We start from the raw sequence: 72,089 nt of genomic DNA on the forward strand, positions 1-72,089 counted from the left end.
ATGTGATCAGAAAACTCCTCCAACTGCATTCCAGTGTAAATCTCATGCAATTTGGTTCGCAAAACAATGAAACGGGTTACCGAAATATTTTTCTACAGTAGCTTTAACTCTTGCATGACCTGACCTGTACATTTTCATGATTTATTTTTGTTCTATATTGATAAAGAAGCATAGAAATGACAATGATGTTGTACAATAAAATGCTTTCGATGCGAATGTGTGTTTTTGGGGGTTTGAGCGCTGAACAATCGCGAGCAAAAAAACAGCCACGCGCGCGCGAGAACGCGCCGATTCCTCTGTCGCAGTAATGCAGAGATCAGATGCAGTCCATCCAGAGAGGAGAAGAGAAGAGGGGATACAGAGTAGCCTAGTTTAAGCATTCGCACACCATAAATGATTTTAACCAACTTCACGATCTACTGAACTAGTCCTGTAACCGGGGCATGTTGTCACAAGTGACACTGATTTAAGAGAAATGCATTGAAAACAATATTGGCAGTGTATTTTAGGCTACACTCTCATAAATAAAGGATCTTAATTAGTTTAACATCCATGGAATCTTTCCATTGCACAAAATGTTCTTTAGATTATTAAAATAAATTGATAAAAAAAAGAAAGAATCGGAGAATGTGAAATCACAAATCTATGGCATCAATCACCCCTTTTTGGAACCTTTTTAATGCAAAGAGATAAATTCATAAAAAGGACATAGAACCTGATGTGTTTGTCCTAAGAACAGCTTTCAGATCAAATCTACCTTCAGTCTTGTCTAAAAACATGTCAGTGTGTTTTTATTGTGTTCACTTCTTTACCCAACAGATATCACAAGATTAGTCTGTTCGGAGGACTGAATTCACAAGAAATATTCTAATGTCCTGTTTGATCTGGGTGTCTGAAAGTGTCATCCTCTGTAGCTAGCCTATATGAATGAGCCACAGACATCAGGACTTCATAAGCTCTGACTTCAAGGCAGCAGCGGCCCATGGGGTCTCCATTAATCAGCCTTTAGTTGAGGAAACTCAGAAGCGTCTCTGGCGTGGGAGGATCGGTCATTCCTTTGCTCCAGCTTTCAGTGACAGATCAACCCGCCATCAAACGGCACAATAAACATGTCAAGCATATCACACAATTATCATCAGATTTTTATTTGTAACTTATTGTGTCCCCTAAGTTTAACTTTTAGGTAAGAAGTATAAATGAGCAAACCGGGTGTTTGAAGCAACTCAATATGAGTTAAACTAGCAGGATCACATGACATGGTCATTGCCTACAAACACTATTGATGATTGTTCCAGAAATAATTAGTGACCATGGTTGAGAGTTGTTCATGCTATACTACACACACACACACACACACACACACACACACACACACACACACACACACACACACACACACACACACACACACACACACACACACACACACACACACACACACACACACACACACTCTCTCTCTCTCTCTCTCTCTCTCACACACACACACACACACACACACACACACTCACTCACACACACACTCACTCACTCACTCACACACACGTTTGTTTTTGTGAAATGTGAGGACATTCCATAGGCGTAATGGTTTTTATACCGTACAAACCGTATTTTCTATCCCCTTACACTGCCCCTGCCCCTAAACCTAGCCCTCACAGGAGACTGTGCAGTTCACTTTCTGTGGAAAAAAACTTGTTCTGTATGATTTATAAGCATTTTGAAAAGTGAGGACATGGGGAACGTCCTCATATTTCACCCTCTTTTTGTAATACCTATGTCATACCCATGTCATTATACACATTTGTGTCCTGATATTTCACAAAAACATGCCACACACACACACACACACACACACACACACACACACACACACACACACACACACACACACACACACACACACACACACACACACACACACACACACACACACACACACACACACACACACACACACACACACACACACACACACACACACATTATACTCAATAAATCACAAATATTAAATTATAAAAATTTCAAATTATTGTCTTAGCCTACACATTTTCACAGCAATGCCATAGAAGAACCATTTTGGTGTGAAGAACATAATTAATTATTTAAAGATCATTTTGTGCAATAGAAAGATTCCATAGAACCAAATATGCAGATAAAGACCCTTTATTTTTAAGTGTGTGTAAGAGAACTACTGTGACATGAACAAACTGAAGTTCTGTTTATGTCAGGATGAACTTAATGAGGGAAAGAAGGATCTCAGTGCAGATACTCTAATAAATACAAATGAAAACAAGAGAACTGAACACAGGAAACAGAACCCATAGAAAAAAAACCCCAAAGAAAACATCCATGTCGAGCAGACCTGACAATCGAACACAGCAAACGTTATAAACTCACGGATAAAGAGATGAGAAAAACAATCAAAGACTAACGAGAGGGAAGCAGGAACAGAGCAGGACAAGAACACAAAACAACAGCGCGGAGAAGGCCTATCTCAGGACACTTCAAAACAAGACACTAGATAAACAAGCAGAAAATATAGCCAACCCTACGCAGTGGTTTTATAATGAAACAAGAAGACAAGGCGGGACATATCACACTGCCCCTCCCCCTTTTTAAAACAGCCAATAGCGTTCAGTTTATATCACAGCTCGTCCAGAGCCATTCACTGTTTGATCGTTCCTCATCCCCTATATAGTGTACTTTCTGATTGTTCCCTATCCCCTATATAGAGCACTGTCTGATCATTACCTATTCCCTATAAAGTGCACTGTCTGATCGTTCCCTATCCCCTATAGAGTGTACTGTCTGATCGTTCCCTATCCCCTATATAGTGCACTATCTGATAATTCCCTGTTCCCTATATAGTGCACTGTCTGATCGTTCCCTATCCCCTATATAGTGCACTGTCTGATCGTTCCCTATCTCCTATATTGTGCACTGTCTGATCGTTCCCTATCCCCTATATTGTGCACTGTCTGATTGTTCCCTATCCCCTATATAGTGCACTGTCTGATCGTTCCCTTTCCCCTATATAGTGCACTGTCTGATCGTTCCCTATCTCCTATATTGTGCACTGTCTGATCGTTCCCTATCCCCTATATTGTGCACTGTCTGATTGTTCCCTATCCCCTATATAGTGCACTGTCTGATCGTTCCCTATCCCCTATATAGTGCACTGTCTGATCGTTCCCTATCTCCTATATTGTGCACTGTCTGATCGTTCCCTATCCCCTATATTGTGCACTGTCTGATTGTTCCCTATCCCCTATATAGTGCACTATCTGATCATTCCCTGTTCCCTATATAGTGCACTGTCTGATCGTTCCCTATCCCCTATATAGTGCACTGTCTGATCGTTCCCTATCCCCTATATAGTGCACTATCTGATCATTCCCTGTTCCCTATATAGTGCACTGTCTGATCGTTCCCTATCCCCTATATTGTGCACTGTCTGATCGTTCCCTATCCCCTATATTGTGCACTGTCTGATCGTTCCCTATCCTCTATATAGTGCACTGTCTGATCGTTCCCTATCCTCTATATAGTGCACTGTCTGATCGTTCCCTATCCCCTATATAGTGCACTATCTGATCATTCCCTATCCTCTATATAGTGCACTGTCTGATCGTTCCCTATCCCCTATATAGTGCACTGTCTGATCGTTCCCTATCCCCTATATAGTGCACTGTCTGATTGTTCCCTATCCCCTATATTGTGCACTATCTGATAATTCCCTATCCCCTATATAGTGCACTGTCTGATCGTTCCCTATCCCCTATATTGTGCACTGTCTGATCGTTCCCTATCCCCTATATTGTGCACTGTCTGATCGTTCCCTATCCCCTATATAGTGCACTATCTGATCATTCCATGTTCCCTATATAGTGCACTGTCTGATCGTTCCCTATCCCCTATATAGTGCACTGTCTGATCGTTCCCTATCCCCTATATAGTGCACTATCTGATCATTCCCTGTTCCCTATATAGTGCACTGTCTGATCGTTCCCTATCCCCTATATTGTGCACTGTCTGATCGTTCCCTATCCCCTATATTGTGCACTGTCTGATCGTTCCCTATCCTCTATATAGTGCACTGTCTGATCGTTCCCTATCCTCTATATAGTGCACTGTCTGATCGTTCCCTATCCACTATATAGTGCACTATCTGATCATTCCCTATCCTCTATATAGTGCACTGTCTGATCGTTCCCTATCCCCTATATAGTGCACTGTCTGATCGTTCCCTATCCCCTATATAGTGCACTGTCTGATTGTTCCCTATCCCCTATATTGTGCACTATCTGATAATTCCCTATCCCCTATATAGTGCACTGTCTGATCGTTCCCTATCCCCTATATTGTACTCTGTCTGATTGTTCCCTATCCCCTATATAGTGCACTGTCTGATCGTTCCCTATCCCCTATATAGTGCACTGTCTGATCGTTCCCTATCCCCTATATAGTGCACTGTCTGATCGTTCCCTATCCCCTATATTGTGCACTGTCTGATTGTTCCCTATCCCCTATATAGTGCACTGTCTGATCGTTCCCTATCCCCTATATAGTGCACTATCTGATCATTCCCTGTTCCCTATATAGTGCACTGTCTGATCGTTCCATATCCCCTATATTGTGCACTGTCTGATTGTTCCCTATCCCCTATATAGTGCACTGTCTGATCGTTCCCTATCCCCAATATTGTGCACTGTCTGATTGTTCCCTATCCCCTATATAGTGCACTGTCTGATCGTTCCCTATCCCGTATATTGTGCACTATCTGATCGTTCCCTATCCCGTATATTGTGCACTGTCTGATCGTTCCCTATCCCCTATATAGTGCACTGTCTGATTGTTCCCTATCCCCTATATAGTGCACTGTCTGATCGTTCCCTATCCCCTATGTAGTGCACATTCTGATGGTTCCCTATCCCCTATATAGTGCACTGTCTGATCGTTCCCTATCCCCTATATAGTGCACTGTCTGATCGTTCCCTATCCCCTATATAGTGCACTATCTGATCATTCCCTATCCCCTATATAGTGCACTGTCTGATCTTTCCCTATCCCCTATACAGTGCACTGTCTGATCGTTCTCTATCCCCTATATAGTGCACTGTCTGATCGTTCCCTATCCTCTATATAGTGCACTGTCTGATCGTTCCCTATCCCCTATACAGTGCACTGTCTGATCGTTCCCTATCCCCTATATAGTGCACTGTCTGATCATTCCCTATCCCCTATATAGTGCACTGTCTGATCGTTCCCTATCCCCTATATAGTGCACTATCTGATCATTCCCTATTCCCTATATAGTGCACTGTCTGATCATTCCCTATCCCCTATATAGTGCACTGTCTGATCGTTCCCTATCCCCTATATAGTGCACTGTCTGATCGTTCCCTATCCCCTATACAGTGCACTATCTGATCATTCCCTATCCCCTATATAGTGCACTGTCTGATCATTCCCTATCCCCTATATAGTGCACTGTCTGATCGTTCCCTATCCCCTATATAGTGCACTATCTGATCATTCCCTATTCCCTATATAGTGCACTGTCTGATCGTTCCCTATCCCCTATATAGTGCACTATCTGATCATTCCCTATCCCCTATATAGTGCACTGTCTGATCATTCAGATTCTAGAGATCATTTGATTGGACAGAAAATCTGAAGTGCAGAGTGATGTCATCAAAATCTTTGATCCGTATTGGCAGAAATGAGAGACAAGTTTTGAATGATTATATCTTCTAAATGTGAATTGTGTTGTTTTGGAGCACACTGGCTTATATAACATACATATTCATACTAAAAGACAAAAAAAAAGTCATTATTTCGTGGGGAATTTAAAGTGTTCACGCAACAACTAATATTTTTATATTGATATACTGTCATCATTTACTCACCCTCCATTTCAAAGCCATAGATGAACCTTTGTTCATCTTTGAAACACAAATGAAGAAATTTGAATGAAAGCTGATCATTTTCTGTCTCTCCATTGAAAGTCCAGGTCACCAAAACGTATAAAAAATCCAAAAAGGTTAAAAAAGGAAATCAAGTTTTCTGAAGAGACACGATGGCTTCTTATAAGACAAACTCATAGCCTAAAGATGTTAATAGTGAGACCATTATGCCCTCTTTTTTAAATACTGCCATGCACTATACACCCTATAACACAATTAATGTAGTAGTGGATTTTACTGTTGTGTTGTTGTTTACTTTGAAATTAATTTTAAGATATAGTGTTTTGTGTTCCTTCGGGCACAGTTAACTCAATTTCAGAAGTGCAGCTTTTTATAATAATGATTCAATGACTGACCCTCAGTTCTGTTATAACTTCCCATTCATATCACGTGCAATAATATATACATTACTTTTACTATTAATTATGCACTTTGCAGTTACTAGTGACAATACAAACATAACTGCTTATTGTTCAATATGCACATAATTTATAAAAAAAAAAAAATTCTGTAAATCTAAGGCCCTTACCTTAACATGTTCAATGCACTATATATATATATATATATATATATATATATATATATATATATATATATATATATATATATATATATATATATATATATATATATATATATATATATATATATATATATATATATATATATATATATATATAATTTGAATTACACCTTCATTCATTCGTTTTATCACAGTTAATATACAAAAAAAGCTTTAAGAACATTGGTTTGGGATATATTTTTTATTTTCTTAATGTAGGATACTGTGTGAATCTTCTCTTGTTTTTTGTTTTATTATTAAATTTGTATTTGTGTGTATTTTTTAATTATTATTATTATTGAATTAATCGTAAAGAAAATAATAAAACTACTGGCGTTATTATCCTCCGAAGCACTAGGTGTCGTAAGAACAAAAATGTATATCCCAAACTCTCTGTCTCTGAGCTTCCGTAATATTTACACTCACAACATAACGTGAATCCTTCAGGTTGGTCTGAAGTTGTTTGTTAAACGCGGTTTAACGCGCGGTCGTGTGAGTCTAAAATGGGTTACTGTGTGTCAGAGCCGAGTCAGTTCTCCGCTCTCGAGAGAATCATCATGTGTTTTGAACAGGGACGCTCAAAATAGCCGAAGTGTTGCTCGAGAATGTCGCGATCTGAGACTGTGACAGCCGCGGGATGGAGGAGAGAGATGAGAGCGAGGCGGAGCGGAAAGACCGCTGGTAGAGTCGACGTCTGCATCATCAGGTGCGTGTCTGTATGATGGATGCGAGAACCGAAGCTTTTCAAAGATTCGAATCAATTGATTCACTGTTTCGAAGCGTTCGAACACTGATGACTCCTGCTGGTCGGATAGATGCAACAAAACTCAGACCAAACATGCATAAAAACAGCTTTTACAAACACATTGTAAAAGTATAATCTATTAAATGTAATAAACGAATCATCTAATACCATTAAGTGTTTGTGTAATATGTTATTTTATCCATTTCCAGTGCTTGTTTTGTTTGTTCTATGGATGGCTCAGTTTAAAGGCCCGGGTATACTTCGGCCGTCCGCGTTCGTGCACCGCCCGCATGACGTAATTTTCGTCACTCGGAGGGCTCGCGGCCGGCCGCACACCCCGTCCGCGCGCAGCCCAAATTTTGTGACCGCGCGGACGGTCCGCGTGCAACAGCGCATGCGCCAGCAGTACAGAAGAGTCCACTAGGTGGCAATACACACAGTATTGAGCACAGTGTTCAGCCGTCGAAGAAGAGTGTGCAAAGACCGGTTTAAAAACAACACGCTTGGAAAAAAAAGAGAGAATTTTTGATTCTTCAGTGTTTCTTCCAAACTATGTTGCAATGGTGGATCCACTACAGTTCTTCTCCGATCATGCCCAGCAAATGTCCCTTTGATGACAGGACTCAGTGCTGCCCTCCGATGTCTGGTAGAGCATAGACACTTTTTTACTGCGCATGTGTCGAACGCGATCCTCCGCGCGCATCCGTTGTGTAGTATACTTTAAAAGACGCGCGGACAGGGCTGCGCGCGTGACGCGTCCGGGCGCGGTAAGTGAAGTATACCCGGGCGTTAAAAGAGTACATAACACACAGAGTTTCTGCCAGTCTCATGTTAATCTTGAGTACCTATAAAGTAGCATTGCATCCTTCATATCTCCCAAGACTCTTTAGTTTTATCAGATTTATAAAAGACAGATACTGTACTGATTCTTTCAGAAAACAGCTGAGCTCGTGGAGGCGTGCAGTGGGCGGAGCTAAAGAGTCACGAACACACCCACACAAAATGAATCATGGCATTATGCCTGGATAACTCTCAATTCACTATACGTTGGTGTTGTTCACATTACATGCACTTACGCGCCGATTGCCAACAAAACACATTTGATGCAGTTTCACTCACCGCCTGTGGTTTCCACTCATGACCGGGAACAAACACACACACCTATAGAACTCCAGAAACACAAACTGCATCCACTGTTCCCTTAACTCTGGGTTATTTGGGAAGCTGAACAAGGTTATCTTTCCCTCACAACCAGAAGCACACTTCTTTAGTGACAGTTGATTTTGTAGTCTAAAAACAAAATGACAGCGCCGCAGATGGCTCCGGTAACCCGAACGAAGCTCATTGATGGGCACACTCTTGCTCTTGCTCTCAGTGATGTGTGTGTGTGTGTGTGTGTGTGTGCGCGCTCATTCAGGAGAAGTGCCCATATAAGGAATTCCGCCCCTTTATGATGTCATACAGGGCCATACTCGAAAAAAAACGTTCCGAAACTTGTTTGAATCCTGAAGGAGTGTGTTTGACACATAAATACTCCGTCATACGTCCAACTCCAAGCAAACGATTTGTAAAGGTTTTGAAGCTTCATGACTGTCGAGAGATTCTCAAGGGGTTTCAAACTGGGTTAAACAGTGTAAAAATAAATAAATGTTATTAAAATAAAAAGTAATTAATACATTTTTTTACTTTAAATACATAATAAATAAATACATCTTACATTACTGTAGTGAGTAGAAAAAACAGAATGCCATAATAACAAAATATTTTCCAAATAATATATATTTTCACTGAATAAATTGGGTCTTTATACATTGATCAGGCATAACATTATGACATTATGGTGAAGTGAATAACACTGATTATCTCTTCATCATGGCCCCTGTTAGTGGGTGGGATATATTAGGCAGCAAGTGAACATTTTGTTCTCAAAGTTGATGTGTTAGAAGCAGGAAAAATGGGCAAGCGTAAGGATTTGAGCGAGTTTGACAAGGGCCAAATTGTGATGGCTAGACGACTGGGTCAGAGCATCTCCAAAACTGCAGCTCTTGTGGGATGTTCCCGGTCTGCAGTGGTCAGTGTCTATCAAAAGTGCTCTAAGGAAGGAACAGTGGTGAACCGGTGACAGGGTCATGGCTCATTGACGCACATGGGGAGCGAAAGCTGTTTTGGCAGCAAAAGGGGGACCAACACATAATATTAGGAAGGTGGTCTTAACGTTATGCCTGATCGGTGTATAGCTGCCTTTTAAATTTTAGGAAGGCGGTCCCTTGCATGAAAATGATCACATTTGACCTCTAAAAGATTGAAAAGTCCAGCTCATGGTTTCATAAGGCTGCGTCACAATCAGATCATTTAAAGGTGCAGTAAGCATTTGAAATCGACACCCGAACAAACACACCCCTCCCTTCACTGCTCTGCCCCCTGTTGCTGATTGGCTACAAGAGTGTTGTGGTGCTCGGTCTGATTGGTCCGAGCCACTTTAGGTGTTGATTCTGCTGCGCCTTTAAAAACCTACTTGAGACAAACTCAGCAAACTTCCAATTTTTGGCCATTAAAAATTTTAATTAATTAAAATATTAAACGCATAAATAAATCAAGATATTTTCATTGAAGCGCACCGAACAGTCTCAAACTCCAAAATCTTTGATTCACCACTCTTACGTCATTGAAGCCCAGTTTGAGCTGTTTACTCAGCTTGTGTGTGTTATTTACTTGCGTAGATGAAGGTATTGGGTGTCAATGTACAGATTGAATCAGATGTGACTTGCTGTCTCAGTCCTCAGGGCAAGATCTTCAGGTCCAGGACCCAGCTGCGCAGATATCTGCTCTCACAAACAGACATGGAGCTGCAGATCAGCGACTTTGACTTCTCCGTGTCTGGACAAACGAGAAGGACATTGAAAGAGAAATCCAGCTCTCTTCTGAGTGCTGGGGTGACGGCCAATGAAGACGAGGATGAGGGTCGAGAAGAGAAGACCGAGACCGGAGAGCAGAACAACCTGGAAGCTGAACGAGAGGAACGATTAAATCCAACTCTAGATGAACATTCAGAGAGCCAAGAACACGATCTGTCAGAGACGACAGGAGGAGTAGAGGAGGAAAACAAGAGCCTGAACCACACAGACTGTACGTCACCCTCCAGAAACACCCAGAGCGGTGAGTTTTCCCCTCAAAAACCCATGAACCCTTACAAGTCAAAGTATTAGATGGTCATTTTTAAAAGCTCTGTAATCATGTTCTTTTTAGGGTTGAAGTCCTTTGCAGAGAAGCGGAAAACTAGTCCGTACTTCAGCAGAAGGAATAACGGTAGGTTTTTATTGAGTGATACTGTGAACGACCCAGGTGTTAGTGGCCAAAAGTGATGCCCGGCCTAGGAAAATGTACATCTTTGCCCTTTATTGTAATATTATTCGATTTTGTAAGCATATTGCATAGTTGTGCTTAAAGTCGATTGTTTTATTTGTGATGATAACGCAATGAAACATGACAAATTGTACCGATATCATTTTTGGCCAGGCTATCATTAGAGGTTTGACGTATGGGATTCAATTCCTGCCAAATGTATTGCAGTCACAGATCAAAAAATAATAAGCGTGATTTCGAAATTTTAAAAATTAAATTAAAATAATGCAAATATTTATAAGGGTGACTAAAAAATAACGAGCATAAATCAACTTTAAACACATGAAAAAATCATATTGCACCAAAATTGAACTTATGTGATGTTTGAAGTTTTGATTCATTTTCAATTTTTTTATTCACTCTTATAATAATAATATATGCATTATTTTTTATTTTGTGCAATATATTTTTACATTTTGTGTTTTTAAATTTTGAAATCAGGCTTATTATTTTTTAAATCCGTGACTGCATTACATTTGGTGGGAATCTAATCCAATAGTGACGATACTCTTAGCTCACGAGACGAGACAATATTTTAACACTATTTTTAAGAAATGACAAAATATATGATTGGGAAAACAGTCTTTCATTCGACTTAACGTCACAAGATGCAAAATGTGGGTGCATTTTGAAATATTTGAACTAACGATTATTCCGGTAATCGAATAATCGGCCGGTTGTTTTTGGCGATTAATCAGATAATTATTTTTTGTGGTGATAAAAATAGACCTAAGTGAACAATAGCCTTTTCGTTCATATCTTTTTTTTTTTTTTACTTCTAAACTATACATTTATGCTGTGTTTTGGGGTATATGTGGAATGTTTTTGCCTATTTACCACAGAATTACTCAACTACACCTTTATCTTGCTTATGAAACAAAGTTTTTCTGAAAAAAAAATAATTTAATGATGATATAAATGAAATGGGCAAAATTCTGCTGGTTTGAGGAAAAAATGTAGGAATTACAGTTTTAAGAAATAAAATTTAAGAAATAATTTATATATATATATATATGTAAAAAATGAAAAAATGTAGGAATTACAGTTTTAAGAAAAAAAAATGTAAGAAATAATTTATATATATATATATATATATATATATATATATATATATATATATATATATATATATATATATATATATATATATATATATATATATATATATATATATATATATATATATATATATATAAACATCATAAAATTCATTATAACTTGTATTTTTGTAAAAGGTTAATTTTTTTTGCTGTTTGAAGTGTCTGCTGTTGCAATAATCCCACATACATTTGCAAAAATATGACTAAAATGCCACTAAAAAAATTAAGAGTCCGATTGTATTCACAAATGATTTATTTCAATAAGTCAAATGTAAAAAAAATCACTTAGTTAAAATAAATTTAAAAACATGTAAATAAAACCAATAGCAATAGGTAGAAATTACCAGGAGTTCATTCATTCAGGTGTGTGTGTGTGTGTGTGTGTGCAGGGCCGTTTTTAGGCATAGGCAAACTAGGTGGTCGCCAATAAGCATATATCTGGCACTAGATTTTTGTGTGTAAAGGGTGTCACGGACACCCTCAAATGTTATTGCCGCCCCCACTAGTTCCCCCACACTATTGGATCAGAGAACTGTCAATCTGACGATTCTTATATGTCATTGGATCGAAGTACTGACAATTATTGTCAAAAAAGTTTTAGTTATAAAGCTTTCTCTCTCAGCTCTGAGCCGGCCGAAACGCAAAGCCTTCAGAAAATGGACTCCACCACGCTCGCCCTACAATCTGGTGCAGGAGACCCTGTTTCACGACCCCTGGAAGCTCCTGGTGGCCACCATCTTCCTCAACAAGACCAGCGGTATGCAAACACTTTCATAACATCTGGACCGGGCTGTTTTTATCCCTGATGTTATTGGTCATGTTCCCAAACGTGTGTGGGCCGCATGCGTGGCATCATGGGTGTGGACGCAAATTACATTTTACATGCAGATTTGAACTGCTTTCAAGGTACACATTTACATTTGATCAATTCATGCTTTGAAACTTGTATGATCTTAGTGTTGCAAGCATCACATCATTGACTCCAAACTGTATTGAAATCAGATGTGATGTTCTTTATTCCTCCAGGTAAGATGGCGATCCCGGCGCTGTGGGAGTTTTTCGAGCGCTACCCGAGCGCAGACGTGACCCGAGTGAGCGACTGGAGGTCTCTGTCTCTCCTGCTACAGCCGCTGGGTCTCAGCACGCTCCGCGCCAAAACACTCATACGCTTCTCTGGTGCGTCACCACATCTGCTACAGGTCTTTACAAGCGACAGGACGAGTTTAGTGGTTCCAGCCAGTGTGAATGAATGAATGAGGCATTTATATAGCGCTTTCTTATGTACTACTGTACACCCAAAGTGCTACAGTGAAGACCGTAGTGCTTTCATGTAGTGGTAGGCCATTTATATCGCAGTCACAATATATATTCAAAGTAAATATAGTAGAAAAACTTTTGATCTCACAATGCTGACTTTTTTCATGCAATTGCGAGAAAAAAAAGCCAGAATCGTGAGATATAAACTTGCAGTTGCAAGAAAAAGTGAGAAGTGTGAGAGAAAACATTGCAATTAGCTTTTTTTATGTTGTTTTTCTTATTAAACAAAACAGATTATTATTAAACAGAATTGTGAGACAAACTCGGAATTCTAAGAAATTAAGTCAAAATTTTGATGTGAAGAGAATTCAGAGAAAAAAGTCTGAATTATGAGAAAAAATGCCACAATTAACTTTTGTTATTAACACTTTCCCCACCAGCTTTTTAAAAAAAAGTTACTAGCCATTTTTGATCATTTTCACAACATTCATGGCCCCCAGAATATTTTGTTGTATGAACATTTTATTCTCGCTTCATGCATTCTTTTTTTATCAACACTTGAATGTGGGTAAGTTTCATAAAAAAGCAATATTTTGAACAAAATCGAGTTTTGGGGATTTAGAACGATGATCAAAACACAGATCGAGTCCATCAACACCCTCAAAGCTTCACAGTCCTAGAGCTCGTCCTGGGTCGACATTTCATTCAGTAACATTTGGCAGTTTCGATTCATATGATGTTTAATGTTCGATGATCGCGTTATTTTACATGTGCATCAGCAATGCTTTTATCACTTGTTTTTGCTTCTTCACCTGTGTTTTGATCTGGAGATTCAGTACGCTTTCAGAAGATCTGTAACAGCGCCCCCTACCGTATAAATGTGAAAACATGGATTGCTGGAAAATCCCGTCAATGGCAGGGGAAGAGTTAAAAACAACAATTGCAAGATATAAACTCAGAATTGCAAGTCATAAAGTTGTAATTGTGAGAGAAAAAAAGTTTAAATTGTGAGATGTAAACTCGGTATTGCAAGAAATAGTAAAAATTGTGAGATAAAACAGAATTGCCAGTTATAAACTTGTAATTTGTGAGAAATAAATACAAAATTGTGAGATATAAACTCAGAATTGCAAGTAATAAAGTTGGAATTGTGAGAAATAAATACAAAATTGTGAGATATAAACTCAGAATTGCAAGTCATAAAGTTCAAATTGTGAGAAAAAAGTAAAAATTGTGAGATAAAACAGAATTACAAGTTATACAATTGTAATCGCAAGAAATACATATAAAATTGTGAAATATAAACTCGGAATTGCAAGAAATAGTAACATTTTTAATATAATACAGAACTGCGAGTTATAAACTTGTAACTATAAACTTTTACTATTTCTTGACGTCTAATAAGAGTTCTAATAATTTGTGAGAAATAAATACAAAATTGTGAGATATAAACTCAGAATTGCCAGTAATAAAGTTGGAATTGTGAGAAAAAAAGTTTAAATTGTGAGATGTAAACTCGGAATTGCAAGAAATAGTAAAAATTGTGAGATAAAACAGAATTGCCAGTTATAAACTTGTGAGAAAGAAATACAGAATTGCGAGATATAAACTCAGAATTGCAAGTCATAAAGTTGGAATTGTGAAGAAAAAAACGTAAAAATTGAAATAAAACAGAATTACAAGTTATAACTTGTAACCGCAAGAAATAAATACAAAATTGTGAGATATAAACTTTTAATTACTAGAAAAGTCAGAATTGAGATAATGTTGCTGTTACAAAAATATAAGAACAGAATTGTGAGGAAAAAAGACAGAATTGCGAGTTATAAAGTCAGAATTGCAAGATTTAAAATCAATTACTTTCTTTATTCGTTTATTCCGTTGTGGAAACGTGCTTGCATAGATAAAAGTGTATCATGATGATCTTATTGCGTTGTGTTGTTTGGCGTAGTGGTCGTCTCATGATTCACGAGTTCACACTTACATCAAATTAAATAGAGTAAAGATTATGCGTGCTGTCCAGGGGAGGAATATTTGGCCCGAACCCAGAGTACCCCCCCCCCCCCCCCATGGATTGTGTTGACGTCTATTAAGAGTTTATTAAAATCAAAGTGAGGAGATGGGGTGTTGGAGGGATGATAAAAAAAACCTGTGCTCTTATAGTTGATTAAATTGATTAACTGAATGTGCTCAACTCGTGTTTAATTAGGTTTAATTACCTGAACGTGCTCCTCCCGAAATGTGTTAATAAAATATCAATTGTTGTGTGACGTTTGTCAATTGTTTCTCTCGTTTGTCAGACGAGTATCTGAGTAAATCCTGGCGATATCCCATCGAGCTCCACGGCATTGGAAAATATGGCAATGACTCGTACCGAATCTTCTGCGTGGAGGAGTGGAGAGAGGTAAAAACACTGTACATCATCACACGAGCAGCAATAGCTCGCCATGGCTGACGTGTGTGTGTGTGTGTGTGTCCTGCAGGTGACGCCAGACGACCATAAGCTCAACGACTATCACGCCTGGCTGTGGAGAAACCAGGAGCAGCTAGGACTCTGATTTTAATCAAGCATAATGTCTGCAGGAGCATGTGAGAATCAGTGAACACAGAGATCAGCTGTTTTTTACCTCCAGAAAACATGAGCCGTTTTAATTGTTTCATCATGTTTTTGTTCATCAGTTCAAGAGACATGAACTTTGAGGCAATTATGTGTAAAAAATAAATGAGCTTTTTATCTTTTGTACATGTTTTGGATTTAATGAAGCCAGGTCAAGGGTCTTAAATCCGTCACCAGTTAAAAATGAGTCAAGCCAGTCAATTAAATTAGTTTTTAATGAAATCAGTGTCCTCCACCCTAACAACACATGATAAAAACAGTTTAAAACATAATTCACATTAAGGCTGGCAGAATTCACGCCCGCAGTCGCAACTGTCAATCATTATAGGGCATATTCACACTGGAAGAACATAAATATGACAGACAAGATAAATAGAAGCTGTGATGAAGTATTTAAAGCATGCAGAAACACAGATCAACGCTGTCCTGAAACTAAAGACATGACTGGAAGGCCACGTGTGCTGAACACACCGAGGGTGAAGAGATAAATCACTTTCATTACTGCATTCTTCCCGTTGCATATTTAAAACGGGGTTCCCTGTTTTAAACGGCCGAAGAAAACCTGGACACAGTGGCTCGTTTTAAAACGGGGATTTCCAGCATACTCATGAATGGAAATTTCTAAGACGGGACATTTTGGTACATTTTCTAGCTGTTCTCAGTTGCAGCATTTTTAAGCACTCGGTATTGTGCTTGTGAGTGTAAAACTTGCGAGCCACAGTGACGTCTTATTTGCAATTGTTCAGTTGAACCAGTTCAAATTGGTCTTGAATCAAAAAGATTGGGGGGAAAAAATTTATCCAGTGATCATGAAAATGTAAAGTAAAGAAATGTAAAGTTCTGGGAACCCTGCTGAAACGAATCAAATGACTTGCCATAAAACACACGCGCGCACATACACACACACAGGCAAACACACTGCACAGTGTTGCATTCATGCATCTGGGAATGTTGCATCGACTCATAATCTCCTCTGAAATCTTAGTGTTTCACGCATTGGGACAATTATTATAAATAAATACAGTATCCATGTATAAATGGGATGTAAATAACATATAAATAATGAATAGTTCACCCAAAAATAAACATTTCCTGATTATTTACTGACCCCTGGGTCATCCAAGATGTAAATTACGTTCTTTCCTCAGCCGAAGAGAAATGAAGGTTCCGGGATTTTTCTCCATTTAATGCAAGTGAATGGTGCTCAATGTAGAGCATTTTTGACAGTCTAAAATCCATATTTAGGCATCTTCAAAGGGCACCACGTGACCCCAGCTGACCAATAAGGGTCTTCAGGAAAAATACTCGTCTTAGTCCATCTCTGCAAAGCACCACAACGAGACAGTTGTGTTGGCGAGGCCACGCGTGTAGGGCTGCAACTAACGGTTATTTTTTTTATTAATCAGATAAAAGGCCCTTTTTTTTTTATTGACAAAAAACACTATTCCACATCCTGTCCAATGCTGTCCTTCAAACAAACCTGTCAGATGAGTGCTATGAAAACACACAAAGTGAATATATCTACCCTTACATAAATTAACCATGGTTTTACATCCAATAAAACAAACAAAAATAATAATAAACAACAGGGTTATTGTAGTTATTCAATGTAACCACAAATGAACCATGGTTTTACTTCAAATTCATAGTTTAACTATATGGTATTTGTGTGGTTATACAAATGGTAATCAATATGCCAAAAAACATTGTTTTACTATAATAAAACCATGGTTAATTTCCGTAAGGGTATGTCTGTGCTGTAAATTATGTGCAAAAAAGTTACTAAGTAAAAGGAGTTTAAATCCCTACATTAAAATGATATAAAAAATAAAATAAAAATAAATAAAAAAACTGTTACCAGATTAGAGGAATGTTCTGCAGAAACAAACACACACAGTAACCTTTTCCTGTCATTTCTTTATCCTGTAAATAGACTATAAGTGTGACGTTTGCTTATTGGCGAGGCAATGCATGTGACATTTGCGTTTTGGCGAGGCCATGTGTGACGTTTGCATGTTGGAGAGTCCATGCGTGGGACATTTGCGTGTTGGCAAGGCCATGTGTGACGTTGGATTGTTGGCGAGGCCATGCGTGTGACGTATGCGTGTTGGAGAGTCCATGTGTGACGTTTGCATGTTGGCGAGGCCATGCGTGTGATGTATGCATGTTGGAGAGTCCATACGTGTGACATTTGCGTGTTGGCGAGGCCATGTGTGACGTTTGCAAGTTGGCGAGGCCATGCGTGTGACGTATGCGTGTTGGAGAGTCCATGCGTGTGACATTTGCGTGTTGGCGAGGCCATGTGTGACGTTTGCATGTTGGCGAGGCCATGCGTGTGATGTATGCGTGTTGGTGATGCCACATATGTGAAGTTTGCGTAATGGCGAGGCCACGCGTGTGACTTTTGTGTGATGACAAGGCCACACGTGTGATGTTTATGTATTGGCGATGCCTCACGTGTGCTGTTCGCGATACCATGCGTGTGATGCTTGCGTGTTGATGAGGCCACGTGTGTGATGCTTGTGTTTTGGCGAGGCCACGCGTGTGATGTTTGCTTGATGGCGATCCCATGCATGAAGTTTGCGTGTTGGCGATGCCATGCGTGTAACGTTTGCTTGATGGCAATGCCATGCGTGTGACGTTTGCGTGATGTCGATGCCACGCGTGTGATGCTTGCGTGTTGGCGAGGCCACACGTGTGACGCGTGTGTTGGCGAGGCCATGCGTGACGCAACCACCGCCCCATTTTTTATAATTAAAAAGCATTTTTAGCAATAAACTGAAATGAATACTAATAAACAGCAACAACCATTTGTTTTGGACAGCACTGCTTCTTCACGTGTGACTTTCCCAACATGCATGTGTCATGTGAAATGTCATAAACTCAACCGTCTCATGGAGAAGCATCGCAGAGATGGACCAAGGCCAACATTTGTAGTTAAAAAGTATATCATTTATAATGTTTTTCACTATAATTTGTTTTCCTCCAAAACCTTCATTTCTCTTCGGCTGAGGAAAGAAAGTCGTATACATCTTGGATGGCCTTGGGGTAAGTAAACAATCAGGAAATGTTCATTTTTGGCTGAACTATTCCTTTAATGTTGCAAGAGTGCCAGTATGTCCATGCCATCATATGTACACTTCTTCTACCTGAATGGGTTGCCTACGTCTCCATATCCATTCACTAACCGCGTGGAGTCTCATAAACACAGCAGCAGCTGAACTGTTGAAACACAGTGTTCTAAATGAGCTTTTCAGCAGCAGCGTCGTCATCATTACCCAGCAGCACTGCCACAGCGGCCCCGTCCCAAACGTCCCTGATTGACATGCATCCCTAGAGCCACGGTGGCGACTGAACCCGGAGCTTCACGTTCCAGTGGCGTCACCCTGTCGGAGTCCCTCGATCCATCAGCGTCCTTTAAGGATGCCGTCCAGCACGCGGTCGCCCTTCTCCGAGAGCCAGTATCCCGCCATCGCAGCCACGCCGCCGATGAAGATGGCGGTGAAGACCATGTCTCCTTTGGCGGCGAGAGTGGCAAGCGCACAGATCACCACGCCGAAGAACATCTGCTGGAGGACGAGCACCTCGTCATCCGTCATGTCGTCAAACAAACCCTTCTCAGGACCCACTGCGAAGACACAAACGGAGCAGTTACAGAGCGTGTCTTTCTTCACAGGTTACACTCGTGCTTTGACATCTAAATTGGCATCGTACACTCACCTAAAGGATTATTAGGGAGACGATACTAATACTGTGTTTGACCCCCTTTCGCCTTCAGAACTGCCTTAATCCTACGTGGCATTGATTCAACAAGGTGCTGAAAGCATTCTTTAGAAATGTTGGCCCATATTGATAGGATAGCATCTTGCAGTTGATGGAGATTTGTGGGATGCACATCCAGTGCACGAAGCTCCCGTTCCACCACATCCCAAAGATGCTCTATTGGGTTGAGATCTGGTGACTGTGGGGGCCATTTTAGTACAGTGAACTCATTGTCATGTTCAAGAAACCAATTTGAAATTATTCAAGCTTTGTGACATGGTGCATTATCCTGCTGGAAGTAAGGGGCCTAAAGTGTACCAAGAAAACATCCCCCACACCATTACACCACCACCACCAGCCTGCACAGTGGTAACAAGGCATGATGGATCCATGTTCTCATTCTGTTTTCGCCAAATTCTGACTCTACCATCTGAATGTCTCAACAGAAATCGAGACTCATCAGACCACGCAACATTTTTCCAGTCTTCAACTGTCCAATTTTGGTGAGCTTGTGCAAATTGTAGCCTCTTTTTCCTATTTGTAGTGGAGATGAGTGGTACCCGGTGGGGTCTTCTGCTGTTGTAGCCCATACGCCTCAAGGTTGTGCGTGTTGTGGCTTCACAAATGCTTTGCTGCATACCTCGGTTGTAACGAGTGGTTATTTCAGTCAAAGTTGCTCTTCTATCAGCTTGAATCAGTCGGCCCATTCTCCTCTGACCTCTAGCATCAACAAGGCATTTTCGCCCACAGGACTGCCGCATACTGGATGTTTTTCTCTTTTCACACCATTCTTTGTAAACCCTAGAAATGGTTGTGCATGAAAATCCCAGTAACTGAGCAGATTGTGAAATACTCAGACCGGCCCGTCTGGCACCAACAACCATGCCACGCTCAAAATTGCTTAAATCACCTTTCTTTCCCATTCTGACATTCAATTTGGAGTTCAGGTCTTGACCAGGACCACACCCCTAAATGCATTGAAGCAACTGCCATGTGATTGGTTGATTAGATAATTGCATATAATGAGAAATTGAACAGGTGTTCCTAATAATCATTTAGGTGAGTGTATATAGCAGGCAAAATAGGGTGTAAAACAAACTTTTTGTCACACCTACCAATGGCCGGTAACTTCAGAAAATGTACCAGCCATAAATATTTTTTACCGGCCATGAAACTGTTTTCGCAAAAATAGGCAGTTAAGACACCAACATTTTAGATACAATATTTTGTTTGCAGTTTGCAGTTTTTCCTAGCAAGATCTGGCAACACGAATGACTGGACGAACGTTTGCAAATGTGATTCTCACTCCTGTAAATGACTGAACTGTGTGTGAACAGAACAGGATTAAGCACTAAAGGGTGAACTGGCTGCAGTGTGTATGTGGCCTTTTAGTGTGACGTTGCACTCACTAGGTGGCAGATTCTCCACACAGATGCTGTCCCGCCGGATGAATCCCTCCGCACACTCGCAGCGGAACGAGCCCTCCTCATTAACACACGCCTCATTGAGTCCAGGGCAGGCGATGGCTCTCTCCGCACACTCGTCGATGTCTGACGAAGGCAGCGAGAGATTTCCAATCATCATTACAACAGAAGCATCAAATCGAAATAAGCTTGGTAAAAGTCTTACCTAGACACTTTGCTCCAGTGAGTCTGAAGCCTCGAGCGCATTTCTTACAGCGAGCCGGTCCGCTCCCCATACAGCCCACGCATGCTTGATCACAACCTACACACACACACATCAGAGCACACTCAAACACACCAATGCATTACTGAGTATTAGTGTGAGACTGACCTCTGCACTCATAAGAGCCGTCGGTGTTGAAGCAGTACGTGTTAGAAGGACAGCGAGCCAACTCTGTGCCGCACTCATCCACATCTGCAGAAACACACACACACACACACACACACAGACGGTGATAAAGAACTGGGACTGATCTGGTGACAGAAGGCAGAATGCAGCTCATCTTATTCAGCTATAATAATAAGATTATTAGTTATAATAAGATCATTATTCACTCATCCTTAAATGGTAGTGGTGTGCAATATTGACAAAAAAGGTCTCTCAATATTTTCTGGGATTTTGTCAAGAGTAGACAATATTTTGTGCTGGTTTTTGAGCTTTTCACATTCTTGTGGTCTGTTCACAGCAGTGACAGAAATGAACTTTTCCATTATGGGGCAATATTTGCCCCTTTCAAGGCACAGTATGTAAGTTCGGCCACTAGAGGGCGCTTATTCAGAACAATAAAGGTGGGTAACTCTTAAGAATAATGGTCTGTCATTAATTAGTAACTATACAGGAAGCAATGCAGGACTAATGAGTAGTAATAACTAGGGTTGAACGATTAATTGCATTTGCGATAATATCGCGATATGATAAAACACGATTTCCTAACCGCAAAGGCTGCGATTACAGTCTGGTCACGTGACACGCGAGAGTAAAGTTTGCAGAAGAAGCAACTTGGCACATTACACATATATGCCTGGCCTAAAAGGGGAAAAAACTGTTTGTGTTTGATCTATCTAATATTGTGATGTTCATACTATAGGCTAAAATAGAGGTGGGAGAAAAGATTCTCTCTCCAATGATTCTGGATCGATTCTGAGCTTAGATTTTAACTGCAGGTGCGCGGTGGCGCTGCGTGTGTTTTAGAAACACCCGTATTCTGATTGCTTCCATTATCTCTCTCTCTCACACACATACACACACACACAATCACACACGAACCATAAAATAATATTTCATAACGTCCGGAACGGTTGACGGCGCGAATCGCAATGACATTCGCAGGCTTCTTTGCACAGGATAAGCGCTGTGAGAAACTTAGCTTTGATGTCACGCTTACGGTGTGTTCTCGCCCGCCGGTATTTTCCTTACAAACGCTCAACGAAGGCTTCATTCATGTCGTTAGGAATGCAGTGTGCTTGTATATTAAAAAATAAGTAACTCACTGACAGAAGGTTTTCCATTTCAAATGCTCACGCGGCGCTTTGTGAAGAGTGCTCGCGAGCACGCGTCTGTGTGAGTCTCAAAATGCTTTTATGACGCAAAATTAATGTAAACACCGTCAGTAATTTCATAATGAATTAAACAGACAGGGCAAAAACATCTTATATTTCAAAAGAGATCTGTGCATTAGTGTGAATGCAGGTCTCCCGCTGTCTATGATGATGTCATGATTAATAATCAAACAACAGTAAAGCTGAGAGAGAAAAATCACTCACAGTTCAGACACTCTTAAATACTGAAAGCACTCTTTGTTCATTGCTTGTAAAATGTTTTTTGTTCCTCTTTATGATTTACTAGCTTATGTTTTGCAGCTATATTAGTTTATATATTTAAAATTATTAACATGCAATTGTTTTAATTAAAATGTTATAATGTCCTAGTTATTTTAAAAAGCTTATAATTACATATATCATAATAAAAAATATTTTAAGTTTTTAATAAATTAATAAGATTAATTAATAAGGAAAAAGTTCAAGAATTGTTTTGGAATCGGATCGTGACTCCCAGAATCGTAATCGGATCGTGAGGTACCAATTAAAGATTTCCACCATTACTATACAATGATGTATTGTTGAATAATACAGAAGATAAAGAGTTTAAAAAATAATTGCATATTAAATCGCAATCGCAATATTGGTTAAAAAAAATCGCAATTAGATTTTTTTCCAAAATCGTTCAGCCCTAGTACTAACTAGGGATGGGTATTGACACAAATTTCACAATTCGATTCGATTTCGATTAACAAGCTTTCGATTAGATTTTCGATTTGTTTCGATTCAATTCAATATTGATTATTTTGGATATGTATCAGGTATAATAAATGGAAAATGTTCTCAAAGAAAACATATTTCTGAACTAATGTTGTAAACTATGGGAGTCAGTTGATACTACATTAGCCTACTAATATTGAAGGTACAACTTAACAGATTTGTATACAAACTTAAATGACACTAAATTATGTTTTTATATATATATATATATATATATATATATATATATATATATATATATATATATATATATATATATATATATATATATATATATATATATATAATAAAGTTATAATATTAACTTTACAATTACATAATCATAATTCTACTACAATTAGGTTTTTGGAATATAAACATTTAAATGGTGGCTGTCATAAAAACTTGCCAGATTTATTCATACATGCATTAAATATAGAAGAACATCACAATGAATATCCTATGTAGTGTGGTGCATATAATTAGCAAAATGCTCCTCTCTAGAGTTAATTTTTCTAGCTGACTAACGAGTTTATGGACACTGGATATGGCTTTTCTGAGGTAAATGTGACGTAACGACATTGTTTACAAGCCGTTTTACTGACGCCTTTCCGCGGTTGAAACACTGATTGAGCGATTCTATGTGACATGATACAGATTTCGGTAAGTTGTCCTGTATCTTTTAACACACTTTCAGAAGCTCCTTCATGTTTATTTCGCGCTGTTACTGGAATAAGGCGGAAGAGAAGATCCGTTCATGTTTGCTCCGCGCTGCCGGTTCTCTTAAGCTGAGCTGCTCCAGAGCGATCTCGCGCCACAGCGCCAAACCGGTATTTATGTTTTTGAATTTTGTAAAAAAAAAAAAAAAAAAAAAAAGACGTCATTTGAAATCTGAGACTTTGTTTCATATCAGTAGTAATAAAACACAAAGATTATTGCGATTTATTGGATGGGAGGTGTGCTACAATGTTTATTTCATTCATTAACTGAAAACAGGATGACTAATCGATTCTTGGGATTTAAGAATCGATATTGTTTTGTAAAAGTGAGAATCGATTAAAATCGAGAAATCGATATTTTTTACCCAGCCCTAGTACTAACACTTCAGCTACTACTATTAACTAATATAGAAACAAGCTGAACTAATCAGTAGAAGTAATGTCAAATTTAGGAGATTATTAGGTAATCAATAATTACTGAAGGAAATTAGCCTCATTAACAATTTACAAATGATAAAGAACATTATTGTGTGTCTGAGATGTAATCAATCATCAGTTTTACTCTCAATAAACTCATTAAATGCATCACTAATTACTAAGTGTTACTCTGCCGGAACTACTAATAATCTGGACCATTATCTTAAAGTGAAAAACATTGAAAATGTTGTGATTAGTAATTAATTAAAGGTCCCATGACATGAAAATGTCACTTTATGAGGTTTTTTAACATTAATATGAGCTTCCCTAGCCTGTCTATGGACCACCAGTGGCTAGAAATGGAGATAGGTGTAAACCAAGCCCTGGCTGTATGAAAGCTGGGGAAGAAAATGAAAGCTAAGATGGGCCGATCTGGAATCTTCCCTATATGTCGTCATACGGGGAAAGGTTACCTCCCCTTTCTCTGCTTTGCCCGCCCAGAGAATTTAGAGAAAATGGATTCAGTTTATTTTTTTACATTATAATTCAGTCGCAATGTCAGCACAGGCTTTACAAACAGACTTTTATGATATGGATTCGACAGCACCGCCACACACAGTGAGTAACAGTGTTCATTAATGCCTGATCTGTGATTTCTGATGTGTAGCTAATCACTCAAGTTCACAGACTTTCTTTCTAAATCGTTTAATACTGTTTATGCATCAGTGAATCAAGCCAGTGACTAAACGATCAACTTCACATTGTTTCTCTTAGTAGCATGAAACAAATCGGTTATTTATAGTGTGTTAAACTACATAGAGCGATCAAAGAACACTCTCTTTATAATGTTCGGAGCTGTCAATCACACGTCGCGAGTGTATCTGCTAGGGATGCCACAATACTCAATATTATATTGAACCGTTCGGTCCAGCATTCACGGTTCAATACGCGCTTGTGAATTGCGGTTTTTCGGTTTTGCATTTAATTAATTATTTTTATACAAATTCTATCATTTGTCTCCATCCCAATACTGAACAACGCGACATACATTCACATTACACGTTAGTGGTAGAGTTATACTCACGGAACACTATAATTCACAATCACGAAAGTTCATTATTTGCATGCATTTTACAGCCTTCATTTGCGTGCATATGCACTGTTTTAACATGCGCTTCTCCGAGCGTGCGCACTGAACGCCTGTCAAACACGCGATTACTGGACTAAGTAATCTTACTCCGCTAATACGGTCAAATACACACAAGATAAACAAACACAGTCAGTTATCTAAAGTGAAAGCAAAATCGGCGTGTCTGTAGCCTATATTAGATGCACGCAGGTCTTAAATTGACAGCAGGCAGCCTAGTGAACACGCGGTCCTTAAAGGGACAGTTCACCTCTAAAATAATGTCATTATTTACTAACTCTAATATTGTTCCAAACCTGTATTCATTTCTCGATGACAGAATTTTCATTTTTGAGTGAACTATCCCTTTAAAGTTAATACAACAACAAAAGACAAAGAGAAAATCCCTCACTGCTCTTAACTGAAAAACTTTAATACAGTAGCTTTAATAAGAATCAATGTATATTTTATATTGAAGTCTATGTAGTGTTTTAATTTTACATTTATTCATTCAATTTCATACTTAAATGCTGCTGTACAGCTCTGAGCTGCCAGTGTAAATCTTTATATATATTTATTTTATATTTTACAATACACTAGGAATGTGTACAAGGTTTTTTATAAGTAAAGTTTTAAGTTTAAGTCAGGTTTTTCAATTCTTGTAAAATAAAGAAAGAAAAAAATAGTATTTTTTCTCCTTAACCTCTTGCTGTTCCTGTCGCTTAAAATAGAATAGCAAAAAACTGATGTGACAAGCCATCAGAACCGAACCGAACCCGAAAACCGTGGTTGAAAACCGAGGTACGTATTGAACCGTGGACTAACTGTATTGTTGCATCCCTAGTATCTGCACACTTGACCAAACTCCCGTTATAATGAATGACACTGTTATGTTGCACAACGAAGCTCTTACTGTATTCATATCGATGTCGTGTTTGCTGTTAGTTGGGGTGAAAGCATTTTGTGAGAGAAATAGCACTGCAATGACGAGATCACTGCATTCACATGATCAACAGACTGCATGTGTACTCAATACTCACTGCAGCCTTTCATGTGATGGGAAAAGATCTCAAAATAATGCTATAATCAACACTTTCACAATTCGTTCATCTCGACAACTGTAATAGTAAAAAAAGTAGTAATAGTATTCGAGAGGGGTTCCACGTGTAATACGCATTTCAAATGCTAAGATGTCAGCCAAATCACAGCAGTGGGCGTTTTCACTGAAGTCTCACAGCAGACACGCCCCTTAAAACAGAGCATTCAAGCCAGAGGGCTAAAATCAGGATAGAAAAATGCCTTTTATTTCTAAATTATGACATTTTATGATGTAAAAATCATACTAACAATATAAGTACACCTCAGGAAACATTATAAAAATAATAAAAAAATCCATATCATGGGACCTTTAACTATATCGTTTGATATAAATATGAGAGAAAAATCCTGTATATGGGTTTGAACCACAGGAAAGTGATAATTAAACACAGACAGTGTCAGGTAGTTTGAATTGGAAAAACCCAGTTTTTACAAATATGACTTTTGTTCAAACCTTTTTCCAAATCAGTTTCATAGCTTCATATAACTCAGTTTGAACTTCATGATGTATGAGGCTGTAATGTACACACACACACAACCACACACCCACACACTCACCCACACACTTGTTGCTGTGAAGGATCCATCCAGGCTTACAGTCCTGACATCTGTTGTCCTGTGGACCGCTGCACTTCTTACAGGAATGATGGCACGCTACCCAAAACAAGACAGATCACACAATTAATTTCCTCACATATAAATTCTGTCTAATTCCTGTCCGCTCGTGAGACGGGTCACCTGAGCAGGGCGGCTGTGTGTGATTGGAGCTCTTCTCTCTGTAGTATCCGTCGGCACAGCCCTGACACAGAGCGCCGGAGTATCCCGGGTCACAAACACAGTCTCCGTCTCCCAGACGTGTGCCTTCACCCTCACAGCGGCCCAGACCTCCACACACTCCTCCAGGGCCGGACGGACACTCTGCGCACACACACACACATACATATATATATATATATATACACACAGACATACACACACACACACACACACACACACACACATTTATATACACACAGAGACATACACACACAGACAAACACACAAGTACATATAAGAACAGGTTTCTCTATTGATATTTGTGTTTGAAACATAAAAAATATGATACAGGAACATGCAAGCATGAAGCGTAACTGTATCTTTCGGAGTCAACATAACCCATTCACTGTTTCTGTGGAAAATAAGGGAAAGCTGATCCGCCAGTTTGGTGCATCTGAGCAAATATTATATTAGTTGAGTTGCCGCAAGGCAGAGACACTCAAATTACATGGCCTGGGGCCAATTTTACAAGTCACATTTATTTATATAGTGCTTTATACTATACAGAGTGTGTGTGTGTGTGTGTGTGTGTGTGTGTGTGTGTGTGTGTGTGTGTGTGTGTGTGTGTGTGTGTGGACTGGTAATCCCTACGTTATGGGGACAAAATGTCCCCACAAAGATGGCAATATCCAAAATCCTCATCCTTGTGGGGACATTTTTTGGTCCCCATGAGGAAAACATCTTATAAATCAGACTAAGTGATGTTTTTTGACAATGTAAAAATGCAGAATGTCTCCTGTGATGGGTAGGTTTAGGGGCAGGGGCAGTGTAGGGGGATAGAATATACAGTTTGTACGGTATAAAAACCATTACGCCTATGGAAAGTCCCCATAAAACATGAAAACCCAACATGTGTGTGTGTGTGTGTGTGTGTGTGTGTGTGTGTGTGCGCGCGTGTGTGTGTGTGTGTGTGTGTTTGTGTGTGTGTGTGTGTGTGTGTGCCTGTGTGAGCATGTGTTCACCTGCACATTCAGGTCCATAGTGCCCAGGTGGGCAGCACAGCCGGAGCTCCTCGATGCACAGCCAGTCAAACAGGTCTGGAGACTCCTGCTGTCTGTAACCTCACACACACACACACAACACTTTCTCATAGACACAATATCTTTCCCACTTTACAAACACTTTCTACAGCTCAAAGCTCTCCGGAAATACATCATGTAAGTACGTCCTGTAAGTGGACAAGTGGTCAAGTGCAAAGACCGCAAGTGTGTGGGTTGGGACGGACCCTTAGTGGATTCGGCTCTGTTGAAGATGTCAGTGAGTGTGACTGGAAACGAACTCCACGAGTGAACAAGCTTTGAGTTAATCAGCCGTGAGTTTGTGCTTCATGTGATAGTAACTCAAGCGCTCTCACCTGTGAAACCACCACGTCTCCACCTGGTCCTCTATCTGCTCCAGCAGACGGTTGCATTCAAAGTCGGATTTGTCACACGCCGCCTCAACGATCTCTAACAGACGCGTTTCACTGCACACAGACACACACAAGCTTTTAAACAAAGCCTGGAACATTTTGATCATATACAGTCAAGCCCGAAATTATTCATTCCCATGGCAAATTCTGACTTAAAGTTACTTTTATTCAACCAGCAAGTTTTTTCTTGATTAGAAATGACACAGGCGTCTCCCAGAAGATAATAAGACGATGTACAAGAGGCATCATTGTGGAAAAAATTATTACTCATCTTTTATTTACATTTGAACAAAAAGTGGCATATGTCCAAAATTATTCATACCATTTGCAAACTGTCCCAGTCTATGGGAAAATCCAAAGATCTATACCATTCCAAATAGGTACAAATGTTTTCAGCCAGTGGACCAGGGAAGGTAATCACAGTAAACGGCACCATGAAAAAGGAGCAATACATCGAAATTCTCAACGACAACATCAGGCAGTCTGCAGAGGACATTTCAGCATGACAACGACCCAAAACACACAGCAAAAGTGGTGAAGAAATCCTGACTTAAATCCCATTGAGAATCTGTGGAGGGAGCTAAAGATCAGGGTGATGGCAAGGAGACCCTCCAACCTGAAAGGGTTGGAGCTCATCGCTAAAGACGAATGGGCAAAAATACCAGCGGAGACATGCAAAAAGCTGGTCAGCAATTATAGCAAGCGTTTGATTGCTGTAATAGCCAATAAAGGCTTTTCTATTGATTATTGAGAAGGGTATGAATCATTTTGGACAAGCCACTTTTTGTTCAAATGTAAATAAAAGATGAGTAATAATTTTTTCCACAATGATGCCTCTTGTACATCGTCTTATTATCTTCTGGGAGACGCCTGTGTCACTTCTAATCAAGAAAAAACTTGCTGGTTGAATAAAAGTAACTTTAAGTCAGAATTATGAATAATTTCGGGCTTGACTATATGGAAGTCAAACCTCCAGTCTGAAACACGTCACACTTACAGCAGGACCGAGAAACATCTTTACCTGCGTGAATATTTGGCCAGTTTCTCCTCTTCCCAAGCCGTATTCCCGCCTCCGAAATTCTTATTGGCTGTTCGCTCCAAGCCCTGAAACAACAGTCGGTACACTTTATACAGGTAAAGCTGACTAGTTGAAACCATCAAAATATGAACCAATAAAAGTTTGAAATATTAAATATGAGGGAATAACAAACACTAAACTCTTAGTAACGGTATTTATCGGACTAAATGATTTGGCAAAAAAGGGCAAACTACAGCTCCAGGTTTGATTTTAAAATGCAAAACAAACGCATAGAAAAACAAAAAGCTGACAAACATTGACTACATCATAATCAGTTATTAATATTGTGTTGGTTCTCTCATTTTTGCATGTGTTCATAATTTGTTTATATGATAGCATGGACAAAATTATAATATTGCGTATTATAATACAATGCATTAGTGTCTGCACACTTTTTCAATGCCGTTTGTTTTTTCCAGTCATTTTTCCCATAAAAAGTTTTCGTTATAGCATTATAAGCTCTATATTTTATATAACATATAAAAATACAAAAGTACGTGACAGTGAACAGCTTTAGTGAGAGAAAGAACTACAATCCCATGAAGCTTTGCAAACAGCATAATTGAATTAAAAACGATGGAGAAATATCTTTACAAAAAATTATTTCTCATTTACTCATTCACAAATGTTGATTATATATACACAGTCAAACCAAAATTGATTCAACATTCGATTTCAACATTTCCACAAACCCTCACATTATCACAGTTTATTCGCTATAGTTTAGAAAATGTTAATAAAATATGACAAGAACTCAGAGCTTAACTGTGTCAGAACAAATTCATCTTGATAATGTCAGATAACTTGGATAGAAAGGGATGAAATGGATAACAATCAACCAATCAGCTGTTTAATTTAACTACACAATTAGATAATACCAATTTAGGTCGACCAATGACCAAGCAATGCTTCATTTTGTTGAGGTGTCAAAGGTGGCATTAGCAATTAGAGAAAAAACACTTCAGCAAAACATGGTCAGGTCAAAGTGTCTGAATCATTTTTCTCCCAAATATTTATCAATTTTACTGGTAGTCACTGTATGAAACTTTTTTCTTTATTTTGCTCTCCTCACTCACATAAATTAACTATAGTGTCCTGCACAAACTAGTGAAATATATCTGCTGTCTGAATCATTTTTGGTTTGACTGTATTTATGTATGTATGTATATGTGTACAGTATATATATATATATATATATATGTGTGTATTTATATATATATATATATATATTATATCTAGTGTTTGAATAATTTTTGGTTTGACTGTGTGTATATATATATGTGTGTATATAGGTGTGTATACACACATATATACACACATATATATATACACACAGTCAAACCAAAAATTATTCAAACACTAGATATAATATATATATATAAATACACACACACACACACACACACACACACACACACACACACACACACACAGACAGTACCGGTCAAACATTTGGAAACTATTTTTTATGTTTTTGAAAGAAGTCTCTCCTGCATTTATTTGAGAAAAAACAAAGAAAAAAACAGTAATATTGTGAAATATTATTACAATTTAAATAATGGTTTTCTATTTTAATATACTTCAAAGGGTAATTTATTCCTGTGACGTCACACGCACTTTCAGAAATCATTCTAATGTGCTGATTTGTTATCAATGTTGGAAACAGTTGTGCTGCTTAAGATTTTTATAACGTATGATTTTTCAGGATTCTTTGATTAATAAAAAGTTAAAGAACAGCATTTATTCAAAATAGAATATAATAAATCAAATCATCATACTAGAATGATTTCTGAAGGATCATGTGACACTGAAGACTGGAGTAATGATGCTGAAAATTTAGCTCTGATCACAGGAATAAATTACACTAAAACTAGAAAACATTTATTTTAAATTGTAATAATATTTCACAATATTACTGTTTGTTCTGTATTTTTGATCAAATAAATGCAGGCTTGGTTAGCAGAAGAGACTTTTAGAAATGTAATGTATATATTTTTTACGTAATGTATAAAGAAATTGTACATTTACATTAAAAAGACATTTTACAACATATTTTAAGTTTACAGCAAAATATGCAAATATATTAAAATATTGAAGTATTTTGAAAGCATAAGGAGATGCTTCATGGGAGTGGGCGGAGCTAACGAGATCTTTTGGGGTGTTTTGCTTTATTCGATTCTCTGATTGGTGGAATTTTCTGCACAGCATCATGGGTAATGTAGTTTTTCACCAGGAATTCCTCTGTTAAACACTTATTTTAAGAAGAAGCAAATACCATTGATTAACAACCTTGTAGCATGTACATACTATGTACTTATTATTGTAATAACAATATCTGGCTAATAATTAGGTTCTAACCCTGAACCTTAACCCATGTGGTTACCTTATATTACCCAGTACTTTCTTTGGTAACTACACTAATAATAATAATAATAATAATAATAATAATAATAATAAACATTTATTTGTATAGCACTTTTCATACATGAAGTGCTTCACAAGCATGAAAACAAATAATGGGAATACAAATTCACGCAAAGTCAATATAAAAATATACAAAAACAGAAAGGTTCAAAATGTAAAAAACACTGTAAGTACACATAATGTAAAATAAAGTAAAACTGTTATCCTTAAAAATAAATTTCCCTATGGAGAAAGTGAATTAAGTTTTTACTTCTGGAACCGACTGTTGCTCTCTATACATTCAAAATCTTTAACATATTTTTCATAATATTTGAATTATAGGTGAAGATGTCAATTTTCCAAGGCATCACTTTTGCACCTTTTCCGTTTATTGTTGTTTTGTTGTCCTGCGTCTGAGCACAATTTGTGTTTTGGATGTACACACCTATTTTGCATTTTTTGTTTTCCATATGAATAAACCGAACTGAATGCTCTCTGAGTTATCTACACTCACCTAAAGGATTATTAGGAACACATACTAATACCTTGTTTGACCCCCTTTTGCCTTCAGAACTGCCTTAATTCTACGTGGCATTGATTCAACAAGGTGCTGAAAGCATTCTTTAGAAATGTTGGCCCATATTGATAGGATAGCATCTTGCAGTTGATGGAGATTTGTGGGATGCACATCCAGGCCAGTTCCACCACATCCCAAAGATGCTCTATTGGGTTGCGATCTAGTGACCGTGGTGGCCATTTTAGTCCAGTGAACTCATTGTCATGTTCAAGAAACCAATTTGAAATGATTTGAGCTTTGTGACATGGTGCATTTCCTGCTGGAAGTAGCCATCAGAGGATGGGTACATGGTGTTCATAAAGGGATGGACATGGTCAGAAACAATGCTCAGGTAGGCCATGGCATTTAAACGATGCCCAATTGGCACTAAGGGGCCTAAAGTGTGCCAAGAAAACATCCCCCACACCATTACACCACCACCACCAGCCTGCACAGTGGTAACAAGACATGATGGATCCATGTTCTCATTCTGTTTACGCCAAATTCTGACTCTACCATCTGAATGTCTCAACAGAAATCGAGACTCATCAGACCAGGCAACATTTTTCCAGTCTTCAACTGTCCAATTTTGGTGAGCTCGTGCAATTTGTAGCCTCTTTTTCCTATTTGTAGTGGAGATGAGTGGTACCCGGTGGGGTCTTCTGCTGTTGTAGCCCATCCGCCTCAAGGTTGTGCGTGTTGTGGCTTCACAAATGCTTTGCTGCATACCTCGGTTGTAACAAGTGGTTCTTTCAGTCAAAGTTGCTCTTCTATCAGCTTGAATCAGTCGGCCCATTCTCCTCTGACCTCTAGCATCAACAAGGCATTTTCGCCCACAGGACTGCCGCATACTGGATGTTTTTCCCTTTTCACACCATTCTTTGTAGAAACTTCCCTAGAAATGGTTGTGCGTGAAAATCCCAGTAACTGAGCAGATTGTGAAATACTCAAGACAGGCCCGTCTGGCACCAACAACCATGCCACGCTCAAAATTGCTTAAATTCCCTTTCTTTCCCATTCTGACATTCAGTTTGGAGTTCAGGAGATTGTCTTGACCAGGACCACACCCCTAAATTCATTGAAGCAACTGCCATGTGATTGGTTGATTAGATAATTGCATTAATGAGAAATTGAACAGGTGTTCCTAATAATCCTTTAGGTGAGTGTATGTTTAAGTCACAGTCACATGACAGACACAGTCAGTGCCACACACCTGGATGAAGCGGTCAGTGAGCTTGCGGCAGGTCTGACAGGGTGCGGTTCTCACGGTCCCCACCGACAGCAGAGAGCAGAGAACCAGCACAGACACCAGGGGCCAGGACCACCACATCCCGTCCGTCCTGCACACACACAACACAACACGGCTTCATTACAAATCCATGACTGGAAGGGCTTTATGAAGGCTGGTGTTCCAAATCACTCATCTCACTCCATCTGTAGGATGGTAAGAGCTTGTCATGGTACTTTGTTTTAATGTTTTGCACACAAGGATTCAACTAATGCACTTCCGTTAGTATGTGATTACTGGATAAGGACTTTTAAAGAGGACCTATTTACAAGATGCAATATAATTCTCAGGTGTCCCCGGAATGTGTGTGTGAAGCTTCAGCTCAAAATACCCCACAGATAATTTATTATACCATGTTGTAAAAGCCCATTTTTGAGTGGAAGGAAAAACGTGCTGTTTTCGTGCATGTATCTTTAAATGCACATGAGCTGCTGCTCCGCCCCCTATCCAGAAGAGGGCGGAGCCTGTACTGCTAGTGCCTCAGATACTCTGTCAAACACTAAAACATCTGTTTGGTGTTGATGATCATCTCTATTGCGCTCACGCTCACGTGACATTGCAGTTCTTCATCATCATGAAAGTTTATTATCTCATACGTTTTAAAGCAGCACTAGGTAACTTTTCAACCTTTATTATATATTTTCAAACCTCTTGTGATTATACATCGACGTACAATAGGTTGAATGACGCTTCTGCCACAGCCTGACGGAGTCTGTATCGTTTTTAATCGTACTTTTAAACTTCGGGTTTCGGGTAGTAACCCGAGAAAAAAAAGAACTACAAAATTCGACTGCTTTACGGCACGTCACTTCCACCACCACCCCCACTTCCTTAAATTCGGACGTGCGAGCCCAACTATCATTTGTTTGCCGAATGTTATAGTCATGGCCGAAGCAGCACAGAAAAATAAGAAAGCAAAGGTTTTGTCGGAGGAAAGCAAAAAGAGGAAACGAGAAAGTGATCGGATTAAAGGCAGGACGAGGATCAACATTGGGCCAGCGTTTGCTCGTTGGCGTGAGCTGAAGGAGGAGGGGCTACATTCTTGCAAGTAAATACATAAGTTGTACAAAATCATATTTTAGGATACCTAACATGTCTGTGATATTGGTTTATTTGTCTTGCCTCAAGCTATAATGCAAATCGATTTTTCAAATTTGCAGATTCATCTATGGTAGCTTGATATTATAATATTGACGATATATGGTTATATTACCTACCACTCAAACATTGAATTGAAGTATCATATAGATTCTGTAAAACGGGAACCAATAGACTAGGCTACTATAATGACGCTGGCTTGTAAACGTGAGCATCGCGATCATTTGGCGTTTGAAAAAAATAAAACACATGAAATGATATTCATATGACATGCTGAAACATATGCCACTGTAACGTTACCTGGGATGAAGACATTTCACACGCGACGCAAGCAGAACACCTGCATGTGAACTCCTGCAGTGTTCAGGGCTATCATGGTTGTCATGTCAACAAATGCACGTGCGATGCATCCACCGATGTAGAATGACAGAGTTTACGACAGTAGTAGAGGACAATACTGTTTCCCAACTGTAGGGGGACCCCGAGAGCAAAACCTACCTAGTGCTGCTTTAAAGGAACACGGTGACTTTCTGGGACTTTAGCTTATTCACCATATCCCCCAAGTTAGATAAGAGCATACATACCATTCTCATCTCTGTGCGTGCCATAACTCTGTCTGACGCACCCAGTGCTAGCCTAACTTAGCACAAAGCCAGCTAGCCTACTGCTCAAGAAGTGACAAAATAACGCCAACGTTTTCCTATTGACATGTTGTGATGTGTATAGTTACATCGTGTACTAAGACTGACGGAAAATGAAAAGTTGTGATTTTCTTATATCTAGACTCTCATTCCTGCGTAATAATCAATTAACTTTGCTGCTGTACCATGGGTGCAGCGGCGCAATGCTATTACACAACGCCTGAAAATAGTCCCCAGCACACTCTCTGTGCACGCAGGTTGTCACGTTGGGTATGTTGACGGAAGTTAGCCTATTTTCAGGCGCTGCGTAACATCATTGCACCGCTGCACTCATGATACGGCAGCAAAGTTCCCTGATTATTACGCAGGAAGGAGAGTATAGTTCCTAGCCATATCACCCTAGAAAATTGCAACTTTTCATTTTCCGTCGGTCTTAGTACACGATGTAACTATACACATCACAACATGTAAATAGGAAAATGTTGGTGTTATTTTGTCACTTATTGAGCAGTAGGCTAGCTGGAGCCGTTTACCTCCAGTCATTGTGCTAAGCTAGGCTAGCGGGGGCGCGTCAGACAGTTATAGCACACATGGAGATGAGAATGATATGTATGGACTAGTGATGCACCGATCATGATTTTACATGGCCGATTCCGATACCGTTTTTTTTTTCAAGAAAACTGCCCGATTCCGATACCGATTTCCGAATTATTTATTTTTTTACACAATAAAAGGATGAAAGTATACATGAACAAGATGTTTATTTGGTATTTAACAGGCTAAATTGGCTTTTGGCTAATGAAAACAAGTCCACAATCTGAAATTAACGGGAAATTTAATTGGAAATTAAAAGGCTAAAAGGTGACATTAAAGGCAACAACTGCATATTCTGCAATTCAAACAAAGATTTTACTTAAATCAGCATTTGTTTTTAAATTCAGTGTAAAGAAAAAAAACCTTTACCTGTGAAATTAAATAAAACCAAAGTATATAATTGTTCCAAACAATTGTTGTTGTTTAGTGCAACGAAAAAAAAACTAAGATGCTACAGCAGGTGCTTTTTAAATCAAATTAAGTCAATGCAATTTTATGGTAAAATAAAAATGATCATCCTATAGGCTACAAAACTGATAGTATTTAATTTCAAAAGTGCATACATGTTCTACTTTAGGCTACAAAAAGAAGTATTTCGGCTTTGTCACAAGTTAGTCTGTTTCGTTCTCATCCGATCCAACACGTGAGAATCTGAGCTGAACAAACGCTCACTATCTGCACTTGTGCAGGGCGCGGAGAGGTAGGCTCGCGCAACTTCAGCTCGCGCAGGAAAGCGGCTCTTCATTCCCTTCAGCGTATCTCGTCTCTTCCCTCAGTTCTCCAGTTTCCATTTGTAACACACAAGTGACATGTTCGCGACTGATTGCAATATAGGCATATGTGCACGCGGGCACACTTCCGGAAAAATCGGCAGATAAATACAAAGAAAACCGCGCTAGAAATCGCGCGCTAGAAGCAAAAACCGTCCGGTTCTGATTTTTGGCCGGTCAACCGGTGCATCCCTAGTATGGACTTATCTAACTCTGGGGGATACGGTGAATAAGATAAAGTCCCAAAAAGTCGCGTGTTCCTTTAAAGTCATATCAGTCTAAACTTCTGATATATTGTTTTTTTGAGCACACACAAGCGAAGCACGTGCACAGAATGCTGTGTGTCAGACGGAGCGTCCCGTCAAGTTCTTTCACGTCTTATTGCGCTTAAACTGTCAAATTCATAAATATGAGTCAAACAACAAGAGAAAAACAGAAAATCACTCTCTGCTCTTGACTGAATAATTTTAGTAGCTTTAATAAGAACACATTTCTGACTGAATGCCCTGGCGACGAGATAAACGTGGCAGACTGTGTACAACTCACAGAGGGACGGGGCTAAGCTAACAGGGCGGGGTCCACCATCAGTCATGGGCGAGGCCTAAGCATGTGTGACGTCACAGTGGAGCACATTCCTGAGTGGCTCATTTTGAGACAGTTTCAGATTTATGGCAAAATAAAAAACGGAATGGATGGATTTTTACCACAATAGGGTGGTTGTGTTCACATTGCGGACACAATTATGTTTAAAAACAATATAAAAGTGAAATTTGCATAATAAGTCCCCTTTAAAATAATTTTATAGAGGCTCTGCACTCACACAGATAGATTTCTTGCTGATTAAATCTTTTTGACTAGAAAACCGTTAAACAGTGTTAGGCAGCAATTACAACTTGAGCTTGAAATTATTACAATATAAGGATAATATTACTAATATGACATGGCATAACCATATTGTGTCGCTATATTATCATATGTGCAAGGCAGTCTTGGCATCAACAACAGCTTTTCTAAAAACGTTAATATGTGACCCTGGAGCACAAAACCAGTCATAAGTCTCACGGGTATATTTGTGGCAATAGCCAACATTGTATGGGTCAAAATTATCCACTTTTATTTTATGCCAAAAATCATTAGGATATAAAGTAAAGATCATGTTCCATGAAGATGAGCGGTGAAGATTTTGTACATTTCCTACCGTAAATATATCCCAAATGTAATATGCTTTGCAAAGGACTTAATTTGGACAACTTTAAAGGAGATTTTCTCAATATTTACATTTTTTTGCACCCTCAGATTGCAGATTTTCAAATAGTTGTATATCGGCCAAATGTTGTCCTAATAAACCACACATCAATGGAAAGCTTATATATAGATGATGTATAAATCTCAATTTCAAAAAATTTACTGACTGGTTTTGTAGTCACACACATTAGATTTTTCATCCTTCATGCACTGAATCCCAGCATCAGTTCCTCTTCCTGTTTGTGGGCAGCACTGATCTGAGATCATCTTCAGTCGAGACTCGAGTGATGCTGATGCTGCATGTATGTAGGCCACTGACTGACTGCTGGAGTTCATCTATTCATGCAACATCACAGCTCAAGTCTTCAAATAACCGATGTGGTCCACCTACACTGGATTAATCAAACTGCAACAATGTTTCTCCGGCGATCCTGAGGCGAGACACTGGATTGAAACGTTGCATTCACCAGCTCTTTCATTTGAATACTGACGCAAGATGCTTTGTTTTATGTTCTGTATACTCACTTCACAGGTTGCGTTTGGGTAGTAAACAGCCTCCAAATCTTTCCCACAGACAGACGTCTTCGGGGTGCGTTTCAGGAGCGGTTATATCGCTGCATTAAACATCTCAGGCACCGCCGTCCGCGATAGCGCTCGCTCTTCTAGCTCATTCTGTGTGTGCTTTGCAGCTGAGCGCTCAAGTCCCGCCTCCTTGCGTGAACAGCCAATCAGTATTAAAGAAGGATTTTAGTGCCCCAATCACAGACCGCCGTGTGCCAAGATGAAAGGCGCGGATCGCGTCGTCATAGCCCCGCCTTAATAATATCAGAATACAAAACATCTAACCTGTTATCCCTTTTTTTTTTTTTTTTTTTTTAAGAAATGGAATTGTTTTCATATAAATAATAATTCAAAGTTACTTGCTCAAATTACTTTTTTACATTGTTATAATGAAGTCTGTGGCTGGTCTTGTATTTTTTATAATGATACCTATGTGTTCCTTTTTATGTCTTTTGTGACATATGATATTTTATTTTATTTTCGCACACGCACACGATCAGGCATAACATTATGACCTAATATTGTGTTGGTCCCCCTTTTGCTGCCAAAACAGCCCTGACCCGTCGAGGCATGGACTCCACTAGACCCCTGAAGGTGTGCTGTGGTATCTGGCACTAAGATGTTAGCAGCAGATTCTTTAAGTCCTGTAAGTTGCAAGGTGGGGCCAGGGGCGGCGCTAAGGGGGGGGGGGGGGGGGGTGGGGGGGGGGGGGAGTTGAGTTAGGACGATCCTAAGGGCCCACACACTTTTGGGGCCCCCAGAGATCTTTTTTTTTTTTTGTAGTAACAGTACTAGTAGTAATGTAATATAAATTATACATTTATAATCTACCAAAAAGTAACAAATAAAACAATATTACGGCTTATTTCTGCATTTCTGGCAAAATTACCTTCACCTGTCAGTGCTCATAATGTTAAGCCTATTTTGTGTGTGTGTGTGTGTGTGTGTGTGAGTGTGAGTGTGTGTGTGTATAATTAGAATATAATTTGTATCCTGCCTTTTCAGAACATTGTGGGCTACACAGTGCAATTTTAACACTGTGACCCGCAGTTTAATTCATTAAAAATATCACAGTATGGTGAACATTAGTGTACAAAAACAAATAGAGGCAAGTTGTCACACTTTTTACTGTATAGGCACACAACTTAACAAAACAAAAAAGTATTGAAAAAAAAGACATCATTCCTGCAATCTGACTGAAAACCTTACAGTTACAGCCTATATAAGAGATATAGCTTATTACCTTCTGAGTTACTTAGATATAGACTTTGTGCCTTTACAGTATATGGCATGGAAATGTAATTGTGCACTAGTCAAAAGAAGAAAGTGACTTCTCTCACAATCTTGCAAAAGTCTGTTTTCAGGTTTTCAAGAGGGAGTCCGTTGTGGTTTTCCCTTGTGTAAAACAAGCTCTGGCCCATCCTGCAGACTCTGAGCTTGAAATAAGGTGTGTTTACATATTTACATACAATATACATTTTTACATCAATGTCAGACCGAGTTCTGTATCTGAAACCGCCACCTAAACTCTCACAGCACTTCTGATCAGTAAATGTTCTGCACAATCAACATTCATGTACATGTGTCAAACGGTTTCTTCCTGTCTAAAGGTCACATTAGCAACATTCAGATGAGATTTTGCAGGCAAAAAGCTTACTTGTCTATAACAATCTTTCTGCTGATTCGTAACAAAAGGCCTAATATTACTTAATTGGTGATGCTGAGTTAAAAAATAACAGTATTTCCATCACATACAGAAAATAAAAAAGTATATATACATGTATCAGGAAGTATTCCGCATGCATTCAGCATTTAAAAATATGTTCAAATACCCCATTTAATGTCAATTAACTTTACATATAAATGCACTTTTTCACAAAATCTGTAATTTTTCTGTCACTGTTTGGATGTAGTAAAACATCCACAGATGTTTACATTTTCTTCTGTCACTGGTCATAATTCTAAGCTTGAAATCAAAAATAATGTCATGCTTGGGAAAAGCGGCTGAGAATTGAAACAAAATGGCTTAAACTTAAAAGATAATGCAAGCCTTCTTCACCTTACAAAGGGTCGTCAAAAGCAAAAATGCTACAAAATGCACATCGTATTTTGTGAGAAAGTGTTATGTGTGTGATAAAAATATTTTATATAATGGCCTCAGAAGTGGTCAAAGGGTTATTTAACATGAAACTACTAGGGGTGTAACGGTCCACGTATTCGTACCGAACCGTTTCGGTACAGGGCTTTCAGTTCGGTGCACGTGTGTAGCCTACCGAACGGTTCTGAATGCAATCTTTAACAGTTAACAGTCGGCTTGTTTTACGCGCGGAACATCAACCCGACTTCACACATGAACATATTAAGTATTCAGTCCATTTTATCACGAAATTCAAACAATAAATGCTGTTTTGACGCTCTTTAATGTGACGTGACTGATATAGGCGTGTCAGTTCAAGCATGCGTGAACGCGATCATCTACTGTGATCACCTATTCCTAAAGAATAAACATGAGTTAATATCTTAAGGTTTGTTGAGGATACATTAACACTTACTGAAACGTATCATGTCGTGTCAATCAGTGTTTCAACCGCGGAAAGACGTCAATATTAAAACAGCTTGTAAACGTAGTTTGCGTAGTTAAAGGTGCACTATGTAACATTTCTGCAGTAAAACTTTTTTATATATTTGGCCAGTTGAGTACTTACAATATCCCAAATGTTTCCAGCTATTTTTAAATTGTGAGAAAATTGCTATTTTAACCATGGAACCGGGACGTGTGAGGGAGTCGCCTGTCGATGGTGTAAGGTGGAAAATAATCAAAGATTTTTGAAATAGAACAAAATCATCTGCTTTCCTGTTAGCAGCCATCGTCGTGACCAAGATATTTGAAATTGACTCAACCTCCTCCCCCTTAACGCCATCAGAGGGGCCAGTTGGAGTTAGAAGGACAAAAGAATGGATGGATGGCAAAAAGGTTTTTACACCTTTGATTCAATGGGGGAAGTTTCGTCTGATTGGTTACTTTCAAACGTCTTACGGTTTGGTCTGATTGGTCAGTTTTAAAAGAGTCATATTTGAGTTTGGTGACATCAGGGAAGAGGATAAAAGAGGATTTCAACTGTAGCTCGCTCTCTTTTGATTCTCGGCTTTCTCTAGAGAGAGCTGCTCTTTGGCTCTCTCTTTCTCTCTTTCTCATTCTCTCTCTCTCTCTCTCTCTCTCTCTCTCTCTCTCTATCTCACCGGTAACATTCTAGGCTGAGGCCTACTGAGTATAATTAAGGGTTTAAGTTTACCTCTATTTGAAACTATTTTAAGTGTAACCATAATTAGAATTTGTGTTTCCTTTTAAAAGAGATTTCTGTCTATGATGTAATTGACATTTTACATTTACTTGATTGACTCAACCCCTTTGCTGCGGGCGGGAATGGGCGGCTAAAAAAAACACTGCGGGAATCGGCGGGATAGGGAGGTTGCCTAACGACATGATGGAGAAGATGTCAATAGATGATGTAGAAAAGAACCTCAAACGAGGTATTTACAGCACAAAAGCTAAGCAAGGAAAGTCTGACATTTGGAGAAGTTTCTCAATTGTTTTGGTAGGCAAAATCATGCGGTATAACGTTATGTGTATCCACATATTGCACAGCTGGCAAATACATAGCTACTTGATCATAACGTTACCTCACCAAAAACGCTCAGCACTCCCTGCAGGTCAAGTTGACTGTTTGGTGTTTTTGACAAACAATACATAGAAGTTTAGTGAGTGGAAATGGATTGTTTCTAAATGTCCGTTTGCTATTTTGTGTTCACATTACGTTCAGTTGAAGCATGTTTTCTCAGGCTTCCATTCAGTCAGTCACGTTCGACGTACATCGGAACTGACTAACGAATTGGGATCTGTTTTTTGTTTCTCAATCTGTTTTGCAAAGCAGTCTATTTTTATGTGCAAAGTTTTTGATAAAAACGAAATTATATTTGAATGTATTTGTCTTTTTTTTTTTTTTTTTTACATGCGGGCCAGGGAAACGAAACAAACAACCCCATGAATCTCTTTAATAATATCAATACAAATGCGTGTTTTTTTTTCCTGCGGAACGGGAGAAGACACAAAATCAATGCATCTCTATTATTGTGCGGGAATAAATTCTCAGAGTTCTGCGGGTGCGGGCTGGAGTGGACATACATATTGCGGGAGCGGGCGGGAGTGTAACACGTACGTTGCGGGAGCGGGCGGTAATGGTCAGAAATTCGGCGGGTGCGGGCGGGAGCGGGATGAAGAAAACAGTCCCGCGCAGGGCTCTAGTGGAGACCACGTCCCAAGATTCTGCGCTCAAACTTGGCGTCATCAAACTACGCCTTTGTTTTGAATAGTGGACGGAAAAGTTACATAGTGCAGCTTTAATGTCACGTAGCATTACATTTACCTCAAAAGTCATTCAGTGTCCACAGGCTGTTTGCTTAATAGAGAAATAAACTTTTTGTTATTTGAGTGTTGATTATTATATCTAAAAAATAAATAACTGAATTTAGGCTAATAGTTTGGGCTCTGTTGTTAACCTTTAATATTATAATGTGTAAGTAAGGGCTCCCTATTTACAGCATTATCTTTAAGAACTAAGAACTAACAAATATGTAAAATGTGTACCTTGAATGCAATGTAAGTCGCTTTGGATAAAAGCGTCTGCCAAATGCATAAATGTAAATGTAAATGTTAAGAAACTTTTAGTTATAATTGAATTAATTTAAGGACAGACACAATTTGTTTCAGTAAACCACTGTTTAATAAAAATAAGTTAAAAAAAAAGTAATTTTGTAAAACTGCTGTACCGAACCGTGACTTCAAAACCGAGGTACTTACCGAATCGTCAGTTTTGTGTACCGTTACACACCTAGACCCCAGGTCAAAGGTCAAAGACCAGGTCAAAGGTCACCCCATGTCAAAGACCACGTAGACTTACCCAAAAAGGTGCTAAACACAAATAGAACAGTCATATGATTACCTTAGATCCTAACGAACCAATCACCAGAACAAATCACAGTGAAGGAAACTTGAGTGACATTGATTTTCACTCAACTGTTAAGTTTAAATGTACACGTTTATTTCGGTTCAGGTGACTCATTTGGTTGTTGTGACCAGAGATCTCCCGGCCGTGAATAAAACTTCATTTGTGCAAAGAGCAACTTTGGAGTCGTGTCAAGTATATTTGCTGCGCATCTGAGCAATAGAAGTACTAAAGATTCGAAGCTCAAAAGACCACAGCAGAGACAGTGATAGTGTTGGAAGACTATAGAGCCGTCCTCGGGGTGAGGCTGTAATACTCGGAGTTAGTATTAATGATACTGTGTTGGACCAGCATACACCTGAGAAGGACGTGAGAGTATATAGATGCTAAAGACCTGTGTGCTCATGTGTGTTTGAGGTAGTGATAGAAGCTTCTTGACAGGACACCGTCACCTTACTTCAGGAGGGGAATTACTTTGAAGTATTGAATTGTATTAGAAGTATTCGAGAAGGGATACTGTACCTCGAGATACTGTAGTATTATATTGTATTATATTCGGGACGGGAATTACCCCGAAGTAACTGTAGTATTGTATCGGTACTGTAGTATTGTATTCGTTTATATTAACAACTGGGAGTTGTTTGAATTGTCCGTGGTAAAAAGTCAGATATTCGTATTGAGAATTTCCACAACATGTGCTAAAGCAAAACCCTAAAATTAGTAAGAAACCTGATCTGATACAGGACGGTGTCAAAAGAAGTCACTTTCAAGCCAAGCAGCTTTACGTTGGTGGCGGTGAAACCTGAAAGCGAGCAAAATCTGCATGGGGAACTTTTTCACCCTCAGTTGCGCAGATTCTTATTGAAATTATGACCGTACCTCACATGGTTCTTGGTCAGAATGAGGCTCGGCGTGGACCGGACCTCCTGCCGTTCACCCATAGGTCTGGATAAGATTAGTTTAGACCCAACCAACAGTGCTTATTTTGGTGTGGAGAGCAGGGCTTCACTGTTCAGCCTGTAGCGGGACGGTTTCCCAGCCGTTTTCCGAGTCTTGAGAGAGCCCTGCACAAGTGTGTCCTGTGCCACCCGTGATCTCTGTGAGCGCCGCTGATAACGCCCGTGACGCTGCCCTCATCGCACCCGCTCGTTCCCACCGCTCAGACACTCTTCCTCCCTTACGAGCCCCCTGCGTGAGCTCCATTATGAAGTCCAGACTCTGGGAGGGCAAGCTAAACAACGGCAGTCCCCGGAAAAACTCTGGCAGGGCCGTGACGGTGCACCGCCCGTCGAACTGCGCCAGCACAAACCGCTCTCTGGCACGACCCAGCAGATAGTCTCCCAGAATGCAGTTCAGAGATGCGTCAAAGACCTCGGAGCAAGTCGGCGATTGGACACCCGTTTCTTCTTCCGGTTCCTGCTTCGCCCCTCGACAGCCCCATTGCTTGGCCCGCTTGCAGGCTTCCAGGGTCAGGACCATCACAGCCTTGCCTCCGCGCCGCCGCACCTGCTCGAGACAGGAGTGCAGCCAGGGCACGGGTCCCAGTGCGTTGATCTCGGAGCGGTTCCATAAGTCCAGGGACACAGAGAAGCCGAGAGTGGAGAGACTTGAGCACAGACGGCACAGCAGCTGAATGACGGCGGTGTCTGCGTCGGGAGGACACACCAGAAGCAGCTCCGCACCTCCCGCCACCACAGCTGAAAAAACACACACGAGAATCATTCTTTCCATAAAATAAAAAAATGTCAAGGCGTTTTGCCTTTTATTATAATAGGACAGTATGTAGACAGGAAGCAAAGTGGGAGAGAGAGAGGGGGACCGGATCGGGAAAGGTCCACGAGCCGGGACTCAAACTTGGTTCGCCCGAAGTGCAATGGAGCTATATGTCGGCATGCTGCCCATAAGGCTTTTGGTGCAGAGACATTTTTATAACCATATGAACCTTTTTTTTCCAATATAAAGAACATTCAAAGTTTCCATGGATGTTAAAAGTTCGTCATGGAACCATCGACGCCAATAAAGAATCTTTATTTTTACGAGTGAGCACATTGCAAGGCGAGATGAAGGATACTCACCGTTTACATCATCCACCTTCAGCCATCTGAACACCCAACCTGTTATAAAAAGAGAAGGGTGATTAACACTTCAGCTCACAGAGATACACATTTTACCCAAGAATTAGTACCATAAAAACAATAGTTTAAAACTTTATTTTAAAGAGGTCCTATAATGCCTCTGTTTACAAGATGTAAAATAAGAATAAACTATGTCATGATAAACTATAAATGGCTGGTGTGGGAACTGTTGTGAGATGCACAGAGTCAGAGAATATCTTCTGCAGGGATAGTTTAGTTTAACTACGGTTATAACTTATGTTGTCATCATGCTTTTATGACATGCTGTTGCATTTGTGTTTGTACTGTATCGCAATAAACCAAATGTGCTCGACTACAACAACTCTTCCTCTTCTCAGCATGTTCCCGGGGGTAGGGTTTATGTAAATGTTAGGGTTAGTAATGTCACTAACGCGTGGAGAAGCCGTTGTAGTCCCTACCAGACGTTTGTTGTAGTCCTTAAAAAGTGATTTCTGTAAAAGTATATATCTCCCTTTGCTTTGAACTTTGAGTGTCGTAACTTTGCAGATGTTGTTTATGCTCAAACAGCAACATTACACACTCACTAAAGTTAAAGCTGCACTATGTAACTTTTCCGTCCACTAGAGGTCGCATATTCAAAACAAAGGCATAGTTTGATGACGCCACGTTTGAGCGCAGAATCTTGGGACATGTGATCTTCACCTCACAGCCGGTGGAAAAGAATCGGGATAGGACTCGGGCAGAAATCATGTTCATGGATGCGATTATTAACGTTACTACGTAGTATGAAGCAGAAGCAGGACCGAGTGTTGTGGGAGCTGAGCAAGGCCGCTGGAACACACGCCTCGCGAGCAGCGGGACCTTTATTATGGCATAGTCGTCATTTCCGCTTTTCCGGTCATGAGTAACGCAGCTCTGTTTATCATATTAGATACATCTGAAAGTATTGAAAATGATGTTATGACGTTACTCTGTGCGTTCGCTCTGCGGCTGCTATAGCACTTGTTCACACTGCAGTGAGAGTAAAGCGTTTCTGCAAAATAAAACCGGAAACCGAAGGGAACGCAGATATGAAACAATTGATAGGCGACTCCCTCACACGTCCCGGTTCCTTGGTTAAAATGGCAATTTCTCACGATTTACAAATAGTTGGAATCATTTGGGATATTGTAAGTACTCAACTGAACAAAATATATAACACTGGCTTAGTGGTTTTTAGATATTTTACTGAAAAAAGGTTACATAGTGAACCTTTAAAAAAGTCAAATCACAATCAACCACCCCTTTAAGGTGTCTGTGTTACAGTGTAATTATATATTATGTACTGAATAATAATACTTAACTACATGTACTTACTATAGGATTAGGGTTAGGAATAGGGGTTGGTTTAGGTTTACTTGCATGTAATTATGTATAATTTATAGTTATTACTACAGTAACTACATGTAACATGGACAGTGTAAAATAAAGTGTAAAAAAAAAAGTGTGTGTGTGTGTGTGTGTGTGCGCACTCACTCTTCAGTGTCCTCTGCACTGCATAGGCTCCCAGCACTGACAGGAACACCAGCAGCACACACAGCACCAGCGGGAAGCTCCAGTGAGTCCTCTTCCCTGCAGCAGTGACAGAGACCAGAACACAGAGAACACAGAGGGAGAGATGTTACTAAATTACATCACAATCTGCATTACATCTGCAATGCGTTATGTTGTAGTACTAAAGTATTATGGCACATTAATTCTGCTCCCTTATCAGAACTAAGGGATGTGAATGCTTGCCTTCAAAAGGACACACTGGTCCCACGTAACCTTCCATTCCCGCCACTTTAACCTAGACAAGAGACATAACACTGACAGTTACCCAAAACACACAGGCATAAAAATTGAACAGTAAACATGGTGAAAAAAATGACTAGGTACCTGCACACATAATAAAGGATGGCGTTCCACTTGTAGAAACTCTCCCTGTAACTGCTGCAATGGATGAAAGAAAAAATTAGTTTTAGAAGAGTAAATATAAAGTAGCACTTTATTCTAAGGTCACATAGTTACACGTTACATGTACTTACTCTAGTAGTAACAGTAAATTATGCATAACTACATGAAACTACCTAAAAGCCAAATCTTAAACCTAATAACTTTTCATTTTAGTGTCCCTGTTACGCATGTTACATACAGTAATAACTATAAATTATGCATCATTACAAGCATTTAACCATAAACCAAACCTGTCCCCGTTACGCATGTTACATATTGTTACAATAGTAATAACTATAAATTATGCATAATTACAAGCATCTAACCCTAAACCAAACCCTGTCCCCATTACGCATGTTACATATTGTTACAATAGTAATAACTATAAATCATGCATAATTACAAGAATCTAACCCTAAACCAAACCCTGTCCCTGTTAAGCATTTTACTATAGTAATAACTCTAAATTATGCATAATTACAAGCATCTAACCCTAAACCAAACCCTGTCCCCATTACGCATGTTACATATAGTTACTATAGAATTAACTATAAATTATGCATAATTACAAGCATCTAACCCTAAACCAAACCCTGTCCCTGTTACGCATGTTACATATAGTTACTATAGAATTAACTATAAATTATGCATAATTACAAGCATCTAACCCTAAACCAAACCCTGTCCCCGTTACGCATGTTACATATTACTATAGAAATAACTATAAATTAAGCATAATTACATGCAACTAACCATAAACTAAACCCTAAACCTGGTGACACTTGATTTTAGTGTCCGCGTTACGCATTTTACATATAGTTCCTAACCCAAAAAATTAATCTTCACCATGTAACTGTCCCACACTATATTTTATATCTCAAGTTCAATTTCCCACCCAGTGTCTGAAGTCGGTCTGAATCCAGCTGTCGTTCTGGCGGGTGTGCACATGAGATCTGGCGTTCAGTGCATGGCAGCTGCTATCCAGCCCAGAGCCCTTCCTGCACAGCCACAGCTGAGCCTCCAGCCTGCAGGACGCCATGAGGTTCCAGACCAGAGCGGGCTGCTTTTGGTGAGTTTCAGTCTCTGCCAGAGACACTGACACACTGGAGCCTGAGACTGCCGAGAATGAAAGGAGAGCAGTCATGCAGTGCAGATTAAGTCAGCGACGTTTGCACTGACTGTATTGTTATTTACTGACCCAGCTAACAGGGAACGTTCTGGCAAGGTTCTCTCAAAGAGATTTGAGATGTATTGACAAACATTCTCACAGTAACGTTAATAGAACGTCCATTCATTGTCATCTAGTCTTTTATAATGTTCTCAAAATGTTAGCACAAAAACATCATTCATGGAAAACAAATTCTGAAACGTTTTAATTGGACATTCATCTAATGAAACACCACTTGTTTCAGAGAACATTCAAAAGTAACTCCCATAATGTTTGCAAAATGATCAAATGTAATGTTTCCTTAAGGGGTACTTCACCACTGGCAAAATGGGCTTTTAATAAAACTTGACTGCCTGTGCAGTAGAAAGGCGAAAACTTATTGAAATCAATGCTACCTGACTCAAGAAAACAGAGAAAAAAGGCAGTTTTCTTCCCTCTTGCCAAATAGGTAGGAAAAACCAATCCTTCCAAGGGCAATCCCACCAGTCTTGCTATGAAAACGCTTACCAGAGTCAAATACCGCCTTGCTTTAGTAGGAAATACTACTTAGCAAAATTTTTAGTTATAATGGTGTCGACTTGTATTGTTCCCGGGTGGAAGAATTCAAAGTGGCAACATTTAGCAGTAAAGCCCCTTCCAGCCTGAAATCTAAATTGTGGCTTAATTTCCCAAAATTTAACTTAAATTCCCTTTTTGTCAGTATTCAAAGTAGGAAGTGAATGCCATACCTGTTTCATTCAAAAATGGACAATATTTTGTCCGAGGAAAGTTCCCCCAAATCTATGCAAAGGTAGAAAGAGAATAAGCATCAAGAAAACATGCAACGAGAATAATATGACTAGCTTCCCACTTTACTTATATAAACTTTCTTTATAGACAGTTTTTACATAGTTTTCTCATGTTTATACACCGATCAGGCCACATGGGCCAGCCATTCGCTCCCCACGTGCATCAATGAGCCTTGGCTGCCCATGACCCTGTCACCGGTTCACCACTGTTCCTTCCTTGGAGCACTTTTGATAGACTCTGAAGTCTGAACACTGCAGACCGGGAACATCCCACAAGAGCTGCAGTTTTGGAGATGCTCTGACCCAGTCGTCTAGCCATCACAATTTGGCCCTTGTCAAACTCGCTCAAATCCTTACGCTTGCCCATTTTTCCTGCTTCTAAAACATCAACATTGAAGACAAAATGTTCACTTGCTGCCTAATATATCCCACCCACTAACAGGTGCCGTGATGAAGAGATAATCAGTGTTATTCACTTCACCTGTCATAATGTTATGCCTGATCGGTGTATATGAACCAGACAGAGTTACTAATACAACTTATTTATTCTGTACGCTCATATGCATGACTTTAATATATGTTACTTTTTTAGTTATTTGTTTAATAATATTGTTGCCATTACCTCAAAGCACAGACAGGGGGCGACAGATTCACGTGAAATCTCAAACTCATGGCTGGCGTTAGTCTTTACATTAAGGAAGGGACAAAAAGAGAAGTTAAAACCAATTAAATGAACCAATTAAATGAAAATGTATTATTGATCAGAGCAGTGTGACATACCCATTCCACCTTACGACATCCTCTGTTCCTGCCTAGCCTCTTGCATGCGTTAAACTCTTCGGATCTCCATTTATCTGCATCAGCCACATACAGTTTTATTGCTCCTGTCACATTGTCAGTTCTTCTGAGCAGCCTGGGTGCGACTGGAAACCAAAACAGCCATTGAGAGGAGGTCATAGATGGAAATATGACACAGAACCAGTGACATCTGCCCTGCATTAACTTTTCCATTATGGATCACAGGTACACCAATCAGGTATAACACCTTCCTAATATTGTGCTGGTCCCCCTTTTGCTGCCGAAACAGCCCTGACCCGTCGAGGCATGGACTCCACTAGACCCTTGAAGGTGTGCTGTGGTATCTGGCACCAAGATGTTAGCAGCAGATCCTTTAATCCCTGTAAGTTGTGAGGTGGGGCCTCCATGGATCGGACTTGTTTGTTCAGAACATCCCACAGAAGCTCGATTGGATTGAGATCTGGGGAATTTTGGAGGCCAAGTCAACACCTCAAACTCGTTGTGCTCCTCAAACCCTTCTTGAACCATTTTTGCTTTGTGTCAGGCGCATTATCTGCTGAAAGAGCCACAGCCACCAGGGAATACTGTTTCCATGAAAGGATGTACATGGTCTTCAACAATGCTTAGGTAGGTGGTACGGGTCAAAGTAACATCCACATGGATGGCAGGACCCAAGGTTTCCCAGCAGAACATTGCCCAAAGCATCACTGCCTCCGCCGGCTTGCCTTCTTCCCATAGTGCATCCTGGTGCTATATGTTCCCCAGGTAAGCCTTTGCTCGCTACATGCATCAGTGAGGCTTGGGCGCCCATGACCCTGTCGCCGGTTCACCACTGTTCCTTCTTTGGAGCACTTTTGATAGACACTGACCACTGCAGTCCGGGAACACCCCACAAGAGCTGCAGTTTTGGAGATGCTCTGACCCAGTCGTCTAGCCATCACAATTTGGCCCTTGTCAAACTTGCTCAAATCCTTACTCTTGCCAATTTTTCCTGCTTCTAACACATCAACTTTGAGGACAAAATGTTCACTTGCTGCCTAATATATAATCCCACCCACTAACAGGTGCTGTGATGAAGAGATCATCAGTGTTACTCACTTCACCTGTCATAATGTTATGCCTGATCGGTGTATATTCACTGGTAACTTTTTTGGCTGCCATTCTGCAATTAGAGTTTTATTTCAGGGTAGCAGCTGATGGTTGCCCTTCACTGGGGCAGTGTGAAGCTGTGAGTTCGTCTTTACAGTGCATTCATTCAGTCTATACACTTCATCAGGATACATGTGATCTGCAGCTTTGCTATGGTCACACTCTACCAGTTAACTAAACTAGACATGTAAATAGGCACTGGTTAACTTACCTTTACAGAAGATGGCATCTAAACCCTTTGAACACACTGAAAGAGAAAAATGTGTTGGTGTCATCCATCAATGAATGTTAAGCAGTCATGTATTGGTCTCAGAAACTTATGATAAGTGAAAGAGGCACATGTGTGAGTGTTTTACAGCATATTTACCTTCCTCTTTTGAAGGAATAATGATAAGTTTAGTGGAGTTTGTGTTTGAAGAATGGACTATGACAGAACTGCCGAGCTCTGCCTTCGGTATCTGCACCACTAAAGACATCCACGCCTACAACACACACACCTGAACAATCAGCCAATCCAATGAGCCACTTCACAACTCATTCACATTATTATAGAGATGGACGGACGGATGGACGGATGGACAGACGATGGATAAAAATATCTATGGATGGATGGATGGATGGATGGATGGGTGGGTAGATGGATGGATGGAGTGGTGGGTGGATGGATGAATGGGATAGAGGTGTGGGTGGGTGGATGGATGGGATAGAGGGGTGGGTGGGTGGATGGATGGGATAGAGGGGTGGGTGGGTGGATGGATGGTAGATGGATGGATGGTAGATGGATGGATGGATGGATGGAGGGGTGGGTGTATGGGTGGATGGATGGAGGGATGGGTAGGTGGATTGGAGGGAGGATGGGTGGATGGATGGATGGATGGAGGGGTGGGTGTATGGGTGGATGGATGGAGGGATGGGTAGGTGGATTGGAGGGAGGATGGATGGATGAATGGGTGGATGGATGGATGGATGGATGGATGGATGGATGGATGGTGGGTGGATGGGTGGATGAATGGGTGGGTGGGTTTGGTGGATGGATCGGATAGACGATGGATAAAAAGATCGATAGATGGAGGGATGGAGGGGTGGGTGGGTGGATAGATGGTAGATGGATGGATGGTAGATGGATGAATGGATGGATGGTGGATGGAGGGGAGGGAGGATGGATGGATGGATGGAGGGGTGGGTGTATGGGTGGATGGATGGAGGGATGGGTAGGTGGATTGGAGGGAGGATGGATGGATGGATGGATGGAGGGGTGGGTGGGTGTCTGGATGGATGGATGGAGGGATGGGTAGGTGGATTGGTGGATGGGTGGAGGGATGGATGGGTGGCTGGATGGATGGGTGGGTGGCTGGCTGGATGGATGGATGGATGGATGGATGGGTGGATGGAGGGATGGGTGGGTATATGGGTGGGTGGATGAATGGGTGGGTGGGTTTGGTGGATGGATCGGTGGGTAGGTGGATGGATGGATGGATGGATGGATGGAAGGGTGGGTGGGTGGGGGGAGGAATGGATGGATGGATGGATGGATGGATGAATGGGTGGGTGGATAAATGGATGGATAGATGGTAAATGGTAAATGGATGGATGGATGGGTGGATGGAGGGGTGTATGGGTTGGTGGGTGGATGAGTGGATGGATGGATAGATGGTAGATGGATGGATGGATAAATGGATAGATGGTAAATGGTAAATAGATGGATGGATGGGTGGATGGAGGGGTGTATGGGTTGGTGGGTGGATGAGTGGATGTATGGATGAGTGGATGTATGGATAGATGGTAAATGGTTGGATGGATGGGTGGATGGAGGGGTGTATGGGTTGGTGGGTGGATGGTGGGGGGGTGGATGGAGTGGAGGGAGGATGGACGGATGGATGGATGGAGGGATGGGTAGGTGGATGGATGGAGGAATGGGTGGATGGATCGATGTATGTATGGATGGAGGAATGGGTGGATGGATCGATGTATGGATGGGATGGAGGGGTTGGTGGGTGGGTGGATGGATGGGTGGGTGGGTTTGGTGGATAGATGGGTGGGTGGAGGGATGGGTGGCTGGATGGAGGGATGGGTGGGTGGGTGGAGGAATGGGTGGGTGGGTGCGTGGGTGGGTGGATGGATGGATGGATGATGGATTGGATGGTGGGTGAAGGGATGGGTGGGTGGGTGGATGGATGGATGGTGGGTGGGTGGAGGAATGGATGGATGGATGGATGGATGGGTGGGTTTGGTGGATGGATGTATGGGTTCTGGATGGATGGAGGGATGGATGGATTGGTAGGTGGATGGCTGGATGGATGGAGGGATGGGTGGGTGGGTTGGTGGATGGTTGGATGGGTGGGTTTGGTGGATGGGTGGGTGGAGGAATGGATGGGTGGGTGGATGGTGGGTTATGGATGGATGGATGGATGGATTGGATTGGATGGTGGGTGGGTTGGAGGGATGGTGGGTGGATGGATGGGTGGATGGTGGGTGGGTGGGTGGGTGGAGGAATGAATAGATGGATGGATGGATGGATGGATGGATGGATGGATGGATGGATGGATGGATGGATGGATGGATGGATGGATGGATGGATTGATGGATGGTGGGTGGGTGGGTGGGTGGGTGGATAGATGGATTGGATTGGATTGGATTGTGGAGGGATGGATGGATGGAGGGATGAGTGGATGGATGGATGGATGGATGGATAGAAAACCTGCAGTGTAGCGCTGTCATCAAGCGCTGATGAAGGGAATGTGAACTGGACCGCTCTGGAGAGCCGCTGTGAAGAGTAAGTGTAGCACACGCGGACAGTGCCAGCAGTCGTCATGTTGTCGAGTTCTTCTTGCTGAACGCTTCCATGCAGGTCCTCTTCATCGCCACTGCCATCGTCTGGCACAGCTTGACGTTCAATGACGTTCAACAGGACTTTCAGGCACAAGCTCCAGGTCTCCTGCTTTAGGCACTGAACGATGTAGGCGTCTAGACGGCTCACATACACATGCTCGTCATCACGAATGCAAGTCGGGCCGCCTACGACAAGATTAGACAGATGAAGCCACTGCAGTTCAGCTGGTCATGAGAGATATCTGTCACACACATTACTCGACGTTCTCTTACCTGATTCGACTTCACACTCAATTATACCCTACAGAGACAAAACAATCAAACATCCAATCACGTTAACACACTCAGAGACATCAAATCATGTTTATAACATACATGAGTACAACGATTCTCTCACAAATAAAAAGCAAGAAATTAAGAGAAAATAATGTACACTGCCGTTCAAAAGTTTGTGATCGGTGAGATTTTAGAAGAAGTCTCTTCTGCTCACCAAGGCTGCATTTATTTTATTAAAAATACCAAAAAACAAACAAAACAAAAAAACAGTAATATTGTGAATCTCCAGTGTAAAGCAGCTGTTCTCTATGTGAATATACAGTAAAGTGTCATTTATTCCTGTGATCAAAGCTGAATTTTCTCCAGTCTTCAGTGTCACATGATACTTCAGAAATCATTCTAATATGAGGATTTGAGGCTCAACAAACATTTAGGATTATTATCAATAGTTTTTTTAGGATTCTTTGATGAATTGACAGTTCAAAAGAACAGCATTTATCTGAAATAGAATCTTTTATAACAATATAAATGTCTTTACTGTCACTTTTGATCAGTTTAATGCGTCCTTGCTGAATAAATGTATTAATATCTTTAAATGGGTCATGGACTGGCTTTTTATATTTTTTTATACTGTTGTCTGAGGTCAACTTATGACGTTTGTGTGGTTTTTACATTCAAAAAACATTGTAATGAATAAGTAATAGGCTATTTTCTACCCTGGTTTTGAGGCTCTCTCAAGACGCGCTCGGTTTTTATGGGCGTGCCGCACTGGAGACTTGGAAGTAAACGCCCACGGCTATGATTGGATAAGATTTGCATATTTAATGAGCTTCGGCTCCCTGCGAGTACACCAGGATTGTTTTGAAGCAATGTGGGAAAACGGAAAACGGAATAATTCGTCCCACAGGGCTAACAAAATGTCTTTATCAAACAAACACAATGATTTATCTCTCATCCACCCGCGATTGATTGGAATCTTATTTTTTATTTCTTGGCCCGCCCGATCGGTGGATATAAGCGTGAACCGTGCATCACACACACGCACACAGACACACACAAGACGTGCGCGTCAGTACGTTGCAGACTGCATGATCAAAACTTCCGTGATTGTATTTTTTCCTTCAAATATTAAGTCAAGAGAGTGAACAATGCGCATCAAGAACCAAAAATAAAGGAATATCCAGCCTGTGACAGTGTGCTAAGCTATGTTTAGTTAGACAGATACACATAATCAATAGATATCAAACGATCTGTAACAATGCAATACCGTCACATATAAAAAACATGTTTGACTCAAATTAGCTTCATTCGTTTATGTAATCTCATCCTGTCTGCAAATCCAGTCTCTTGTTTACAAACGAATCCGTGGTGAAATAAGGAACAAACGCGCAAAGTCTTCCCCACGTGAGCTGGGTATTCATTACAAATAAAGTTCATCCATGCATTCATAATATTGGAATCCGAATGAAGCTTATGCGGTATGTTTAGAAATGATATCTGGTTTAGCTCCATGTAGGCCTGTGTTATGTTAGTGGCACGAGTCGGTGGGCGGGGCTACAGAATCAGGCGTTATTCTTCTTCTGTTGAGGCGGAGCTTCACTACACCCTGACGTCATAGTCGGGCACATTCTGAAATCGATCGTTTGCTGGGCCTGGTGTCTATAAAAGCTTTTTTTTGACTAACAAGGACGTTTTCAGTTCTGAAACTATTATATAGTTATATATTCTCATATCACAATTAACTTTTATATATCAAAAGCTCAAGGGAAAGTTAATTTCTCAATTCATCACCCCTTTAAAGGATTAGTTCACTTCAAAATGAAAATATCCTGATATTTTATACTCACCCCCATCTCATCCAAGATGTTCATGTCTTTCTTTCTTTAGTCGAAAATAAATAAAACATTTTGAGGAAAACATTCCAGGATTTTCTCCACATGACAACCAAAATGTTGAAGGTTCAAATCAATGCAGTTTCAACGGAAGGGCTTCAGAGGCTCTGCACGATCCCAGACGAGGAATAGGGATTGATCTAGCGAAACGATCGGTCATTTAAAAAAAAAAAAATTTAAATGAATATAGCCTGGAAGCCAGTCGAACTTAGCCCCGCCCACAACATTTGAGGTCGGGAAGTTCGGTCTGGACTTGATCCGTTGTGGATCAACTATGCACGAACCAGAGCTGTTCGGACCAATGAAATTGTCAGGGCGGGCTTTATACAATGATGGACAGATGATCAACAGTAGGGTTGGGAACCGAGAACCGGTTCTTATGCAGAACCGAAACTGATTTTTGAAAAATACCAGAACCGCGCGAAATTCCTACGTTTCGGTTCCGAAAACAGTTCTGGTGCAATGTGTGTGCGAAGCGCTGGAAGCGTATCCTTTAATAATAGCGAGTGACAGCCAGTGTTGCCGCGGGCTGTGTTTCATGTCCGCGGGTTGAAGCGACCCCAATTATGTGATATTTAGCCCCGGAAATGCGAATTTTACCAAAGAAGCCCCCCTGAAACGCAATTGGGCTTGTTTTGGCTAGTTTTGAGTAGCAATTGTGCGGGTTTTGTTGTGAAATCCTGGCAACCCTGGCTCACCTAATCATGAATATTAATTACGTTGCCTGCCGCTTCCAGGAGTGCAACGCAGTTCAGCACTGAAAGCCCTCGCGCTACACATTCACGGTTTTGCGTCAGATATTTTCTCGTTGACCACCAGCATGGCGAAGAGAAAGTCACAAGTATGGATTCATTTCCAAAGAATGAATGATAATGAAGCAAAATGTAACACATGTGAAAAGTTAATAACATGCAAAGGAGGCTGCACTAGCAATTTGACAAAACATTTGCTACAGCACAGAGTGCCACAGGGCTTATACCAGATTTATAGTGAAAGGCCTATATAAATTTGTCAACCGTTGAGTCACCATGGTTTAGGTAAGCGTTTAGGCACAATTACCTTTGTAATGCTGAATTGCAATTTATTATTTACAAGTTCACTGAATAACTGAATTACTATTAAATTAATATACAACTAATTAATAAATATAACTAATACATATCATTTATAACTTGGTTTTATTCAGAGACAAAGAGATCAAATGTAATAAGACCATTTCAGAGGAGTTCATTTGAAAAAAAAAAATGTGTTGCAAGAATGGCTTAATTAATACTGTAATATATGTACAGTACAGGACTTTTTTGACATTGCCAACCTGTAAATTAATTTTAGAGCAAGTAATAAACACAAAATGGATTGTTTGAGTTGTGTATTGTGCCTTTTTCCTTTACCACTATTTGTTTAATAATTTTAATGGAACCGGAATCGTTTGGCGGAACCGGAACCAGAACCGGAACTGGAAAATTTCTCACGATTCCCAACCCTAATCAACAGTGACGTAACCATCCACGTCACCAAAGAGAGCGATAATTCATTCAAATCCAATGGAGAACTTGTTCATATATGCATTCACCTTTACTATTCCTCTCAAAAATGATGACTGTGTTGGTAAGTACTCCGTGTATCCTTCAATTCTTATACAACACTGGCAAAGATCGTTTACACTCATCTTCTTCTTCTACTTGAATTCTGTTGGCAACTATGCGTCGCTCTGTTGCTCTGATTGGTTGTAGGTGTCCAATTGAGTTCAGAGGCATTTTCTTTCCTAGTTCGGTTGAAACACCCCATAATCACAGCCCAATAGAGCAGTATCAGAATCTGAGTATGACGCAGGGTTCCCACTCTTTCATGAAAACCAGATTCAAGGACTTTTAAGAACTTTTTAAAGCACCTTTTATTTTAAATCAAGCACAATAAATACGATAAAGGTGGGTGTGTTACTGCAAATATATCAAATACCTACTGTACCAGTGTCTATCATTAATGCAGTAACGCTAAGGCATATACTGACAACTAAAATACAATTTCCAATGAAGAAAAATTTCCAATTTTACAAAATCCAATGAGGAAAGAGGCTGGAGTACAAGATGCAGTTTGCAGCTCTTATTCCTGCTTTTAACATTTATTACACACTAGTTTTAGTTTTCTTTTTTATAAATCATTACTTAATTAAAACATCAAAATATAGAGATAATATTGTATACTTGAATTTTCCAATTAAATGAAAAGATATGGACAAGTTAATAGTTAGGCATTAAAAATATGCAAAATTATTTATTAAATCAATTTGAAGGCTTTTAAGACCTGGACATATATTAAACATATATAATCGCTGTCGTTATAAGGGCCCATTTCAAATGTTTACGTGCTTTTCTTCTTTTTATTTTTTGAGCGGTGATGAAATATTGTTCTTGTAAATACTTGCCAGCATTTCAGTAATGAAAGTCTAGATCTTTAAAATGCATCCATTTTGAAGTGATCTCAACTTGAAAACTCAGAGATGTGGATTAGGACGGCAATTAAATGACCACACGTCCTTGGTGTTTGTCTAAAAACAGGAGGTAATTCGGCCGGGGATTTTTACGCAGGTGGTGGGAGAAAAACACTGACATTCTGGAGGGGGGGTTGCAATAAAATCACTGACTAGCCCCTGTCAATAATGACAATACCTTATGATCCCACGAGAAACAATTACCATCCGAATAGGGCTTTTGACAGTAGATGGCGCTTATGGAACAGCAGAAATATATTGGAATAGCTTCCTCCCGTAACGCTGTTTTGTTCTGGCTTTGGCTGCGCATGAAGGCCAATTTTTGTAATAGCACCATGCTACTCTAACAAAATGCAGTTCATGCTTAATTCAAGCACTTTCAAAGACCTATGTATGTTTTCAAGAACTTTCCAGGTCTTGAATCCATGTGTCTGAAATTCAAGAACTTTCAAGCACTTTCAAGAAGCGTGGGAACCCTGATGACGACGTCAGGCTAAAATGAATATGCTTTTTAACCTAAATTGCTTATCTCGCACTGTTCTGCGACGCGCCAAGGATTGCGTAATCACTTCAGAAAGGTCACACTAGACGTAGACAGAAGTACCGCCCCCGTGTTTACGAAACGTTCGTGCGAAGAAAAAGGTGAAACAATGATGTCGGATGATTTTGAAGTTGGAGTGTCCTCGTACGTTTGCTTGGGGCAGTACTTCCGGCTACGTCTAGTGTGATCTTTCCGACGTGATTGCGCAATCCGTGGCACGTCACAGAGCAGCGCAAGATGAGCAATTTAGGTTAAAATGTTTTATATGTTTTAGAAAATGGCCGATGGTTTGGCCAGATAAGACCCTATTCCTCATCTGGGATCGTGCAGAGCCTCTGATGCCCTTCCTTTGAAACTGCATTGATTTGGACCTTCAACATTTTGGTTGCTATGGAAGGCTATGATGTGAAGAGAAATCCTGGAATGTTTTCCTCAAAAAAAACCTAATTTCTTTTCGACTGAAGAATTCGACATTTTCATTTTGAAGTGAACTTGAAGTGGAGTTCTTTCCCAAAAAATTCTTACTGACCCAAAACTTTTGAACGCTAGTACAGTGTTGCAAAAGCTTTCTATGTCAGATAAATGCTGTTCTTTTGAACTGTCTATTCATCAAAGAATCCTAAAAAAAATTTTTTACACAACTATTGATAATAATCACAAATGTTTGTTGAGCATCAAATCCTCATATTAGAATGATTTGTGAAGGATCATGTGACACTGAAGACTGGAGTAATGATGATAAATTCAGCTTTGATCACAGGAATAAATTACAGTTTACTATATATTCACTAGAGTTATTTTACATTTTAATTATATTTAACAATATTACTGTTTTTTTAAATAAAATAAGTGAGCATAATTGACTTCTAAAAACATAAAAAAAATCTTACAGATCAAAAACTTTTGAACGGCAGTGTAAATAATACAAGAAAAAGGCATATAATACAAAATTATTTAGTTTTTATTATTTAAAGGGATAGTTCACCCAAAAATGAAATCATTTACTCACCCTCAAATTGTTCCAAACCTGTATGAGTTTCTTTGTTCTACTGAACACAAAAGAAGATATTTGGAAGAATGTTTGTAACCAAGCAAAGAGAGCAACCATTGACTACCATAGTATTTTTTTCCCAACTATGGTAGTCAATGGTTGCTCTCACTGCTTGGTTACAAACGTTCTTCAAAATATCATCTTATGTGTTCAGCAGAACAAAGAAACTCATACAGGTTTGGAACAACTTGAGGGTGAGTAAATGATGACAGAATTTAAATTTTTGGGTGAACTATCCCTTTAAGTACTTATATGTCAAGCACTTATTACTGTCGATGGCATCAATTTCTACTGATTAAAATAAAATACAACACTGTATTACAGTTATATATGTATGCAAATGTGGTGGTATTTCAGGGACGATATTCATAGATTACAGCAGCACATCTCTGTTGGTTTTGCATGAGAACCCCGAAAAACAACAAACACGCACGCAACTCTACAGCAAACAAGAAGTTTGCCTTCATAAAACATACCCACCCACCCACCCACTCTAGTATACCACAAACACACACACACACAGCGCTTCTGCAAACAGCCAAATTCCTAGTAACTGTCTCCATGTAGAAACATGTCTGACTCTGAGCTGAACTTCAGCGAATCAACGGCGCTGCACTAACATCTAGAGAACAGGTCTGAAAAACTGTGCGTTTTCACTGATTAGCTACTTTGAGCGTGATATGCTCTCTTTAACAGACAGACGCTGGTCTACTGTACCTGTCCACAGGTGAGTGCATGATCCTCCTTGAGCTCGATTCTCTCCAGCGCCTGTGTGAAGATCCCCGGCAGGACAGAGACCAGCAGCAGAGTCCAGACACTCATGACACACACACACTGGATACACACTGAAACTCAGCAACTGCCACTCGATTCACAAGAGTGAAAGCACACGCAGAAACCATGTGACCCAGTGAGGTCATTCACACTAAGAGAGAGGGAGAGAGAGAGAGAGAGATTATACAACAATAATAAAAAAAAACATTTCAACAACTAGCACCAGATTTTATGGCATTACCAAATTCAGATACACTCACACACACACACACACACACACACACACACACACACACACACACACACACACACACACACACACACACACACACACATACTTACTCACTCACTCACTCACTCACTCACTCAATCACACACTCACTCACTTACACACTCACTCACTTAATCACACACTCACTCACACACTCACTCACTCACACAATCACACACTCACTCACTTACACACTCACTCAATCACACACTCACTCACTCACACACACACACACTTACTCAATCACACACTCACTCACACACACACACACTTACTCACTCAATCACACTCACTCATTCACTCACTCACACACTCACTCACTCACTCACTCGCTCAATCACACACTCACTCACTTACACACACACACACACACTTGCTCACTCAATCACACACTCACTCAATCACTCACTCACACTCACTCTCTCACTCACTCACTCACTCACTCACTCACTCACACACACACTCACTCACTCACACACACACACACACACACACACACTTACTCAATCACTCAATCACACACTCACTCACACACACACACACACACACACACACTTACTCACTCAATCACACTCACTCATTCACTCACTCACTCACACACTCACTCACTCACTCACTCACTCAATCACACACTCACTCACTTACACACACACACACACACACACTTGCTCACTCAATCACACACTCACTCAATCACACACTCACTCACTTACACACACACACACACACACACTTGCTCACTCAATCACACACTCACTCAATCACTCACTCACACACACTCTCTCACTCACTCACTCACTCACTCACTCACTCACTCACTCACTCACTCACACACACACTCACACACACACACACACACACACACACACACACACACACACACACACACACAGACACACCATAGACATTATGATTTTTATACTGTACAAAAAAAACGCTGGGTTAAAACAACCCAATCGCTGGGTTAGTCCCTTTTCAACCCAACTTGGGTTATTTTTAACCCAACACTTTTTAGAGTGTATATTCTTTCCATTTACACTAAACCTACCCATCAAAGAAAACTTTCTGCATTTTTACATTTTTTCAAAAAAACTCCCCACACTCTAAAAAATGTTGGGTTAAAAATAACCCAAGATGGGTTGAAAATGGACTAACCCAGCAATTGGGTTGTTTTAACCCAGCGGTTGGGTTAAATGTTTGCTTAAAACAACCCAATCGCTGGGTTAAAACAACCCAATCGCTGGGTTAGTCCATTTTCAACCCAACTTGGGTTATTTTTATCACAACACTTTTTAGAGTGTGGGCATTTTCAATCGCTTTACCTGATTTGCTCTAATCCACTGGGGGCTTGTTTTAGGGGGTGGGCCTTCATGAGTTTAGCAAGTCTGTTGAAAAATGGTTGAAAAACATCTATTGTAGTTTGAAATTGGCCACTGATTGGTAAACACCCCTTTTGGTTTAGCATGTGTACTTCTCAGTAGCCTAACGCCTAGTCCACACGTCCACGGGTATTTTTATAACCAGAGTTTTTCCTCCTCCGTTTTAAAAAAACAATCGCATCCACACAAGCATGGTTTAAAAAAAATCTCTGTCCACATGAAAACGAAAAACCGCTATGACTGGCTAACTGGTTTCCAGATGGTCCCATCCACGGCACCAATGCACTGAGGGATGCCATGGGCTCAGTGAAACCCTTCTACAAGTTCCTTTACTTTGGACACAGACACAGGGGCAGGGCCCAAGTGGACTGAAGCTTCACACATGTTGTATTATTGCATTCTGGCGCATCTGTTCTGCAATAAAATGAGATAACTGCGCATGTATCTGTATACAAGCCCTGTTAGCAGAGTGATTCACTCATGTGCATCACAAACATAAATATATTTGGTATTGTTTGAAAGCTTAGAACCTCAGCTTTCAGGAAAACCCCATCACTTTAGGATTTATGTTACATAGAAGAAGATAATAAGGTCTAAATTCGACCCCCGCAACGACCCCCCCTTGAAAAAATGGTATGAGCGATATTAAATTTAATATTTATATCACATAAACTCACCAAAAATAGACAAGTCATATATCAAATGAAAGCTCTCACTCTCAAGAATATCACTGTGCAGTTTATTTCACCGATCCAACAATTTACAGTAACATTATTATCAAAAGGTTTACGAAAACTGAATCGATTCTTTTGAACAAGCAAACACATGAGTCATATTCCTGCTCGGATCACTTACTCCGTGTGGAGCTACTAGCCACAAACTATATCAGCTCGCTCCTTAGGTTGTTTTCTTCAAAATGAGAGTATTTTCACATGTCTGTGAGCATGCATGGCCAAATGACACTGTAATATGTCACCGATGTCCAGATCAAAACATGCGATGCAGATAAATACTTTTAGCAGATCGTCTCTATCACGCGCGATGTCTGATGACGTCATCATGTATTGCATCATACGTCAAAAAAGCTGAGCTTTCTAGTGATCGATAGACATGTCGATCATGATTGTAGACCAATCAGAGCCCGAGATCTCCCTTCCCAAAGTTTAGGAGGCGGGTCGTCTTCATGATCTTCCAGCGGCTGGACAGGCCAAGAAAGACAGTTTGGATATTGGTTTTTCGAGTTATTGCGTGCTTTTTAGGACTGATTGGAGTGTTTGTTTTTGAACAATGGCTTCAAGAAAGTTTTTTGTCGGTGTGGAGGCTGTTTTGGTAGAGCTTGATCGAGAGAGCGATACTGAAACTTGCAGTGATGGAAGTTTTGACTCTGTTATTGCACACTTTTCTCTAAAACATTTAATTTATTTTCTTTATGTATAATAAAATACAAGAACTGCTACTTTCTGCTACTGTTCATTTTTTTGTTAATATATTACATGACATGGGTTAAGTTAGGTGATAAAGTGTTTATTCTCTTGTCAAATGTAACATGGTAAAAATAGTATTTTACAGGTAATAAGCCTGTTTTTGCACTTTGAATAATTTGGGTTTATGGAGTAAACGTGGAGACTTCAGAGAACACATTGCCTTTCTTCAATTAAAGCTAAATAACTTTTGTTAAGAAGATGATAGAAAGATAATTCTTTTTTTCTCTATTCACTGCCACCTAGATGATTCAAAAGAAACCTTCCGCAGGGAAATACACCAAACGGGTCCTAAATTACAGACTCTCAAATAAAACCTTTTTTTTTAATTAATCAATATCTGACTTTTTATCCTTGTTTATCATAGAATTGTGAATAAATACAATAAAATATATGACATTATCCACCACTGGGTTAAAATTTAGAGTGTTTTCTGTAAAATGAGACCATTTTTATCCATTTACTCCAATGTATGTGGGTAGGACGCTCTTTTAAATTCAGGTATGCCCAATTCTTTTAACAATCAAAAATGGAGACTGTAAAAGTAGACTTGGAGACGCTAGTGACTCCTTTCAGTTAAATCTCAATAACTTTTGTTAAGAAGGTGATAGAAAGATAATTCTTTTTTTCTCTATTCACTGCCACCTAGATGATTCAAAAGAAACCTTCCGCAGGGAAATACACCAAACGGGTCCTAAATTACAGACTCTCAAATTAAAACTTTTTTTTTAAATTAATCAAAATCTGACTTATCCTTTTTTATCATAAAATTTTGAATAAATACAATAAATATATATGCAATATTCCACCACTGTGTTAAAACATAGAGTGTTTCCTGTAAAATGAGACCATTTTTATCCATTTACTCCAATGTATGTGGGTAGGACGCTCTTTTAAATTCAGGTATGCTCTATTGTTTCAGAAATAAAAAATGTACACCGTAAACGTAGACTTGGAGACACCAGTGACTCCTTTCAGATAAATCTCAATAACTTTTTTTTAGAAGGTGATATCAAGAAAAAAAAAATTCCCCTGTTTACTGCCACCTAGTGGAATCAAAAGAAGATTTCTAAAGGGACATAGAAAAAAAAGGTCAATTTTTTTTTATATATATATATATATAAAATATTAATTAAAAACAGAATCAAAAAATGACTTTTTATATGTGTTTATCATAAAATTGTGAATTTATACAATATAATATTAGCCTGGATGCCAGCCGAATTTAGCCCCGCCCACAAATTTTTTTGCTCGGGCAATTCGGTCTGGACTCGCTCCATAGAGGAGGAATTATGCCCGAACAGAAACTGTTCGGACCAATGAAATCATCAGGGCGGGCTTTAGACGATGATGGACAGATGATCAACAGTAACGTAATCATCCACGTCATCGAAGGCTCTTGGGTTGAATTTGCTCTTATCCTAAACGGAGAACTTGTTCGTATATGCATTCACCTTCACTATTTCTCTCAGAAACGATGATCGTGTTGGTAAGTACTCTGTGTATCCTTAAATTATTTTATTACTGGCAAAGATCGTTTACACTCATCTTTTTCTTGTAATGTTATTTAATCCAGCGTGCGTGCAGACAGGGTTTCCAAGTGTTTTTGCAATGTCGCGCACAATTGCTACTCAAAACTATAGCCCAAAACAATAACTTTCCGGGGGGTTCTCCGGAAAAAAATGGCGTTTGGTTGGCAAAATATGTTATTTTGGCAAGTTTGCCTGCTAAAATTCGCATTCCTGGGTTTATATAATCACATAATTGGGGTCGCTTCAACCCGCGGACATGGAGAAAAACACGGACTTGGCAACACAGTGCAGTTGAGTTCTGTTGACATTTGACAACTAACGTTACGCGTCGCTCCGTTGCTCTGATTGGTTGTGGGTCTCCAATTGAGGTCTTTCCTGGCTTGGTTGAAACACACCCCATAATCAAAGCTCAATGGAGCGGTACCAGACTCACATTCTGACTAGAATTGAGTATGGCCACGCCAGGCTAATATAATATATGCAATATTCCACCACTGTGTTAAAATTCAGAGTGTTTTCTGTAAAATGAGACCATTTTTATCTATTTACTCCAATGTATGTGGGAAGGGCACTCTTTTAAATTCAGATATGCCAAATCCTCTAAAAAATTCAAAATATGCTGCAGAGTTTAAGTGCACTTACTGGGCAGAATGGCTCTTCAAATGACGGACGAAATTGGAGGTTGTCGTCTGGCTGTCTGTGATTTTTATGTTGCATGTCTTGCAACGCTGTTCGTCTTTTGCCATCTTGGGAATAATTGTTGAAGCCGAAAGCGATGACCCTCGGTACCCCTCCGGCTGACATGTTGATGTGATATCTGATCTAAGTGGGCGTGGTGTGCGTACGAGAGGGCATGACTGATGATAGTGTCGTGATCCAGTCATGACAACGCTATTCTCAGCCTGCGCTCCAGCTGGGGCAACTTTATTTTAAAAAATAATTTATATATTTTATATTCAAACTGAAAACATGATGTGATTAACACTCAAGTCATTCAAGTCATCGTGTCTCAAGTCAAGTCAAGTCCCGAGTCTTTAACTTCCAAGTCCGAGTCAAGTCTCAAGTATTTCATTTTTTGTCAAGTCAAGTCACAAGTCATAAAAATAGCGACTCGAGTCGACTCGAGTCCAAGTCACCAAGTCACAAGTCCCCATGTCTGGCATTGGCCGATACAAGGCAGCTGCGTTCGCCGAAATTTTTTTCAAGAGATTAAGTTAAGTGCACCTAAGCATTAAATGACTAGGTTGTAAATAGTTTTAAAAGTATAAACGTTTTAAGTATAGTACAGTCAGTGTGCACTTTATTATGATGCTTGCTTGTTGATACTGTGTGCAATAGTGTAATTATTTTATTTATGCTTAAATATTTATTTTCAGAATTTAGTTTGACCACTGAACTCTTTTTTTCTTGTTCTACCTCACCTGTTTTTACTATTTGTTAAATATTGTTTTTTTTTAGTTCAATAAATGTTCCTTTTTTAAATTTAAAAATTGTTATCATCATGATCATTGTGTCATTTTTATGATGTAAATTGAGGGAGCAAAAGCAGTATCGGCTCCAAATATCGGCTCCAGAAAATCGGCAGCCCATATCGGTCATCGGCTAAGGCTGATGAAAAAAATCGGCATCGGCACTAAAAAATCCATATCGGTCGATCCCTATTTCAGACTCTACTAGCTTGTCTACATTTCACTGACAACAATGATTGTTAAAATCAGCAAGCAGGGGATAAGTGTTGGAAGATCCGTCTATGGCTTGATATGTTTTGTTAATAATTTTTGTATAATATGCATAATTTTGATAAATGTTGTGGAAAAGAAAAGAAACAGAAAAAACTGATATTTAGCAAAAAAAATATTAAATGTTTTTTTTTTAAACTGAGAAATAAATGATCTCTCACAAGGAGGGGTTGTATTTCAAAAACAACTGCAGAAACATGTTACAAGTGGTCCATTAAGCTTGTTTTATATGCCCCATAATTTTCCTAAAAGGATAAATTGGTCCGGGTTCTTATGGGTTAAGGGAGAGAACGGCGCACACTTCGACTTAACAAGCCGAAATCTCTGGTTTCACCGTCTACACGACAATGTTGTAACTGGAGTTTCTAAAAATCTTCACCCTGGCCGGAGTTTTCAAAAAAGTCCAGTTTCAGTAACCGGATACTGCATTTGCAGTTCGCGTAGAATAAGCTGCGGTTTTGAAAATACCCGTGTTCGTGTGGACAGGGCCTGATGCTTCTTCATTAGAGAGAAAACACTGATGCATCCTATACAGTCTGGTGTGTTGAACCACCTGACATACATGACTTCTCTTGTACACTTTCAAACAATGCTCCATCTACCTTGTTATTTCTCTCTTCCATTATATGCGTGCTTGTTATTTGCGTTTGATTTGTATTTATAAACATTTTTCTACATTCTTAAGAAATGCATCTTGCTTTAGTAATGTTCCTGAATAAAGTTCGAACATCATTTAACAGATTTCTTGAAGTGCAAGAGACATGAGTAGGAATGTCACACTGCACACAGCCCATGTCTTCCTCCATCAGTACTTGCAGAGCACATTGCTCCTTTCGTAGGGGTGAAGGGAGACGAAGATGGACAATTAAAAAATGAGAAGCACCCTCCTGATAATGCTGACATTGATTACATTAGGCTCATTGAGATGAGCAAAATCTGCGCAGAACCGATCACCAGTGATCACCGCTGAGATGCATGCCGGTTAGAAATGTGTCCCGAGTGTTTGCTCTCGGACTTGCTCTGATGTCATGCTGACCTGTGTCAAAAATCTCCCGCGATGGCTAAGCGGACTTTTCGGATTCTGCAGTCGGGCGCAGTTGCTCTCCACCTACTGCGCTGATCAATAGCATGATGGGAAACGACTTGCTGACGACACAGCTTAATGCTTATTGGTTTAAACAACCTTGATGTATGGTTCTTTTTTTTAAAATGTTTGATTTTACACTGTAAAATCCAACAGTTGTTCTTACTAAGACTTTTTTAGAAAACTTTACTTAATGTCCAATCATTTTTTTTAACTTACTTAAAACAATTAAGTAATCTGAACTATTTGCATGCTATGCCTTCGTTACTTAGAAAACTCAAGTTAACATTACTTGACTGGTTTGAGTACCATTTTGCCAAAGCAAAAAAACAAGCGGGCGGGCGGGCAAAGTGGTTTTGAGGCGGGGCATTTTTTTATAGACTTTTTACTTATTTCCTCCACTTCCTCTCACCATTATTGTGATTAGTGTTCCATTTGGTTGGGCACTTGAAACTTCATTTATATTATAGTAATTAACTTCCTATTAATGCAGCAATGCAACAAGAAATCATAATTGTATGATTTCAAAAGAAGGGAAGTAATAAATATATATATAATATTTGTCCATTAATGATATATAACATAACTATATTTATCATAATAATATTCTTTTTATATTTGTTTTGCTAATATTTATGGCATAACCTTTTAATTGGGTTGATATTATGCCTCTATATTTGTAACAATAGCAATTGACCATGCATGAGTGAGTCACACACAGACTTCAACATTCAGCGTGCAAAACACAACAATGGTAACAAGGATTTTTTTTTAAATTAATATTAATAAGACCTTTACTATTTAATTTGCTGTCGTTATTGTGGTTATACTGACAAAAGACAAATAGTAAGATAAAGCCAAAAATAGAAAAACTAAGTAATTAATTTATTCATGCTGCAATGCACTCTGGGAGTACACTTCCTCAGATCACAGCTAGAATTAAGTTGACAAAACTTAAACGGTTTAAGTAAGAACAACTTAATGCAATTAAGTAATTCTTACTTAATTTAATTAAGGCAACAAGTTTGCACAATTTAATTAAGTAAACTGAACAAATTAGTTTTTACAGTGTAAAACTCTGATCATGCTTTTGTGTGTATATAAATTATGTGTGAATATTCCCAAACTCTCTGACTGCGCAATCTCTGTGTGGGTTGTGATTGTTGTCATATTTATAAAAAAATATAAAAACATCTATGTAATTAACCTCTTAAGCTCTGGGACCATTTTGTAGGATTTCCGCCTGGATTTGGCCGACCCAAATTGAAAAGCTTCCCATACACATACAGTGGTCTAAATACACAATTTTTGTGTAATTTTACAGGAAACCCTTTGAAGTTACATAAAACACTGCTAAAAGTGATAAACATGTAAGTATATGTTGTCTAAGCTGTAATAAGTTGTTCTAATAATTCCAACATAATTGAATATTAAACACTATTAAACACAATCAAGTCTCCCCCCTTCTCATCTTGCTCAAAAATACATAAAATAACACTTTTACATATAAAATAACCACATTTACCCTCTCTTGATTTAGCCATATGCAAAGGGGAACTAACAAGCCCCGCCCAGTTTCAGTTAATGCAACACAAATCATTCATGTAATCTCAACACTAACGGATTGAGTAAACTTAAATTTAACTTATATTTAAGTGGATTGAACACAATCAAATTAAGTTAGGACAAAATGTATAGCAATTGTGTTGCTTTAGCTCATTTTAACTAAGCAATTTGAACAAGCAGTAAAATCATTTATTTCAGTGTAATGACCTTGATCAGCTGCTTCAGGTGTGTTTAAGGCTGGAGATAAACTCGGTGGGAAAAATCAGACACAATTTCTTTAGATATTGAAGCATTAATAGATTTTAGAAAACTTTAATAAATATACAGAATTTAACTGTACTATGTTTGAATATTTTGTGTTGAGCAACTTTTTTTTTTTTAAGTAAATCATATTGTGATTACTATATTAACATTCTTGAATGTGACTGTATGACAACTGAATTGACTTGTTCATGCTTTCTTTCTCAGATTTCAGAAAACCCAAAGGAAAAAAGGCAGTCGTCTGATACAAGCCAGATTTTTAAACCTGAACCGTTGGACCACCTGTAGTTATAATGACATCAGACTTCTGAAACAATTTTTTTGTAATGCTTTCGTCCTATCTATTTTTCCCCCTTTCTTTTTTAAAAGAAGGACCTTTTATATATTTTAAAATGGTCCATTAAAGTGTAGTTGAAATATTAATGTTGTTTAAACATTAACTTGGTACATCAGATGGCAACATTGTTTTATGTTGTCTTACATTTCAGTTGTTTTTCAGTTTCAACAAAAGTGATAGAATCAACATCACATTGTAACATTGATCAAACAATATTACCAAAGATTATTTTTTGATAATTTCAGTGTTGATTCAACATCAGTGATGTAAAATCCATCATAACGTAAAATTGATTAGTTTTGTTAATTTCAATATTGATTCAATCTCAATGATGTAGAATCCATCATAGTAATGTTGATTCAATAGCATTACCATAAACATTTTTATCTCACCATTGATTCAACATTAAATGCAGGTGCATACGTGATATCGAACTAACATCAGTTAATAATGTTGATTCAATGATAATTCAAATTTGTCGTTGAAATCTCAACATTATTTCAATATTATCTGAGGGTGCAAAAGTGATGTTGAAAAAATATCAGCTTATTAGCCTACATATTTAACAGCTTACATACATATGACGTTCCAATTAAGTTATTAAAACGGATGTTCT

At 39.5% G+C, this 72,089-nt stretch overlaps 4 protein-coding genes across 8 annotated transcripts in view; 2 read left to right on the forward strand and 2 right to left on the reverse strand.

The window, feature by feature from the left end:
* trh (thyrotropin-releasing hormone) overlaps positions 1 to 214 on the forward strand; it is a 3,542-nt gene extending 3,328 nt beyond the window's left edge. Inside the window, exon 3 of the mRNA XM_079826391.1 lies at positions 1 to 214. This exon is cut by the window's left edge and continues 1,449 nt beyond it. The gene's annotated coding sequence lies outside the window, so the exon portion shown is untranslated.
* A 6,705-nt stretch (positions 215 to 6,919) lies between these two features.
* On the forward strand, positions 6,920 to 15,775 carry mbd4 (methyl-CpG binding domain protein 4). Of its 2 annotated transcripts, none has more exons than XR_013817265.1 (7): positions 6,920 to 7,234; positions 10,050 to 10,429; positions 10,520 to 10,579; positions 12,398 to 12,532; positions 12,802 to 12,974; positions 15,333 to 15,436; positions 15,516 to 15,775. XR_013817265.1 is itself a non-coding variant. In XM_079826380.1 (7 exons), exons 1-7 carry the CDS (start codon positions 7,134 to 7,136, stop codon positions 15,588 to 15,590), a joined length of 1,005 nt encoding a protein of 334 aa, XP_079682506.1. In that variant the 5' UTR covers positions 6,924 to 7,133; the 3' UTR covers positions 15,591 to 15,775. The 2 variants fall into 2 exon arrangements, 1 of the variants encoding a protein (XP_079682506.1); XM_079826380.1 differs by having other exon boundaries at positions 6,924 to 7,234; positions 12,802 to 12,951.
* A 72-nt stretch (positions 15,776 to 15,847) lies between these two features.
* Positions 15,848 to 39,096, reverse strand: creld1b (cysteine-rich with EGF-like domains 1b). The gene is made up of 11 exons (XM_079826594.1): positions 38,958 to 39,096; positions 34,010 to 34,136; positions 29,781 to 29,863; positions 28,703 to 28,813; positions 28,311 to 28,402; positions 27,271 to 27,450; positions 27,091 to 27,186; positions 21,206 to 21,289; positions 21,041 to 21,136; positions 20,821 to 20,961; positions 15,848 to 19,277 (listed from the first exon to the last, which is right to left on the reverse strand). The coding sequence occupies exons 2-11, from the start codon at positions 34,124 to 34,126 to the stop codon at positions 19,057 to 19,059; spliced, it is 1,221 nt and encodes a 406-aa protein (XP_079682720.1). The 5' UTR covers positions 34,127 to 34,136; positions 38,958 to 39,096; the 3' UTR covers positions 15,848 to 19,056.
* Positions 39,097 to 42,916: 3,820 nt separating this feature from the next.
* The window catches only part of LOC307132270 (interleukin-17 receptor C), a 29,667-nt gene continuing 494 nt past the window's right edge, over positions 42,917 to 72,089 (reverse strand). The window contains exons 2-17 of one of the 4 annotated variants that reach the window (XR_013817275.1): positions 63,417 to 63,479; positions 61,767 to 61,974; positions 55,072 to 55,099; positions 54,668 to 54,984; positions 52,337 to 52,451; positions 52,181 to 52,216; positions 50,803 to 50,945; positions 50,645 to 50,707; positions 49,963 to 50,014; positions 48,962 to 49,182; positions 48,010 to 48,063; positions 47,869 to 47,920; positions 47,608 to 47,703; positions 46,072 to 46,110; positions 43,714 to 45,693; positions 42,917 to 43,607 (exon numbers count right to left, since the gene is read on the reverse strand). Coding sequence is in view for 2 of the 4 variants with exons in the window: in XM_079826458.1 (XP_079682584.1) it covers positions 45,002 to 45,693; positions 46,072 to 46,110; positions 47,608 to 47,703; positions 47,869 to 47,920; positions 48,010 to 48,063; positions 48,962 to 49,182; positions 49,963 to 50,014; positions 50,645 to 50,707; positions 50,803 to 50,945; positions 52,181 to 52,216; positions 52,337 to 52,451; positions 54,668 to 54,984; positions 55,072 to 55,099; positions 61,767 to 61,871 (2,013 nt within the window). In the remaining 2 variants the exon portion in view is untranslated. Of the gene's footprint in view, positions 45,694 to 46,071; positions 46,111 to 47,607; positions 47,704 to 47,868; positions 47,921 to 48,009; positions 48,064 to 48,961; positions 49,183 to 49,962; positions 50,015 to 50,644; positions 50,708 to 50,802; positions 50,946 to 52,180; positions 52,217 to 52,336; positions 52,452 to 54,667; positions 54,985 to 55,071; positions 55,100 to 61,766; positions 61,975 to 63,416; positions 63,480 to 72,089 lie in introns of all 4 variants that reach the window. The other 3 variants (XR_013817274.1, XM_079826458.1, XM_079826457.1) reach the window with 3 other exon arrangements.

Source organism: Gobio gobio (genome assembly GCF_949357685.1).
Source record: "Gobio gobio genome assembly, chromosome: 10".
Classification (NCBI taxonomy): Eukaryota; Metazoa; Chordata; class Actinopteri; order Cypriniformes; family Gobionidae; genus Gobio; species Gobio gobio.

Coding starts and splice junctions, on each gene's coding strand:
- mbd4 (XM_079826380.1), top strand. CDS start 7,134: ATGTCGCGATCTGAGACTGTGACAGCCGCGGGATGGAGGAGAGAGATG. Junction 10,430..10,519: donor CTCCAGAAACACCCAGAGCG/GTGAGTTTTCCC, acceptor TGTTCTTTTTAG/GGTTGAAGTCCTTTGCAGAG. Junction 12,533..12,801: donor CTTCCTCAACAAGACCAGCG/GTATGCAAACAC, acceptor TTATTCCTCCAG/GTAAGATGGCGATCCCGGCG.
- creld1b (XM_079826594.1), bottom strand. CDS start 34,126: ATGTGGTGGTCCTGGCCCCTGGTGTCTGTGCTGGTTCTCTGCTCTCTG. Junction 29,864..34,009: donor TCACTGACCGCTTCATCCAG/GTGTGTGGCACT, acceptor CTGTTGTTTCAG/GGCTTGGAGCGAACAGCCAA. Junction 27,187..27,270: donor CACACAGCCGCCCTGCTCAG/GTGACCCGTCTC, acceptor TGTTTTGGGTAG/CGTGCCATCATTCCTGTAAG.